The 53,179-nt window shown below is 40.8% G+C and overlaps 2 protein-coding genes across 5 annotated transcripts; both read right to left on the bottom strand.

Moving 5' to 3' along the window:
• On the bottom strand, nt 2,913-34,707 carry LOC109836566 (WAT1-related protein At5g64700-like). 4 transcript variants are annotated; one of them, XM_020404499.1, is made up of 9 exons: nt 34,514-34,707; nt 26,260-26,320; nt 16,486-16,603; nt 16,348-16,410; nt 8,560-8,676; nt 8,227-8,473; nt 7,722-7,880; nt 3,137-3,288; nt 2,913-3,050 (listed from the first exon to the last, which is right to left on the bottom strand). In XM_020404499.1, the coding sequence occupies exons 1-9, from the start codon at nt 34,523-34,525 to the stop codon at nt 2,990-2,992; spliced, it is 990 nt and encodes a 329-aa protein (XP_020260088.1). In that variant the 5' UTR covers nt 34,526-34,707; the 3' UTR covers nt 2,913-2,989. The 4 variants fall into 4 exon arrangements, with proteins under 4 accessions (XP_020260088.1, XP_020260090.1, XP_020260087.1 ...); XM_020404501.1 differs by lacking the exon at nt 26,260-26,320; XM_020404498.1 differs by lacking the exons at nt 26,260-26,320; nt 34,514-34,707 and having other exon boundaries at nt 16,486-16,687.
• On the bottom strand, nt 12,951-13,985 carry LOC109836567. Its single transcript, XM_020404503.1, has 2 exons — nt 13,483-13,985; nt 12,951-13,393 (listed from the first exon to the last, which is right to left on the bottom strand). Exons 1-2 carry the CDS (start codon nt 13,793-13,795, stop codon nt 13,380-13,382), a joined length of 327 nt encoding a protein of 108 aa, XP_020260092.1. The 5' UTR covers nt 13,796-13,985; the 3' UTR covers nt 12,951-13,379.

Genomic DNA, 53,179 nt, shown 5'->3' with positions numbered 1-53,179 from the left:
TAGGCCTTGACCCAAAAAACCAAGGACCATTACTAAGAATACTATTCATATCAGCCTTATTTTTGAATTTAAATAGGAATATTCCAGCTTTGAGAAGACAGGTATCAGGGACAGCTAAAGGAGCCCAGATTTTCTGAACAAAATTCTCCATTGCCTTAAATTTGACATTCAGCCCCATTACCTGACCTACCAGAGAGAATTCCCAAAAGGATGCTCCCTCATTCCATTCTTCTTCATTGAAAGATACACTATCCTTAGCTTCAGATGGCAAATAATTCAGGTTCATTCCACAACCAAGCTTCCTGTTGTCAGCAAAAAGACTTACCCAACTTTTCTTATCTTTATCAATGGCATTTACTTTTTCAGGAGACTCTATTGGGGAGTTCACAGAGTTTATTTCCTCTAATTGAGAATTAGCTTTCAATCTTGAAGAAGCATTAACAGTTTCAGATCTAACAGCATCATCCCTTTCCTCATGCTGATTCAATGGAACAGCAGCATCAGAGTTTATTTCCTCTAATTGAGAATTAGTTTTCAAACTTGAAGAAGTATTAACAGTTTCAGATCTAACAGCATCATCCATTTCCTCATGCTGATTCAATGGAACAGTAGCATCAGAGTTTAATTGAAACTGAGACTGAGATGCTTTTGAATCAGAGAGATCATCATCAAAATCAAAATCAGCTTCCTCAGCCCAAGAAATTCTACTCTGAGGAATAGAAGACTCACTTAGATGGCGAGATTGAAATCCAGTCGCACTGGTAGGAGTTGGCATTACTCGAGAAGAAGCATTGAGGATCTCCGCCATTGATTTCTTCCTCTTCTCCCCCTTTGGTCCCGTTGACCCCATCAAGATCGTACTAAACCCTTCCCCCTCAGAGATCGGGCTATCATCTTCAAAACTGGTATCATATTGATCTTCATAAGCAGACGAGATCAATTTTGAGGCTCTCAATCCAATTTCAATAATCTTCTTCCCGCTATTCTTCTTTTTCTTCCCCATCCAAATCTCGGCGGGGGTGTAAGTTAGCAAAACCAGATTCGCCTGCTAACTTGCACCATGCAGACCGCCAAAAATTTTCGTTTCAAACTGGTTAAGTTTCACCTCCTTCAACTTAGAACTACTACATCTATCATTTTCTTTATAAAGTTAAAACGTGGACTGACGCCATCATGGGATATCTGCAAAGCGCAGAAACTTATTGGAGTGTTCTTTATTTAGGGTTTACTGCAAAACGCTGAAAGTGACTGGGGATTTTGTGTAATAAACCATATTAAATATCTTACGCTATTTTGAAGTTGAGCATAGTTCTTGGGGTGGTACTCGCTCTTGCGCTTGGACTTGGAACGTCGTTTGGATCAAGAATATTCACAAATGATGTCAATATGCTGAAGATAGTACTTAGAGGATTACCGGTATATTTCCATATTATCATAAAATATAATAAAATGACAATTACAAATTGCAGTAAGATTTAATTCTAAAATATTGCTCTTCAGTTTGTAGCTGCAACTCAACCGATCAATTCTCTGGCATTTGTTCTCGATGGCGTCAACTTTGGAGCATCAGATTACACCTTTGCATCATATTCTATGGCAATCAGTTTATTTACCCCTCTCCAAATTGAAAATACATGACCTATTGTCATGAAACCTTATATATCTGCCCTAATATTCTCAGGTTGTCGATGCTTCCATTAGCATCCCATGCATGATTTTTCTCTCCTCAAGCCATGGATTTTTGGGAATTTGGACTGCATTGACGATCTACATGACTTAAGGCGTTCGGGCTTTTCTAATTTGTCACATGAGAATATTGCTAGGATATTTGCAGACTTAAGGCGTTCGGGCTTGTCCCAAGAGGATATTCTTTGAGGAATTTCTTCTGTTCCTTGACTGGATGGATCAGGCCGCTCCTATCTTATATTTTGATGTATGAGACATTTTGGATATTAGAGACAAATGTATAATATTGAATGCTTAATTTTCATTGTGAGATATTGAGTAATCATTGTGCACGTATCTCTAATATTACATTTTGAGTAATTATTGTGTATTTATATATAATATTGAATATTTACCACCGCTTGAGATATTTTTGTATATGTATATGTTTTTTATTTCATTGTGAGATATTGAGTAATCATTGTGTAAAATGTGTATATTAAATATAAGCAGGTAAATAAATAAAATAGCTGAAATGAAAAATATTAAAATTAATAGGCCAAACGGTTGTAACCGTTTGGCCAGATACTTGTCCAAACGGGTGAAACCGTTTGGGATAAATTAATAGGCCAAACGGTTGTAACCGTTTGGCCAGATACTTGTCCAAACGGGTGAAACCGTTTGGGACCACAATATATGCCAAACGGTGGAAACCGTTTGGCATATATTGTGGTCCCAAACACCGTTTGGCATATATTGTGGTCCCAAACGGTTTCACCCGTTTGGGATAACGTCCAAACAGGTTTAACCGTTTGGGCAACGGCCCAAATGGTTACAACCGTTTGGGCGACTATTGGGGAAAACTCATCCCTAACGGCTTTAGCCCAAACGGGTTTTTTTCCTCGCCCAAACGGTTGTAACCGTTTGGGAGGGGGTTTTCCCAAACGGTTTCAACCGTTTGGGCTGTCATGTTTTGTACTAGTGATTACCTTAACTTCCCCCTCATTAACTAGCTCAAATGAATTCCCAAAACAAGATGAACATGTCCCCTACATTCCTTTTACACACACTACCCCCAAATGCTTTACACACATTACCCCCAATCCAAACAAGTCATAAAACAAGTCATAAGGCTCAGAAAACATTAGAGAATGCATGACACATAAATTTACCTCATTTTAACGACACCACCTACAGAATGTTACCTTATTGGCTTGTTTCATAACAAATGCTGACAAAAAGTCACCCACTTCACTAGGCAATCTCTACTTTCGAGATGCTATCCTTTGCATCCTCAACACTTGAATTCATGTTCTTTCTTTCTCTACTTTTTCCCCATAGAACACAGTGAAGGCCTACAACCATAAAAGCTCCACCTAGAAACACTGCGTATATGTTCAATATCACAAACCAAAACACAATATTAATCAAACTTACAACTATAAAGAAAATAGAAAAAATTTGTGATTACCTTCCAAGGTTTATGACTTCTCCTAAGAGGAAGGAGGAGGCTGCAACGGCGATCAAAAGCGCCAAGGGGAAGAACATCGCCACGAAAACAGGGCCTCTTTTGTGAATGCACCAAGTTTGCAAGTATAACACAAGTGCCGACACCAACACACCCTGCAATATTGTCAAATTTGAGCTCATTGCAGTCATGATCGTTGATGCAAGTAATTAAATGACTATATATATATATATATATATATATATATATATATATATATATATGTGTGTGTGACCAACACACCCTGCAATATTGTCAAATTTGAGCTCATTGCAGTCATGATCGTTGATGCAAGTAATTAAATGACTATATATATATATATTGATTAAACTGACAAAACTTGAAGATTATGGTGAAGTCTAGATGATGGTTTGGGTGTTATGTGACATTTTTAAAAGTCTTTGTGTCTTTTCAAAATGGGCTAAAGTTTCGGGGATTATGTGAAATTTACCTGACAAAATTATATGTATTCGTAATATTCACAACTACACTTGCACTTCCGGAAAAAAAAAAACAAAAAAGAGAAGGGGAAGAAGAAGGAAACATGTCTCCTAGCGGCAAATAAACATTCACTAGGATAGTACTTTATAAAATTAAGGGAAAATTGCTTGGGGGAACCAAAATAAATTGGGTCATTCATCCCTACCCCAAGCCCAAAAAGCATAACCCAAAAGCCCTTATACTGATAAAGGTGTGCAAGTAACCCCCAAACCCATTACCCAATAAAATCATTCCTAAATTACCCTTCCCTCTTCCCTCTGCAGGTTATTTTCACATTTTCTCTTCCTCCACCGCCAGCCCCACTCCTCCTCCGGCCTCATCCCCTCTCCTCCACCGCCGACCGTCGGCCCCACTCCTCCACCGCCGACCGCCGGCCCCACTCCTCCTCCGGCCCCATCCCCTCCCTCTCCCCCTCCTCAATCAAACGTCGAGCATGGATGAAGATGAAGAGCTACACTGTGGGATCTCTACCTACAACATTCTACATCCCCAACTTCATCACCCAATCTGAGCAAGCCCATCTCCTCCATCAAGTAATTTCCCTTTTTTTTGCTTTGGTTTTTATTTTCTTCAAATTTATATGGGTCTGTAAACCCTAATTTTGGATGTAACTGAAATTGAGATGTAGATGTAACTGAAATTGAGGATTTGGGGCTTTTGATTGGATTTGGCGGCAAAGAGGGTGTCGATTTTGTAACTTGAATCATGGAATCAAATCAAAGCTTGATTGTGATTCTCTTTTGTGTTTGAGCCCTCTTTGTGTTTATTGTTGTGGATTTCTTTGGTTTTGCTCGTTTCAATGAATTGATGAATTACTCATGTTAAATATTTTTTTTTAAATTTTAGGTGTTAGAAGTTAGTCGGCAAGCATTGATGGGAGAGGAATTAACGAAAAACCATGGCTTTGTCTTGGGGAGAAAATCGAATGAGGAGGAGGAGGAGGAGGAGGTTGAGAAGGCAATGAGGCAGATGTAGATGTGTGAGCTTAGATTAGGGATGGGGAGGATGGTGCAGATTCACTCGAACCCGTCCGATCAGAATATGCACAGTTCTTGGGGCTCTGCTGTTGATGATGATGATGAGAAGGAGAACAAAAAATATTTTCGATCGAATCTTGTAGATTTCTCAGGGGATGATGACAAGGAGGAGAGCAAAAGACGAGTTCTTTTTCCCTTTTTAATTCAACTTCGGATCATTCTATGTGCAAATTCACGTCGTTTGCGAATCTACAAATGGAATCTCTTCCAATGTGGTTATTAGTATAGTTGGTTTTGTGCAAATTTGTCGTTTAGACGGTTAACAAAGTTCATCGGTTTGTAAAATTTGATAAGGAAATGGAAGTCAACTTGTTTAATTTTTCTATAAAATTCTGTTTGTCCTTCATGTGACAAGCCATCTTAGAATTGCTCCAGGTGTCCTTTTATGAGAAAATCTTGGGCTCTTAAACAATACATATCAGGACAAATGCCATGATTAACTACAAATATCACATATTAATATCCATGTGTCCTTTATGTGATATTTGTAGTTAATATATGATATTTGCTACGTTATTCAAGTTTTTAATATTTATATGATTTATTACACTTGTTTATGTAACATAAGATAGTTTCATGTGACATATAACAGATTCATGTCACATATGTTGTTTTATGTGACATTTGTTGTTTATACATGACGATTGGGTGTTGTATGTGATATTTGGGTATTGCTTGTGACATTTGTTATTTATACGTGACATTTGGGTGTTTTATGTGATATCTGGGTGTTGCTTGTGACATTTATTGTTTATACGTGATATTTGGGTGTTGTATGTGATATTTGGCTGTAATTTATTGATAGTGAATGTGCTTATTTGTCACATGACTGTAATTTGTTTATACGTGACACATGGCTGTAATTTGTTGTATGTGATATTTAGATCTAATAGAGTCATTCCACATGTGCTTATTTGTCACATGATATGCTCATTTGTCACATGCGGAATGACTCTATTAGATGTGACTTATATCGCATACAACCCGTATATCATTGAAATATCACATGATATGCTTATTTGTCACATGTGGAATGACTATATTAGATGTGACTTATATCTGTCGTATGTGATATTTGGGTGTTGCTTGTGACATTTGTTATTTGTACGTGACATTTGGGTGTTGTATGTGATATTTGGCTGTAATTTGTTGATAGTGAATGTGTCACGTATAAACAACAAATGTCACAAGCAACACCCAAATATCACATACAACACCCAAATATCACATACAACACCTAAATGTCACGTATAAACAACAAAAGAATTTTATAGAAAAATTAAACAAGTTGACTTCCATTTCCTTATCAAATTTTACAAACCGATGAACTTTGTTAACCGTCCAAACGACAAATTTGCACAAAACCAACTATACTAATAACCACATTGGAAGAGATTCCATTTGTAGATTCGCAAACGACGTGAACTTGCATATAGAATAATACGAAGTTGAATTAAAAAGAGAAAAAGAACTCGTCTTTTGCTCTCCTCCTCGTCATCATCCCTTGAGAAATCTACAAGATTCGATCGAAAATATTTTTTGTTCTCCTTCTCATCATCATCAACAGCAGAGCCCCAAGAACTGTGCATATTCTGATCGGACGGGCTCGAATGAATCTGCACCATCCTCCCCATCCCTAATCTAAGCCCACACATCTACATCTGCCTCATTGCCTTCTCAACCTCCTCCTCCTCCTCCTCATTCGAGTTGCTCCCCAAGACAAAGCCATGGTTTTTCATTAATTCCTCTCCCATCAAGGCTTGCCGACTAACTTCTAACACCTAAAATTAAAAAAAAAATAACATGAGTAATTCATCAATTCATTGAAACGAGCAAAACCAAAGAAATCCACAACAATAAACACAAAGGGGGCTCAAACACAAAAGAGAATCACAATCAAGCTTTGATTTGATTCCATGATTCAAGTTACAAAATCGACACCCTCTTTGCCGCCAAATCCAATCAAAAGCCCCAAATCCTCAATTTCAGTTACATCTACATCTCAATTTCAGTTACATCCAAAATTAGGGTTTACAGACCCATATAAATTTTAAGAAAATAAAAACCAAAGCAAAAAAAAAGGGAAATTACTTGATGGAGGAGATGGGCTTGCTCAGATTGGGTGATGAAGTTGGGGATGTAGAATGTTTTAGGTAGAGATCCCACAGTGTAGCTCTTCATCTTCATCCATGCTCGACGTTTGATTGAGGAGGGGGAGAGGGAGGGGATGGGGCCGGAGGAGGAGGGGGGCCGGCGGGCGGCGGTGGAGTAGTGGGGCCGACGGTCGGCGGTGGAGGAGAGGGGATGAGGCCGGAGGAGGAGTGGGGCTGGCGGTGGAGGAAGAGAAAATGTGAAAATAACCTGCATAGGAAGAGGGAAGGGTAATTTAGGAATGAATTTATTGGCTAATGGGTTTGGGGGTTACTTGCACACCTTTATCAGTATAAGGGCTTTTGGGTTATGCTTTTTGGGCTTGGGGTGGGGATGAATGACCCAATTTATTTTGGTTCCCCCAAGCAATTTTCCCTAAAATTAAAGCATATCGTACCCTATAATCACCCTACAGGAGGAAATGGGACAGTTTTACAAAACCCTCCGTGATTTTCATGGGGGTTTCCCACAAAGTTCTCCTGAGCTTTTTTCCCTCCAAACCCCTTGAAATTTGAGGGATCTTGCAAACCTCCTAAACTTTCAATGTTCCCTACAGACCCCCTAACTGTGGTAATGTCGTCATCGGCCATTATTTGATTGTGTAGGAATAATTGATTCTTGACCACGTGGGAAATTTTTAAAAGTTTAGGGGAGTTTTGTGAGATACCCCAAACTTCATGGGCCCAGGTGGGGAAAAAGAGTTCACGCAGGTTTCTCGGGAAGCCTAAAAAATTCAGGGGGTTCTGTGAAATTCACACTTGCATCAAATTCCGTAGTCGTACTTAAGAGATACATGCATATTTCACATCATAATCAATCTTGAAGGGAAAATAAATAGGTATGCGCTTGAAATCATTTACACTGTATACTACTCCAAGAAGTTCTTCATCCCAGTGTAGCTTCCACTTGTTCAAATTCCTCTCGGTTGTAATGGCAACAATAAAGCATTGAATTGTACTGAAGAGGTTCAAAAGAACAGTGGACCAAATCCATGATGGATATTCCTTCAATATTATTCCCTGTAAACAGAAATATAATCCATTCGGTATCTTAATAAGTCAAGGGAAAAATTGCGGATAGACACCCGATACTATCGCTAAATTACGAATAGTCTCCTTGTAGTTCCATTGTCGCAGTTAGACCAGTGTGCGAATTTTCTTCTACTCTTTTCCCTAAGATCTGGAGAAAACTAGTTTTCGATGACTAGACCTTCTGAGAGTAAAAGAGTCAAAAAAATTCACTCGGCGGATCTGTCTGTAACGATACAACCACATGAGGTATATCTCCAGTTAGGCAAAAGCAATGGGGTCTATTAGTAATTAATTAACCCTAAGTTAAGATCGGAGGTTGAACAATTTTATATACCAATAACACTAGCCATGAAGACCAACAAAATGCAGCCAACACCATGAGAAAAGTACCAATTATCCATTTTTTGTGAGTAATTTTAGAATCATTCTGACTACTTCCATGGAGAATTGGATGATGATGGATGAATGAGTTCAAATGAGGGCCCTTGTAAAATGCAATAACCATAGCTCCCGTTAAACAAATTACTACTCCAATTGCCTTTACAATTCCTGAGCAAGTCTTGATCGTGATAATTTCCACCCTGTAATATCCATCAAAGCGATAAATTATTTCTCTGTTTGAACATTAAATTTGAAATTTGATTTGTTTATGTAAAATCTAAATTACCGAGATAAAAGTGCCAGAACAAAAGTGAAAATAGGAATGAGATTTGAAGTTGCTGAAGTCACTGTTGCTGAAGTGAGTTTAATGGCGATATTGTGCATGTTTAAATTGATTGTGTACCTAAATTCAAATAAAATCATTACAAAAAAAACCCAAGAAAAAGAAAGGGTAAATTTGTAGGATCTTAGATGCTCTAAGCGGAATTACAGGAAACGTTTTCTTAACATCTAAACGAAAGATCTATTGCGCATAAATCAATTGGATTAAGAATTAGGAAAAACGATTACCTCTTGATGCGTGTTCAAAGCATTCTCTAATGGAGAGATTGAGAGTCTCACTTGAAAACTCCTCTAGTTGATCCAACCGAGCAAAGATCTGGATCCTTAGAAATCAACTGCTAGGTTGAAGATGATAGGGTTTTTTTTTTGGGAGAGAAAGTAGTAACACTTTCACGTATATAGAGAAAGTGGAATAGGATTAGAGTTTCTAAAAGAAAAACCACTCCTATTTATAATCCACTAATTAAAGTTATATTTAATTCTATAATTAAATATTATCTTTTATAACATTTACAAATAAATTTATCCTTTATTTAACAATAACTCCTTATTATTAATAAACTCTATTTCGAAGTTATATCTTATATAACTTTATATTATATACTTTATATAATAATTCTCCCAATATATCCAGTCCATAAACTCTTAGGGTGTGACCTCGTAGGACCCAATTATAATAGCAATGAACTTTATAACATAAAGTCCATAAATCATAGTTGGCTTCTAGCAAAGCACTATGACTACCTAAAATAACCGGATTGTAAATCTCCATTAAATGTCCCATACCATAATTAGTAATTGCACATTCGATTAAAGGACACAATTCCTTCAATCTCCCACTTGTCCTTGAAACAAGTGTGCAATGTTAAAATTCCTTTGTCACTTAATGTCTTATTTGACTATATGATGAAACTCATCTTTATCGCCAAATATGTTTCTTGAACTCTTGAGATCGAACTGTCAGTACAAATGATTACTAATAATCCATCTGAGCATGGCCATGCGTTTTTCACAGTTCTCACTCTTCAAGTGGCCGAGACACCGTTCCTTTCCAAATGTATCATGGTATACATGGAATAGGAGGACATATTCAATCTTGTAAGACTATATCTCCCACTCAACTTTTGGCAATCCCAATCACTACTTTTATAACTGCCTGTTATACGGTCAGCGTTTGGCAGCGTCAAAGACATACCAGCAGTCAAATGATGACTATATCATACTCATGTCTAAGGAACTCACTAATCATGAATAATCCTAGAACTATGCAGAAAGAACTTGAAGAGTTCTATGATAGGTCTGTCCGATATGTACCACCATACATACCTATGTAATCGATTAGACATCTCCATGTCCCTATAACACATGAAACCCGGTGTTATCAATCAATCTCACAATATGGTCTTGAATTAAGTCATTTGTATCCTAGTTAATGACTCAGACCATGAACAACTAATAATTTTATAATATCAGTTCACTTAATGGGGTTTCATTTACCAAAACAGTTTTGATGAGCCCATTTGATAATTATTAAATTATTCGGATACTTTATCTAATCCCAAGCAGTGATTAAATAATAATATGATACTCATATATATAAATCAAGCATAAATGTCTGTAATAACAATAAACAAGTTTTATCATAAAACGAAAATATTTCAAAATAATTCTCCAATGTGTCTGAGCCCTTTGGCCCGAGTGTGACTATCATGCTTGGGCCTAGGCAAGGGCTTGGTCAAAGGATCTGCAATGTTGTCGTCAGTGTGCACTTTGCACATCCTCACGTCTCCTCTATCAACATAGTGTCTGATCAAGTGGTACTTCCGTTGGACGTGTCTGGATCTGGAGCTAGAGCTAGGTTCCTTGGCTTGAGCAATGGCGCCATTGTTGTCACAATAGACGTCAATTGCTCTAGAAGTGCTAGGAACAACACCGAGCTCAGCTATGAACTGTCTAATCTAGACCGCCTCCTTAGCTGCTTCACTAGCAGCAATGTACTCTGCTTCTGTTGTAGAATCTACTATTGTCCCTTGCTTTGAGCTCTTCCAACTGACGGCTCCTCCATTCAGAATGAAGACATATCCAGACTGAGATTCAAAATCATCTTTATCTGTCTGGAAACTCGCATCAGTGTAGCCCTTGACGATCAGCTCGTCATCACCTCCATACACTAAGGCATTATCCTTAGTTCTTCTCAAGTACTTTAGAATGTTCTTGGTTGCACACCAATGTGCCTCTCCAGGGTTTGATTGGTATCTGCTGCACATACTCAAAGCGTGCGCAACATCTGGGCGAGTACAAGTCATAGCATACATGATGGATCCTATGGCTGAGGCATAGGGAATCCTACTCATTTTCTCAATTTCACCTGGTGTTTTAGGACACTGGCTTTTACTAAGACGTAAGCCATGTTGCATAGGAAGGAATCCTTTCTTAGAATTCACCATATTAAATCTAGCAAGGACCTTATCTATATAAGTTCCTTGACTTAGACCAATAAGCCTCTTAGACCTATCTCTATAGATCTTAATGCCTAATATGTACTCTGCCTCTCCTAGATCCTTCATTGAGAAATACTTCTTAAGCCATTCCTTGACTGTCTCCAGCATAGGAATATCATTTCCAATGAGTGATATGTCATCCACATATAGAACCAGGAAGGCCACTTTGCTCCCACTAAACTTCTTGTAAACACATGGCTCTTCTTCACATCTGATGAAATCAAACTTTTTGACCACTTCATCAAAACAAAGATTCCAACTCCCGGATGCTTGCTTAAGTCCATAGATAGACTTCTTAAGCTTGCATACTTTCCTAGGATTCTCTGGATCCTCAAAACCTTCTGGTTGCATCATGTATACATTTTCTTCTAAATATCCATTTAGAAAAGCGGTCTTGACATCCATTTGCCATATCTCATAATCATAATAAGCGGCAATTGCTAGGATTATCCTAATGGACCTGATCATAACAACCGGTGAGAACGTTTCATCATAGTCAATACCATGAACTTGTCTAAATCCTTTGGCAACTAATCTTGCCTTGTAGACAGAAACATTTCCATCCTTGTCTGTCTTGATCTTGAAGACCCATTTGCATCCAATGGGTTTTACCCCATCAGGCAAATCTATCAAGTCCCATACTTGATTCTCAGACATGGAGTCCATTTCGGATTTCATGGCTTCAAGCCATTTTTCGGAGTCGGGGTTCGCCATTGCTTGTTTATAGGTAGCAGGCTCATCATTCTCTAAAAGTAGAACGTCAATGCTAGCATTCAAGACGAAATCCTCATATCGTCTAGGTTGCCGCCTTGGCCTGTTTGATCTCCAAAGTGGTCCAACAGCTGGAGAGACTTTAGCAGGAGGATTGACCACATCAGTATGTGGGACCTCGGGTGCTTCATCTACCTGAGGAATTGCATCTTGAATATGAGTGGTTTCCCTTTGAGAGGGTACGCCTCCAAAATCAAGTTCCTCTATGACATCTTCTATGTCCTCATGCTGTAGGGTTTGTTGCTCAGGTTGAATCTCATCAAGCTGAATATTTCTCCCACTTGACTTCTTGGAAAAGAAATCCTTTTCCAAAAAGACACTATCCCGAGCAACAAACACTTTGTTCTCAACGGGATTGTAGAAATAATAACCCCTCGTTTCCTTGGGGTAACCTATAAAGAAGCATTTGTCTGATTTGGGTGCGAGCTTATCAGATAGTAAACGCTTTACATAAGCCTCGCATCCCCAAACCTTCAGAAATGACAAGCTGGGAGGCTTCCCAAACCATATCTCATGTGGTGTCTTGTCAACTGATCGGGACAGAGTCCTGTTTAGTGTGAACGCAGCGGTAGTGAGGGCATAACCCCAAAAGGATGTAGGAAGATCAGCAAAACTCATCATTGAGCGGACCATGTCTAACAATGTCCTGTTTCTCCTCTCAGACACACCATTCAGTTGTGGTGTACCTGGTGGAGTCAGTTGTGTTAGAATACCACAACTCCTCAAATGATGGTCGAATTCTTGGCTCAGATATTCACCCCCTCGATCTGATCGAAGTGCCTTTATCTTCTTGCCTGTTTGTGTCTCAACTTCATGCTGAAATTCTTTGAACTTTTCAAAAGACTCAGATTTATGTTTCATTAGGTAGATATACCCGTATCTACTAAAATCATCAGTAAATGTAATGAAGTATCGATAGCCTCTCCTAGCTTCTATGCTCATAGGTCCACACACATCGGTATGTATGAGAGCTAAGAGCTCAGTAGTCCTTTCACTTGTACCTTTGAAAGGTGACCTTGTCATCTTACCCATTAGACATTATTCACATGTTTCAAATGATTCTAAATCAAATGACTTTAGGCTACCAACTGTTTGGAGTTCCTTCATGCGTTTAATGCTAATGTGGCCTAGGCGACAATGCCATAGATTGGCTTCACTTATGTCATTCGACTTTTGCCGTTTTGTATCAACGTTATAAACTTCAGATTTGAGATCCAATATGTATAGTCCACTACTATTCATATGGGCTTGAGCATAAAAGATATCATTCTTAAAAATAGAAAAAGAATCCTTAATGACAAAATTATAACCCTCAAGGTTCAAAACTGAAATTGAAATCAAATTCTTAGTAATAGAAGGAACAAAATAACAATTATAAAGTTCTAAAACCAAGCCAGAAGGTAGCGGTAGACTATAATCTCCAATGGCAAGTGCAGCAACTCTTGCTCCATTTCCAACGCGAAGATCTATCTCACCCTTCTGCAACCGTCTCCTATTTCGTAGTCCCTGCACATTCGAAATAATGTGAGAACCACAACCGGTATCTAATACCCAAGAATTGGAGTTAGTTGATAAGATTTCAATGACGTAAATACCTGAAGCAGAGGCACCCCTCTTCTTATCTTCCAGATATTTGGGGCAGTTTCTCTTCCAGTGCCCCTTAGCCTTGCAGTAGAAGCAGTCATGCTCAGCAGCCACCTTTATTTTAGGTGTGTTTCCCTTAGGTGGAACAACTGTCTTGCCCTTCCCTTGGGACTGTTGCTTCTTCTGTGGCCCTTTCTTAAACCCTTTCCCTTTGTTGACCGTAAGAACATCCTTCCTAGGTTCAACCAAGACATTTTGCTCTGCAGTTTTGAGCATAGCATGCAGCTCATTGAGGGTCTTACCCATGGCTCCCATGTGATACATCTACCTAAAATTGGCAAATCCATCATGTAAGGAATACAGGATCATATCCGTAGCCATCTCAACATTGTAAGGGTTCCCAAGTCGAGCCATCCTGTCAAACAGGCCTATCATGTGGAAAACATGTGGCCCCACTGGTTTCCCCTTTTCGAGCTTGCTTTGCAATATGGACTTAAGGGTCTCATACCTCTCAATCCTGGCCTGCTCCTTAAAGAGATCTCTAAGATTTCTCATAATTATATAGGCATCCTGATCCTCAAACCTCTATTGAAGACCCGGTTCCATGGCATCCAGCATGAGGCAAGTAACATTCCTTGACCTCTCGCATATTGTTTTGTGACGTGCCTTATCCTCATCAGATGAGTTGACAATCAGCTCTGGGATGGGTGTTTCTAGGACATCCTCTTGGTTCTCAGACCTGAGAATAATTCTCAGATTTCGTTCCCAATCAAGAAAATTGGTGTCGTTCAACTTGTTTTTCTCAACAATTGAGCGGAGCGTGAATTTGAGGTGTTCAGTAGACATAGTAACTACAAAACAGAAATTGAAATATGCAGATAAATTATGCTTGAAATGCAAAAAAAAACTTTATTTTAGACATGTTCTAAATAACAAGTTATTGCATATTCTACTCAATATAATATTGTCCCTTGTGAGTAAAATAATTCCAAGATCCTATCTTAGATGAAACTTGAGCGTACTAAGGCACTTCCCCAAATCTCATGTAATCAAGGTAAGTAAATGCTTTACTAATTATAACACTTTATAATTCTTGGTTGATGGCCACATCATATGTTAACTCATCCTTATGCCTCAAGATCTAAAACTAAGTCTTTTGGCCTCTTGTTGAGTATAACCATATCAAGGCAGCATGCCCCTATTAGACATACCCGCACTATCCCAAGGTCAAGGAAGGACACCTCGCTAGGGCGAAAACTATCCAACGAATTCCAAGGGCCTCATGGTTATGACATGGAAAGGCATAATCTCAATATTCTTTTAAGGGACTTTTAGCATGTAATGGTTGTCTATATATAAGCGAACTAAATAAACAAGCATTCATGCAAGGCAAGAGATAATAAAACATTCACATAATGCAATAATAAAAATTTGGATCCTAGTATGGCCCCTAAAGAGATCTAATCTTCGATAGTCTTGACTTTCTGGATCACCATCCTTTAGTCATCATAGGATCTTCTTCTTCTTGTGTTACATAAATTTGAATAAACTCTCTTGCATAAATTTAAATTACAAAAATACATAACGATACGCAGATCGTGTACAATAAAAACATAACGATGCGCAGATCGTATTTATCTATCCTAATTTGGGCCATACTAGTCACCACATGCAATAATATTATAATATTAAACATACATGTAATAATCATATATGAAATGTTCTTCAAGTAAGACATGCAATTTATCCAAATAAAAAGCATAAATAATTAATCATATTAACTATTTAAAATTAGAAACGATTTCTCATTATTTTAATTCAATAAGACTGTGAATGGAATTAATATCTAATATTAATTAGTAATTTGCCAAGAAATAGAATCAAATATTTATGTTAATTCAAAATTAACCAAATAAGATATCTATAGATCTTATAGAACAATTAAGTCTTTATTTATCAAATAAAATATTAAATATTTTATAAAATAAATCATATTTATTATGCATTAATCCAAACATCAGATCTATTCTTATTGAATCTAAAAAATCGATCATGAACATGCATCAAATTGTAAGATTAAAATTTGATCCAATTAATTTATGCAAGAGGCTCTGATACCACTGTAGGATCTTAGATGCTCTAAGCGGAATTGCAGGAAACGTTTTCTTAACATCTAAACGAAAGATCTATTGCATAAATCAATTGGATTAAGAATTAGGAAAAACGATTACCTCTTGATGCGTGTTCAAAGCCTTCTCTAATGGAGAGATTGAGAGTCTCACTTGAAAACTCCTCTAGTTGATCCAACCGAGCAAAGATCTGGATCCTTAGAAATCAACTGCTAGGTTGAAGATGATAGGTTTTTTTTTTGGGGGGGAGAGAAAGTAGTAACACTTTCACGTATATAGAGAAAGTGGAATAGGATTAGAGTTTCTAAAAGAAAAACCACTCTTATTTATAATCCACAAATTAAAGTCATATTTAATTCTATAATTAAATATTATCTTTTATAACATTTATAAATAAATTTATCCTTTATTTAACAATAACTCCTTATTATTAATAAACTCTATTTTGAAGTTATATCTTATATAACTTTATATTATATACTTTATATAATAATTCTCCCAATATATCCAGTCCATAAACTCTTAGGTTGTGACCTCGTAGGACCCAATTATAATAACAATGAACTTTATAACATAAAGTCCATAAATCATAGTTGGCTTCTAGCAAAGCACTATGACTACCTAAAATAACCGGATTGTAAATCTCCATTAAATGTCCAATTTCATAATTAGTAATTGCACATTCGATTAAAGGACACAATTCCTTCAAAATTTACCGAAAAAAGTACGTTTAAACAAATTTTGTACCCGAAAAGTGCAACCATGAAAATCTTGAACATCAATTTGAACGGCAACGGAGGGGAACTTCTCCTAAGCATCACATAAGTTTCATCAAGACTAAAAAGATAATTAAAGAATTGATCAAATTAATAAAAAAAAAATTACCTTTCGAATATTATAGCCAGAGGCAATAAGACAAGGGTAGCGATTGCTTGTCTATAGAATGTGAAGACGAATGTGTTCATGCCTCCATTGAATGCAGCTTTGGAGACTACGGCCATGCCTGCAAATATGATTTGAACTATGATCATAGCAATATATGGCTTTTTCTCTTCCATGGTTTTGGCATAACATTGATCCATGGAGTTCTGAGACAGAAGATCGATGATAATGGTTATCATTTTGAGCTTTATATATATATATATATGAACACGGCACCAACAATTTCAAATTAATGATGCGGTTTCTTTTGGCCAATACACCCCCACCCAAAAATATCTTTCAAATTTATTAATTTACCCCTCGGATCATTGTTATTTATTGAAATGCCCCTCAAATCTTAACATTGAGTTAGTCTGTAACCCCCCATCCTCCATCCCCACCCCGCCAATAGTTAATATAGGGAATATTCTCAAAATGTTCTGTAAGTCATAGTCTTATTTTTAAATTGCCTAAAACACATTGAAGTGCTTAATTATAGTTATTATGTTAATTAAGAAAAATGTATTAGTTCGAAATTTTTGTCATTGTAATTAAGCACTTGGGGATATTCTAGGAATTTTAAAATTTTACGCAATGACTGACTCAAATTTGAAGATCCAGGGGTTGTTTTAATGAACATCAAGATTTATGCTATGGACTAGGTTAATCTACTTTGTCATAAATAAGTCAAAAGAATTAATCTTGTTTGAGTCACAAGTCCAAGTACACATTTAACGATATATTTATCTAGTTTATTCTTCAAAGCAGGATTAATTCCCACCTCACTTTTTTTTTTCCTAATCATGGCTATACTTCAACTGGATGGATGAGAGATACTTCTTAACAACTCTCCACCTTGGCTCAAATTCAATGGACTCTTAACTCTAGATAAGTCCCCGTACAAGCGTGATAGTATGTAACTTCACGTCTGTGTCACCTTAAGAAGTAACTGATGAGCAAACAAAGGATTCATAAAAGCCTCATTGAACCATGAGCTCTGATACCCTTTTGCGGGATTGAAAAGGCTCATATTAACGAAAATATGCTAGGCTAATCTACTTGGACTCAGTTGACTAAAAAAAATTAATCATGTTTAAGTTGTGAGTTCAAACATATTTAAGCATAAATCTAACTAATTGTGTCCAACTTGGACTAGTCTCACCTCATGGCTTTCTTGAACTAAAAGCTACACTTTAAACAGAATTGGTGTCAAAAACACTTAAATAATATTATTAAGATCATTGAAGTTATATCAGTATTGATAGAAGTAGGAATGGCACTTTTAGAAAGGGCTTAACTACTATATTGCATTAGCTAGATTTCCATTTTGATTGGCTCTTTCCTGCACATTCCTTTATCATAATAATCAGTGCACTAATGAGTGGGATCACTTTCTGAGTATAATGCGATAATGAAACAAAACAAATCCAAAAAAAAAGAAAGGATATACTTAGTGCGTAGTGAGATGGCACATTATAATTCACTAATTCTAATTATTTAACCCATGTGTATTTATATGAATGTGGTTCCGTGAGTGTATGGGGATAAACCACCTCTTTACCAAACATTAAGTTTATTACTTGGTACTAAGCATACTCATATATATCATATCATATCATATACTCCCTTTAAAAACACGAGTTCGGGAAAATCTTTCTGTAGACAAAAATACCCTTGGAATTTAAATATTATTTCATTAAATAAGAGTAAGTTGATAAATTGATGAATTCTTATTGGATATACATAGTATGAAGATAATGATACAATGTGATTTGAAATGTAAATCTAAATAAAATTATTAAATACCAAATTTATAAATGTCTACAAAATGAAGGGCGTATATGTAAAAAACAAATTAATTAATGAGATAAATAATGTCTATCCCAAAGGTTGAACCCGGGAACAACGTAGACCTACAAATGTACATAATTTGGATGAGATATTTACAAAATCCACCAAACAAATTAAAGAGACAAAGTCATTCTCGAAATTATAAAAAAGAAAATTTAGGAAAAAAATCATACTCCCTTTAAAAGCACAAGTTCGGGAAAATCTTTCGGTAGACAAAAATACTCTTGGAATTCAAATATTATTTCATTAAGTAAGAGTAAGTCGATAAATTGGTGAATTCTTATGGGATATACATAGTATGAAGATAATGATACAATATAATTTGAAATGTAAATCTAAATAAAATTATTAAATACCAAATTTATAAATGTCTACAAAATGAAGGGCGTATATGTAAAAAACAAATTAATTAATGAGATAAATAATGTCTATCCCAAAGGTTGAACCCGGGAACAACGTAGACCTACAAATGTACATAATGTGGATGAGATATTCACAAAATCCACCAAACAAAGTAAAGAGACAAAAGTCATTCTCAAAATTATAAAAAAGAAAAATTAAGAAAAATAAAAAATCATACTCTCTTTAAAAGTACGAGTTCAGGAAAAACTTTCCATAGTCAAAATTACACTGTACTATTTTAAATATTTAATTTAAATTATAATCTATACTAATCATACTTATATCATATCCTAAAACCCCATGAACTATCTATAGCTCAACAATTTAAATAAGATTAATAAAATATATGAAACATCTCCATACTATCAGTTTATTACATGAAGTATTACAAAAAAAAAGCAAAAAGTTTTGAAAATTAGACAAAATACTCTCAAAAGTTTAAAATTACACAAAATAAAAAGCTGAAAATTTAGAACTTGGCAAAGAAAAGAATAATTGTGTGATATTTTTCATTAATATATATAAATATAACTTATAATTTAAGGTTTACTATCCCTTTTAGAATCTGAAAATAGTCAAGTTGATACTGGTAGAAAATAGTAATAATAACAGATTAAAAATATCCAATTAAATAATAAAAATTTAAAAAATATATGATAGATTAAAAATTAATGTTATTGTATAAATTAAAGTAACTGCATATAATTTTACCAATATGTTAGAATACCAAAAATACATAATTATCATTAATTGATAGAAGACTAAATGACAAAAAACTGATAAAAGACTATAATATAATAGTTTAACATTAATTGATTATAATTTATAAATATCAATCTCTACTGGTAATAATATTTATTAGATAAAAAATTATAAAGATTTATGTATGGAGAACTATTAGAAAATTTAGAGATATCATTCAAAAGAATCAAGCAGTTTTCATTTCAAATGAAATTCGGAACGTCCATGAATCACTTCAATTAACACTAACATAAGTTATATTTATCAAAGAAACACTGACTGAATACCCCCTGAAGAATATATTGAACAACTTTGTGCTCATCAAAGAAACATTCTTCATAGAAGATAAAAGAAAAATTACTATACTTTGCGTAAGCAAAAAATATTAAATCGGCAATTTTCTTTTTCTTATATAGTATCACGACCCTGCGTGTGACTTTATTTAGGGGTATGACTACTAACGAATGATCAATTCTTAAAGACACTATCAAATATAATGATGTAATAGCACTATTAGAATTCAAGATCTCTAAGTATGAAGGTAGTATATTTCATTAGTAAAATTCTTATTAAAGGCCACTAAATATAAAATTCACCTTATATCTGTCTTAATTTTATAGAGGAGATATGCATGTCATCGTAAATTGCGTCAATAATATGTATCAATCCAAAGATACAACTTACTAAAGAAATAAGAGAATAGTAAGTAAACCAAGCAAACATCCATATAACACCGTAAAGAAAAATTATTACATTTTAAAGGTAATATGCAGCGCTCTTTTAGAGTAAGCTGCCAAGACAAAAGTATCTCCATTAAGGCTCTTTATAAATACAACAGAAATTCAAATTAATAATATATATATATATACAACCATTATAACCTTTGAAAGAGGTATGATTTTAGAAAACCTACTCCAAAATTCATACGATTAAACCTAAGAATAATTTACCAATATACAAACATACTATCGCACCTTTAAGGCAACAACAACTACCATTTATAATAGAGTTGAGCAGTGGTTCTATATTTGCAAAGACTGCAATAAGAAAGTGGATAAAGATATTAATAATAAGTGTCCAGATGATAAATGTTGTAGAATCGCCGATGATTTAGTACCAAGGTTAAGTGATATCCCTTCTTCATAAAATAAATATATCAAAATTAAATATTAATATTATAATCTAAAGCAAATTGACAATGAAAATTTTAATGTATTTAGTTCAGATCCTCATGGAAAATAACACAGACATAGCAAATGTAACATTATGGCACAACAGAAATTCTTATTGGATGCATAACAAAAGAATTTATTACAGAGAAAAAAGAAGTAGCTTCTAACCTTGTAGGAAAATTGCAATGAAAAGAACAAAAGAAAATTGACTTGTATTTCTTTGATTCCGATTACAACTTGATTACAAAAGAGAAGAGAACGAATTTGATTCTCTCCTTTGTTTAAAACTGGGTTCTTCTCGGTAGCGATGGAATGCCTCCTTCGATTGCTCGCGTCGAATTTGCTCTCCGTTGACGATCCGACCGTCTTTTATCTCATGGGAACGATGAACTTCTGTGGAAAACTTTATAAGTAACTCTTCAACGAGTTTAAGAACTCTGAACGAGTTAGAACTCTGTTAACCGAGTTGTTAGAACCGAAAATTCGGTTAATGACCAAGCTGATATTCTGTTGTTGGAGAATCCTCTCAGATTTGATCTTCTGAATTTGATTCAAAAATCCTATCTCCAATGATTTTACTGTTGCTGCTGTTGAATCACCAAACCTGAGTGGTTGAGATCCTGAGAATCCAACCTGCTGCCAACTCTTCCGTTCCAAAAAGCCAGCCCTTAACTCAGTTGAGTTTGTTGAGCTTTTATAGGTGGATAAAAGGCTGTAACTACCCTCTAAATCCGCTCATAAGTGGGCGTGATTTCCTCAGATCGTGGGGAAACAGTTCTGAAACCGTTCGACTCGTATTTGAACGAGTCAAACGCCCAATCTGGCGTTCAAAGCCCAACGTCGCCTCTTAGAATTGAGACGCGAGGTTGGGTATTGGCTGAACATCATTGAACGCGAGGGTCGCTCATGTTTTGGTTTGTTGTAGTTTAGGAACGCGGGGGTCGGTGTTGGTTGAACCCCTACGAACGCGCGGGTGGCTTGAGTGTCGTTGAATTGTAACTCTTCTCGATCTATGTGAAAAGTCCTCCATTTGCAGCTTTCGATTGTCGGCGCGAAAGCTATTTGATTGTAGCTTTCGTTGTAGGAACTTGACGGGAATCAATATTCATAGTGTTTTTAGATGAATATTTGCCCACAGCTCTCTACCAAGCAACTCACCAACTACGTCCAACCTTTTATTTCTGAAATCATTACACTGCTCATCAGCATCTCTCATAGTTGCTAATATAATATTAGTCATGTTGTTGTCGCAACCATCAAGATCAATCATCTCAAAAATGAGGCCGTGTTTGTAGCGATTGTAGAATTGCGAATACAGTGATTAGAAAGTCGTCTGATTGTGACTTCCATTGTCGGAGCTTGATAGGGATCAAGTATCCATTGTGATTTTTAGACAGCCTACAGAACCCCCTCCAAAGTTTTCGAAAGTTCACGGTTGACTGGGACGAATTTTCGGAATACTTTGGATCCCAAAATTTAATAGATCGATTGCTCATTCCGTCTGATCGAGCCAGATGATTTCAATGTTGTTAATTATAATCTATCTGTACTTTTCAAATAGACTCCCCAGTGGAGTCGTTTGTTTCTTCTCGGCTTTGGTCGCCTTGATGATTGCTGTTAGCTCTTGATTTCAATGTTGTTAATTATAATCTATCTGTACTTTTCAAATAGACTCCCCAGTGGAGTCGTTTGTTTCTTCTCGGCTTTGGTCGCCTTGATGATTGCTGTTAGCTCTTCTTTTATTCATCTAGGGACTGTGTCGTAGCCTTGGTAGTCAAGAAGCTGCTATCATAGCGGTCCAAATACAGAGATAATTTCTGCATTTAAGAGTTAGAACGCGTGGATGAGCTCAGCGTTGGGAAATTTGAACGCGATAGTGAGCTTCGCGTTTGGAAGCCCAAACAACTCGAACGCTAGGGTTGAGTTTGGGCAGGATTCTGACCTCGAATCCCGTCCATTACGATTTGACAGGTCACAGCTGTCTATAAATAGACCGCTGGAGGTCAAATCAATAGTCATTCAACTCTTCTTGAAATTCCAACGAAAAATTTTCGTTCTCATCTCCGGCGAAAACTGTTCTTCTCCTCCGATAAAACCCTATGGCACCCAAGAAATTGGTCTCTCGTCCTCCCAAGTCCGACGTCGCTGCGGCTCAAGGATCGACACGTGCTGCTGCTCAGGCGAACGTGCCGCCCTAACTTCCACTGATCGGCGGTGAGTACGACCTTCGTGGTCATTAAACTTGCTTCGGCAAGTTCTGGTCTTTAGATCAACGAGGAAACTCGTTTCAATAACGCGGAGCTGGACTCCGTCGTTTGGTATTTTTGACGAGGGTTTCGACCTCCGCGTCTCAGATTTTTGACTCGAGGGTCGACCTACGCGTCTGAACTTTCTGACGCGAGGTTCGACCTTCGCGTCTGAGATTTTTGACGCTAGGTTCGACCTTCGCGTTCAAGCTAATCTGACGCAGCAGTCAACCTTCGCGTCTGAGTTTTACTTTTGCCTTGTCTAAATTTTTTTTATTTTGCAGTGCGCCACACCAGTGAACCCCTTCTGTTTCGCCACCATTTTGGGCATGAAGGTGGTGCGGACATGAACATGACCTTCAGCTCGCGCCAAGAACTCCCAGTTTTCTGAATTAGGGAGAAGAGTCGCGTAGAATTAATCACCCACGCTTCTTCTGAGACTCTTAGGACATTGGTTACGGACGCTCGACTTGAAAACCCAAGCCGTAAGCTGATAGTCAAACCTGGATACCTCTTCGGGGACTTTGTTGACTTCGAAGCAAGCACTGCTTATGATGGGGACTATAAGTGGCTGCGGAAAGTTGGGGACCGCAACCTTTTCTTGCCCAATATGGAGAGGATGTTCCCCATATCTTATTTCCAGTGTGCTTCCGTCCCAAGACGTATGGATTGGCCCCTGGTTAAGGATCTGGATGGGGTCACTCTCGGAACTCTGACTTTCCACGGGGTCCGCACAGTTGGTTATAACCGACAGGTGACAGCTTTACGGCCAGGTTTATTTGCTAAGGAGTATCCCCTTGGCGAAGTGGCCAGTCCGGCAAATACCTTTGTCAAGAGGTTTGTGGCGAAGAAAGGAGAGTTTCCCGCGCAAGGATTTAGAACTCCTGGCTGGGTTCATTCTCCGGTGACGGGGTGGTGGACCCGGATGACCAAGTTCGTTTTGGATGAATTGGAAGCACCTCTTGCCCGAGCTGGATTGCTGGTTCCTGTGCGGGCTACTAAGTTCGGGATTGTCCAGAGCCACTTTCACTTCTTCTCCATACTGGAGAAGTATAATCCTGAGAGTTGCACTTTCTTCACTCCTATGGGGGAGTTAGGCTTCGCTCTTCACGAGATGCATGAAGTCTCGGGTTTTCTTCTTGGGGATTTACCGTACGAAGAGTTTGTTGCGGGATCCACGGAACTTAAAATTTTAAAGAAGACCAGCCCCGAAATTTATGCCACCCTCTGGGAAGTCATGTGTCACTTCCACATTTGCATGCAGCTGACGGGGGCTCGAGGAAGCGGCATTAAACAAGTGTCTTGGGCGGAATATTTATTCCAGAACTTGACCACTAAAGGAGCCTCTGTGACCCGATTGCCTACCAGTACTTTGGAGGAAGTTCAGGCTCGTATTGACAACGCTACCTCCCATTATACCAACGAGGCTAAAGAAGATGTTTTCCCGGCTCATACAGAGTTTGAAAACTTCCATTATCAAGCTCTAATTCCAATTTCTGACACAGCACTGCTGGTTGGGTTCTTGATGCTGTGGCTCAAATGTTGCGTCGTCCCTACTAGGCCGGTCGATGCCCTTGCCATTGAGGTGGTCTACCCTGTTGTCCTTTTGGCACATGGGAGACCTGTGAGCCTCCTCAATGCTATGGTGGGTTGTTTGCAGTATGGATTGCGGGAGTTGGCCTCGGACTTCGTTGACATTACAGAGGTGGAGTCTGAGGGTCACAAGGCTTTCAAAACTCCCAATCCCAGGGTGCCAATGCCATATACCTATTTGATGGCTTGGTACGTGCTTCACTGTCTTCCTTTGATGAGTGCAGCCTCTCCCCCGGGAGACTCATTCATCCCATTCGTGCAACGACTAGAGTCTGCGAAATGGGAAGGGGGGTACATGGTTAGAATTCGCCAAATCTTAGCGCGAGACACCAATTTCCATATCTACCGCTGTTTCCCTGATTTCGAGGGCAGCGTCTATGGCGCAGAATATCAGGACGTAGCAGGTCCTAATGGATTCACTCAGCTGAGCGAGGGTGTTTTCCATTGGCTTCTCTCTATCAGGCCAGGCTACCTGATCTTTCGGCAAGGCGTCAACTGTTTCATTGAACCTTACCAACCCTATAGGTTCGCTCGCCAATTTGGGTATGATCAGTTGTACGTCGGGAACCCTCGTCCTCAACTATCAGTTGTGGGCGATTTATATGAAGGAGCCAGGGCTTGGTATTATTTTGTGGCAGGTTGTACCAAGGCCGTCTTCAAGCTTCCCCACAAAACTTCCAACTCCTACACTTCCATAAGTGTGGCAGGTTGTACCAAGGCCGTCTTCAAGCTTCCCCACAAAACTTCCAACTCCTACACTTCCATAAGTTTCTGCAATTGGTATTACGCCGCTTCTCAGACTCCCAATTACAACTTGAATACATCTTGCCTGAAAGACATTAGACATATGTATGCTTTAAGGAAGGGGTCCAAAACATCTCGCTTGAGAGGGATTGACGAGTTCCTATCCATCGAGAATCAGCCGGGTGGACAGGAAGAGGAACAAAGATCCCAGCCTGCTCCGGTGGAAGAGCAACGAGCGGTTGATCCCCCCATGACCAGAGCAGCTGAGAAGAGAAAACTCTCAGCGGATGAAGCCGGCAAATACGATAAACAAATTCGTCGGAAACTTCTGGTTGATTCTCCCCCCAAAGGCCAATAAAAATCTAAGTTGATGGCTGATGCCATCAAAGCTGCTGTTGATGAAGAACAACAGGAATCGTCCGTGGCAAGCCTGCCACATAGAGCTGGACTTCGTTCTCATGGCCCAGCCCTATCGGGCGAAGTTTCTTCTTATCATCCTCCCGAGGGCGAAGAGGACGAATTAATGGCTGCAGATGCAGAATCTGCTCCAGTGATGGACCTCCCTGAGTCTCCTGCTTTAGAACTAGGGGGTCTTGAAGAGAATCCATTCCCTTCTCCTTCAGCCTTAATGTCACAAACTCATGATTCAATTCCTAGTCCTACAACGGGACTTATTGTCACGCCCCGGGTCCAAAATTTCAATAATTTGGAGCGTGACTCGGTCGGCAATGCAACCATACGGTTACATTCACGCCTTTGGATCATCCTGTATACCGATATATTGCTAAAAGAACTACTATATAGAGCATGTAACTAAAAACAAAGGAACTAGATAGATAAAGAAAACTCTGAAAAGACAAGTTCTCTTACATGTCCATAACTATTCAAAGTAGGAAAGAGGAAAATACATCTTAGTCTGGAACCACAAGTGATTACAAGAAAGACTCCATAGCTAAAGCTGAGAGAGTGAAGGGAGAGAAGGTGATTACTGTCGCTGGTCTTAATCCTTAAAGTACTCTTGGTCCTGCGAAGAAAGAACAATTCCCAAGTCTGGGGCATGCAAACCCCAGGGGAATCAGAAAACTCCCAGCAAGCATGTAAAATGAGAAAAATTGTGCACGTGTAAGTACAAGTGGTAGATGTAAAGAAAATATAAATTCTACATTTTCAGTGATAAAGAAAATGCCTATCTTATAAACCAAAAATACGATGAAAACTCAATTAAAGATTATAGAGGAAGTTTCTAAACATGGATATCAATTACATGCTAAAGGAAGGTAAGATTTAGAAACCCACAACGTGAGAGATGAGTACGTCGAGGGAATAATCCAAACAAGGAAACCCTCGCATATACCATATATCTCAAATTGTAAATCTCTAAATATTAACTCCCAAAATTCTATACACAGCAATACAAATATACATCATCAAAACCTCATCCAGGACATGTCGTGCATGCCAAATCTATCACAAAGCATATAAACACATTATTCTTATTTTTCATGTTATTTGAATTAGAGAAGAATAATTTCATGTATATAAATCGGTTCCCCGTAAACCGTCCCGGGAACACGGCTTCAAGTCAGGAATTGGCTCTTTGGCCCATGTATATATATAACTCAAGATATCAGGAATGCGCATATGCCCGTTTATATACATGTTACATTCTTCGTCTAATTCCCCTTTATAAACCCCATGTTTGTCGATTAAATTTTATATGACTGTGCATGAAATGTTGTGCACTAACCACAGAGTTACCGTGGAACGACTTCTGTAAAACTATGACAATAACCGTGACCCAGAACATGTCCAAATCAAGATAGGTGCATCGTCTAGTCGATGCTATAATAGTAAATAGCCAAGGAAAAATCTCATATCGGGATGTCGATATCGAGAACATAGCCATGCTATGAAAGCACGCTTATAAATCATATTTTTAACCGAAGTCGTCTTCATGCACAGTCTCTCCTATGAAAGCACGCTTATAAATCATATTTTTAACCGAAGTCGTCTTCATGCACAGTCTCTCCTATTGGAAAACAATTAGGTGATCAAGCAACAATTATCTATAAAGTCATGCATGTCAAACACAGTATCAAACAAGATAAGTACTATAAGTATAAACCGGGTTGTACCCTAATCATAATATTTTAGGTGATCTCCAAAAATTAATATCAGATAAGTTTTGTCTATTTAGACACTTGAGTACCAAGATCCCGTAAAACGTGAACTTTCCAAACTCATGAGTTCATAATAAGTACAAATAGATATTACCAGGACATGCTTCTGACCCATATCTTAATAGCTTATCTGTTTATGCACAACCCACCTAGTAAATGGGACTAGGTGATCAAATACGCGGTTGTATAATCGGCCACGATGTTAAACCCAAAAATCTAAATCTCATAGACTCATGTCATATCACTCGACTTAAGTCATCAAGATAACATATGTCAGAATCCACTCATGGATATCAACCGAAACCCAACAAATCTCACATCAAGAATTCTCACAAGCCCAAAAATTCTCTTGTCCAATGGTTTGTACTCTTTGTGATTGTTGACTAGCTTTGTCACTAATATTCATATAACCCAGTCCATTAATATATGCTTGCCTTTCTCCAAGTCAGTCAGTTCATCAAATATATATTCTATACATACAATCCTCAAATTAATTGCTAAACTTAACATGTAGACTTGTGATATTGTGGAGCTTTCCAGATGGTAGGAAACCATCCTTACCCTTGCAACATCTAACTTACATAAGAAATATAGTATAATCCCTAAACTTATTCAGGTGTCCTACGTCAACAAACATACGCTTATGTTTCCGCAAGAATTTTAGACAGTTTATAAATTCGTGGAATATTGTCTAATATAAGCACAATTCTCCAATTTTCTGTTAAACTTGACGAGTGGCCTTGTTATCATACAGATTTTCAAATAGCCTCCGTATCTACTTGCTGTTAGTCTAAGTGTGTAGACCCGAAGCTGCAATCGAAAAGACGAAGAAAACAGTCAGAAGACTGTGCGGTCGACCGCAGTGGCAGATCCGGTCGACCGCGTGCACTGCAGGAAACTGAGAAGAATCGGTCGCTCTGGCCGGTCGACCGGCGTGGCCGCTGCGGTCGACCGAGATCGTGCACAAGACCCTGTAAACAGATTTCGTTCTGACCGGTCGAAGGAGAGCTTTTTGACTGCAAAGAGAGAGAGAATCTCAGAGAGATTTACCCCTTGTTTGAGAGCTTGTATTTTCTTCTTCAATTAATAGAAAGATTGTGTGGTGTGGCTCCCGAGGACGTAGGCACGTTGCCGAACCTCGTTAAATCTGTGTGTTCGTCTCTTTTACTGTTTTTTACAAGGTTAGATCTTTATTTGTGGTTTATTCCTACTTTCCTACTTTCAACACAAGGTCCGGAAGGGCAAGGGTTCGATTGATTGTTTCGAATCCCCAACAACTGGTATCAGAGCTTCGTTCAGCAATTTGTGTGAAAGCCATGGCAGAGGAAAGCAAATCAAAGATTGAGAAGTTCGACGGATCGGATTTCGCCTACTGGAAGTCGCAGATGGAGGACTATCTGTACCAGAAGGACTTGTATCGCCCGTTGATGGGCAAGGAAAAGGGAAAGAAGAAAGAGGAGTCAGATGGTGATTGGGAGGTACTAGATAGGAAGGTTCTAGGGCAAATCCGGTTGTCGCTCGCCAAATCAGTAGCCCACAATATTCTGAAGGAGAAGACGACGGTGGGGCTTATGGAAGCGCTCGCGAAGATGTACGAGCAACCGTCGGCAGCAAACAAGGTGCATCTAGTCAAAACTCTTTTCAACCTCAAGATGGCAGAAGGACGGTCCTTCACGATGCACCTCAGCGAGTTCAACACGATTGTTGATCAACTTATCTCCGTGGACATCACGTTCGATGACGAAGTGCAGGCCCTTCTACTACTATCGCAGTTGCCGGGTAGTTGGGCAGGTTGTGTGACGGCAATTAGCAACTCGGCGGGGAAAGAGAAGTTGAAGCTAAATGAGGTTGTTAGCATGATTCTATCCGAGGAGGTTAGAAGAAAATCGTCCGAATCAGAAGGTTCAGGTTCAGCCCTAAGTTTTGAGCAGAGAGGCAGAAGCCAGAAGAAAGGGAACCAGAACAGGAATCGGTCGAAATCAGCGAAGAAGAGGCCGAACTCGAAGGTTAGGTCTATCAAAGGGAAGTGTTGGAACTGCGGCCAGGAGGGCCATATGTCTTCGGTCTGTAAAGCACCAAAGAAGGATGCGGGTGAGCAGGAGGCTCATATCGTGCAGGATGCCTTGATCCTTGCTATGGATAGCGATTCTGATTCTTGGGTCATCGACTCAGGAGCCTCTTTCCACGCCACTGCTAATAGGAGACTACTTCAGAACTATGTAGCAGGGGACTTTGGTAAAGTATACTTGGGGGATAATGAACCTTGCAATATTGTTGGAAAGGGCGACGTTCAGATACAGATAAAGGGCTCTAAGTGGAACTTGAAGAACGTGAGACACGTGCCGAAGCTGAAGAGGAATCTTGTTTCGGTGGGACAACTTGGAGCAGAAGGCTACGTTTCGACATTCACCGGGGATTCGTGGAGGATCTCCAACGGTACGATGGTTGTTGCCCGAGGCAACAAAACGGGAACTCTCTACCTCACTTCACATGCGAGTGACACCCTCGCAATTGCAGCTGGCAAGGAGAGTACAGATCTGTGGCACAATAGGCTGGGGCACATGAGCGAGAAAGGGATGAAAATTCTACATTCACAAGGAAAGCTAACCGGGATCGACACCGTGGAAGTCGGGGTTTGTGAAGACTGCATCTTTGGGAAGCAGAAGAGGGTTAGTTTCCAGAAGGGTGGAAGGCCACCTAAGGCTCAGAAGCTAGAGTTGATTCATACAGATGTATGGGGCCCAGCCAGTGTGTCTTCTTTTGGCGGTTCGAGATACTACGTCACCTTTATCGACGATCACTCGAGGAAGGTGTGGGTTTACTTCATGAAGCACAAGTCAGAGGTGTTCGAGATCTTCAAGAAGTGGAAGGCCATGGTCGAGAACGAGACAGATCTGAAGGTGAAGTGCTTGAGATCAGATAATGGTGGAGAATACGAGCTGGAGGAGTTCAAGAGGTTCTGTGCTACGAATGGGATTCGCTTAGAGAGGACTACTCCAGGGACGCCGCAGCAGAACGGCATTGCAGAGAGGATGAACAGGACCTTGACAGAGCGTGCGCGGAGCATGCGATTACATGCAGGTCTGCCTAAGACATTTTGGGCGGATGCGGTACATACGGCAGCATACCTTATTAATCACGGGCCATCAGTTCCATTAGATTTTGGGATTCCAGAGGAGGTTTGGAGTGGAAAGAAGATAAATCTCTCACACTTGCGGGTATTTGGTTGCGTGGCTTATGTTCATATCAGTGACCATGTCAGGGACAAGCTAGAAGCTAAGTCACAGAAGTGCACATTCATTGGATACGGCATTGATGAGTTCGGGTATCGCCTTTGGGATGAGAAGAACAGGAAGATCATCAGGAGCCGGGATGTGATATTCAATGAGGAGGTGATGTACAAGGACAGGGACAATGCCAAGGATAGCCAAAGCAGTGGGAGCAGCACTACGGATACAGGTGGATCCGAGTACATGGATATAGAGGAACTTCCAGATAGGGGTGATGATGTTTGTTCTGAAAGCCTTGCACAATAAATGGGTCTACCGGGTCAAGCAGGAGAGTGATGGAAGCAAGAGATTCAAGGCCAGATTAGTAGTGAAAGGGTTTCAACAGCGGGAAGGAGTGGACTACACGGAGATATTTTCCCCTGTTGTGAAACTCACAACCATCAGAGTGGTGTTGAGTTTGGTAGCTGCAGAAGACCTCTTCCTTGAGCAGTTAGATGTGAAGACTGCCTTTCTTCATGGTGACTTGGATGAAGAAATCTACATGAAGCAGCCTGTTGGCTTCATTGAAGAAGGAAAGGAAGAGATGGTGTGCAAGCTCAAGAAGAGCTTATATGGTTTGAAACAGGCTCCGAGACAGTGGTATAAGAAGTTTGATAACTTCATGCAGAACAATGGCTACAGAAGATGCAATTCGGATCATTGCTGTTATTTCAAAAGGTTCGAGTCCAGCTTCATTATTTTGTTATTATATGTTGATGACATGTTGGTAGCAGGACCGTGTTTAGAAGAGATAAACAGTTTGAAGAGGCAGCTAGCAAAGGAATTTGCAATGAAGGATCTGGGTGCAGCGAAGCAGATTCTAGGGATGCGAATCAGTAGGGATGAAGCTGAAGGGACATTGAGTTTGAGCCAAGCTGAATACATTGAGAAGGTACTTCAGAGGTTCAACATGCAGAATGCTAAAGTTGTTAGCACACCCCTTGGAAGTCAGTTCAAGTTATCTGAGGAGCAATCGCCTAAGACAGATGCAGATAGAGAGCATATGAGCAGGGTGCCATATTCTTCGGCCATTGGGAGTCTCATGTACGCGATGGTTTGCACGAGGCCGGACATCGCCCATGCAGTGGGAGTTGTGAGCAGATTTGCAAGCAATCCAGGAAAGCAGCATTGGGAGGCCGTGAAGTGGATAATGCGGTACTTGAGAGGGACAACTAACAAGCCACTATGTTTCAGGAGGAAGGAGTTGGTGCTGCAGGGATACGTGGATGCAGACTTCGCCGGTGATCATGATACGAGGCGAAGCACCACGGGGTATATTTATACCTTAACGAGGCGAAGCACCACGGGGTATGTTTATACCTTAGCGTCGACAGCAGTGAGCTGGGTCTCACGTCTGCAGAAGATTGTGACTTTGTCTACAACTGAGGCTGAGTATGTCGCGGTGACTGAAGCAAGCAAGGAGATGATCTGGTTGAACGGGTGCTTGGAAGAGTTGGATCTGAAGCAAGGGAGAGGAGTTCTTTATTGTGATAGCCAGAGCGCTATACATCTTGCCCAGAATCCAGTATATCATGCAAGAACGAAGCACATCGACGTTAAATACCATTTTATACGCTCGCTAGTTGAAGACGGAAAGTTGCATTTAATGAAGATTTTGGGGAGTCAAAATCCGACGGACATGTTGACAAAGACAGTCACCATTGAGAAACTGGAGTTGTGCGCAACTTCAGTTGGCCTTCACGAGTAGAAGACGAAGGCGGAGCCACACTACGAGGATCGGCGCAATCATCGGGATGTTGATTGAAGAAAGAATTTTTCCTCGTTGATGGCGCTTTGGTCTCCAAGTGGGAGATTGTTAGTCTAAGTGTGTAGACCCGAAGCTGCAATTGAAAACACGAAGAAAACAGTCAGAAGACTGTGCGGTCGACCGCAGTGGCAGATCCGGTCGACCGCGTGCACTGCAGGAAACTGAGAAGAATCGGTCGCTCTGGCCGGTCGACCGGCGTGGCCGCTGCGGTCGACCGAGATCGTGCACAAGACCCTGTAAACAGATTTCGTTCTGACCGGTCGACCGGCCTTGGCACGGCGGTCGACCGCGAATCGCCCAGACAGTTTCCTGATCTGTTTAGGAATCTGTTTCAACCAGGATTCTATATATACCCCATGGCGCTTTGGTCTCCAAGTGGGAGATTGTTAGTCTAAGTGTGTAGACCCAAAGCTGCAATCGAAAAGATGAAGAAAACAGTCAGAAGACTGTGCGGTCGACCGCAGTGGCAGAGCCGGTCGACCGCGTGCACTGCAGGAGACTGAGAAGAAGTTTTCGCTCTGGTCGGTCGACCGGCGTGGCCGCTGCGGTCGACCGCAAATGTGCACAGGACCCTGTAAACAGATTTTTCTCTGGCCGGTCGACCGGCCTTGGCACGGCGGTCGACCGCGAATCGCCCAGACAGTTTCCTAAACTGTTTGGGACTCTGTTTTGTTTCAGGATTCTATAAATACCCAAACGTTTTTAGGGTTTGTAGGACATCAAAAAAGAGCTTTTTGGCTGCAAAGAGAGAGAGAATCTCAGAGAGATTTACCCCTTGTTTGAGAGCTTGTATTTTCTTCTTTAATTAATAAAAAGATTGTGTGGTGTGGCTCCCGAGGACGTAGGCACGTTGCCGAACCTCGTTAAATCCGTGTGTTCATCTCCCTTACTGTTTTTTGCAAGTTAGATCTTTATTTGTGGTTTTATTCCTACTTTCCTACTTTCAACACAAGGTCCGGAAGGGCAAGGGTTCGATTGATTGTTTCGAATTCCCCAACAGATTTTCAAATAGCCTCCGTATCTACTTGCAACCTCTCTTCAACCTCATCAAAAAATTCACCTCTTTAAATGGAAGGGGCATTAATGTTAACAACCAGCAATATTGTCAATAATTGTACACTACCTCCTGAACTTTGATGTGAAATTTATAAGTACACACTAACCCCCTCTTGATTGTAAATTTTTATTTGTGACTGTCTATATGAGTACTAGCAAATATTTAACTACTCACATATACCCTTAGTTTACCACCTTGATCCTCGTAATGACTTAACATGATTTGTAACCAACATAGCACATATACAACATTAGTCTACTAATCCACTGTGATATGACTTTGTCTAACAAGATAGGCATGTAATGCCACAAAGAAACTACAATCCTACTGTCCCACCAACTCCAAGCTAGTATTAAGATGACAGAAAACTCCTTGTACCCTCTCTTTCTTTGACCAAGTAGACTTCCATCTAAAAACGAATATGACTCCGACTATATCAAAAAGATGTGACCGTGTAAATCAAACAGACATAATCAGTTTGCAATATGACAAATTCCAACATGAAATAAACATCTACCAAATGGATTTCTAACGAGACATGATCTTTCATGAGGGTAGAATGATTAATCCATAGTATCTAGCAAGAGGAAGCTGTCACAGTACGTTGAGAAGTCTAGTAGTTAAAGGATTGCAGTATTGCAAAAATCATGCGATTAAACATATGTAAATTAGTCAACTCTATTTTCTATAAGTCCAAATCATATCAACCACGAATTTATTCACCCATATATTATCATAACTCTAGGATGAGAATACTAGGAATTAAATAAGGAGATCATGAAAAAAAAAAAGAATTGAAGAAGAAAGAAAAATGCTTGCATGAGAACAAATTCTTAGAGAAGTCAAGAATGATAGAATACTACGAAATGAGATCATAAATGAAAATATTCAACAAGAAGCAAACAAAAATGCTTGCATGAAGAAAAAATCCAAGTAATACTAATAATAATCAAGGAACAAGATACTTGCCAGTATGATCATAGAGTGTGTCCCATGCTCCTAAGAACTTGCACCCCACAAGGGCTGCTGGATCGATTATTCAATAGGCAATCCAGGTGGTGGCTGGAGCAAAGAGGACTTGGACCTTGAACCTGAGCAAAAGAAGATGGGCAACTAGATGATAGCGAGGATTTAGAGGAGGAGGAGGATGTTGAGAGCAACTGTTTTTGTTTTTGAGATTGGCACGGAGGAAAGGAATTTGTGGGTTTATTAAATAAATGAGAAATAGATCAGGTAAGGGAGGGTTAGTTGGTGAGTTAGGCGGGTTTGTGGGGATTAGTGGGAAGTGATTTGAGGAGATATCTTAGATAGCGAGAGAGTGGGAGAAGTTTGTTGAGACTCCTTAGAATAAGGAGTATTTGGTTAAGAAGTTAAGATCTAAATCCTACGAATATCTTTAAGCATATCTTAATCAGTGGTCCTTTGACATTTGGGCCTAAACAATTGACTCAATGATTCATGATGATCGGTAAATTATCATGTGGCCTTAACCATGAGGCTATGAAGAAAAGATTAAGATAACCAGGTCTAGGTCCAGCAACCATACTACATTCATTCCCATATAGGCCCATCTCAAATGGAAGCAACGATTTTTTTTTTCTCTCAAAATTCACATTGGACATCAAAGAATCAAACATAACTTAAAAAAAACGCATGCAAGGTATGAACTGTAGTGGTTGTTACACTTATGAATAAACCAACTGTTGGAACAGATCTTTCGGAACCTTCCGCGGCTCAGGATGATGAGGAGCGAGTTGATTATGAAGGATCCTCGATTGGTGGTGCAGCTGACGAAGATAGAGACGATGAGGATGCTGACGTTGGCAACATGCTGGATGATGGTGAAGATGAAGAAGAGCATGATTCCATAGATGACATCACCACTTTTGACGATGCTCCCAAAGTCCCATCCGATAAAGTATCTGGTTATACTCCTTTTCACATCTCCGGTAAGCCTAGTTTCCTTCGACTTCTTCCGCATGTTCTTTCCGCATTCCGACCCTTTTTTCGTGCAGGTTCACCTTCTCCAGGGACTACTGCTGCTACTACTTCAGAGCAAGAACCTGCGCAGATGTCGGCTCCTTTAGAAGGGCAACATTTACCTGGTTCTCCTATGGCAATCGTTCCTCCTGCCGCATTGCTTGAAACTACTGCCGCAACTCCTCCTCCGGAACAGCAGCTCGTGCAGGCGTCAGCTCCTATGCAAGAGCAGCCCCTGCCTGCCTCATCCACTGTAGCTGCTTCACCTACAGCACTGATGAAGATCTCGCTTGTGCCCACGGAGGCCGGACCAAGCGCGTCTCCGGCGAGGACAATGATGGCTTTGACTTCAAGTCCTTCGCAGTTGAATGTTTCAATTGCCTCCGCGACTTCTACACCCAAATCACTTGTTAATCCATACTTTGGCACGTCCACTTCTGGGGTCGTCGAGTCGTCCTCCATTGCTTTTTCCAGTCCAACGGACGCTCCTGACTTCCTCCATATTTCCTTGAGCTACTTAAACAGTCTCGTGAGGAAGGTAATCGAGGTTGTCACAGCTGGTCGAGGCCGCTTTGATTCTTTTAAGTATCTCTTAGAAGCGGGCTTAAATGGGGTCAAAAGTGTGGGCAATGCCCATTTCTTTGAACGTTGTTCAGAAGCCATTTCTCACTTAGAAGCCCGGCTCAAACATTTGGAAGCCCTCAGCCATGCAGACATTCAGACACAGATCGTGTCTACTTTTGCTGACCTCCAAGTTGAGGAAGTGACTCGCCGTGAGGCAATTGAGCGAGGTCTGGCTGAAAAAGAGCTTCAAGTCACGCATTTGCGAGAACAAAGCGATCTGAGACGAAAAGAACTGGAGCTCTCTACTGCTTCTTTGGACCTTATCCGTACGAAACTTGTCGAGGCTGAGGCGGAGGTGCTGAGATTGAAGGCCCAGCTTTCTCGCGAAGAAGCCGTTGTTAACATACTTGGGGCCAAAAACGCAGACACTCTTTTGAATTACCATAATGAAGCTCAGGCTCTTGAAAGAACGAAGAAGGAGGCAGCCGCTGAAGTGGCACCCACTGAGGATGAGCTGCGGAGGAAGGCTGAAGCCGTCGTACAGGCCAATCATGAGGAGAAGCTCTCTGATGCCAAAGTTCAACTTGCTTCTTTTGACTTGACCTTGTACTATTCTTTTTCTTAAGAACAGCTTTGTATCACTTTCTTTTGGTTTCTGAATAAAAAGTGATATTGACTTCTCATTGTTTCTTGCATTTATCATGTTTTGATTTTAAGTACAAATCACGAGAAATGCCTGAGATGTATTCCTGACTTAGAATAGATCTCCACAATGGTTCTGGTGCAGAAAACTCTCTCCATTATTGTTTAAGATAACTCTAGAAAGTTTCCAACTGCTGAGGATGAAAATTTTATTATTTTCCAGTAATGGGGATGACCAGTAGAATTCTTCCTGTGTTATTATTTTTTTTTTTGCTTTAAACACTGAAAGAAGTCTATAAACGCCAGAGGTGTAGCTTTAACTTAGCAAGAGAGATATTGCGATCGGGGCAACTTTGAGGACTTATCGTTCCATTGATGAGAATCGATAAGTTGATTTTGTCAGAGGTGTAATTTTAATGTGACAGGAGATGTATTGCGATCAGGGCAATTTTGAGGACTTATCGTTCTATTGACGAGAATCGATAAGTTGATTTTGTCAGAGGTGTAATTTTAACGTGACGGTTGAAATATTGCGATCAGGGTAATTTTGAGGACTTATCGTTCTATTGACGAGAATCGATAAGATTATTTTGTCAGAGGTGTAATTTTAACGTGACGGTTAAAATATTACGATCAAGGCAATTTTGAGGACTTATCGTTCTATTGACGAGAATCGATAAGTTGATTTTGTCAGAGGTGTAATTTTAATGTGACAGGAGAAGCGAAAGAATATTATAGCGTCTCACTGGGGAGAACTGCTAAGTGTTTTATCATCGGAGCGATGAATTGTAATACTTGTGATTTGAACAAGATTTTGAGGAATTTTGTTACCCCACTGAAAACAAGTTATTTATTGCTCTGCTAAGGAGAGCTAATAAATTGACAATGATTTGGAGACTTATCATTCTATTAATGAGAATCGATAAGTGGATTCTGACAGAGAAGCTATAGCCGCGTTGGTATTGATGCCAGCTAACCTTAGACTATGTTATGGATGATGATCATCTGTGGTGTAGTATTAACCCAATTATAATTTAGATTCTGCTGAAGAGATACAGAGGCTCTGATTAACACTCCGTTAAGAGGGCTCATGACTTTGAGGGATAAGTGTTGTGTTTGATGACACAAGTGTAGATTCTTCATTTAGGAGAATTACAACGCTAAAGTGACCTTCGCGTTTGGGGTTCAGAATGTGAGGTTCAAGCCTTCATAACGCTGGCTTGAGCCTTGCGCTTGGGATTTGGAACGCGGTTGTGAACTTCGTGTTTCGAAGATGGTTGGGATTCACTCTTAGAATCCCGTGCCATCTAAATAGCTTGACGGCTGTTATAAATAGACCTGAGTGGTCACGTCAACAGTCATTTGACTCTCTACAATTTCGGCTATTTCCAAGAACGAGAACTCTCGTTTGATTTTGGTGAGATTTCCGACGAACTCCTCGTTCAAAATAGTTTCCTCCGATCGACTGCATCAATGGCGCCTCGGAGAACGGGCTCTAACTCCAAGAAAGTCGCCGGAGCGACCTCCGAGATGCCGTCGGCTGAGGACGCCGGCGGTGTCCGCGCCCTCCGAGATGCCGTCGGCTGAGGACGCCGGCGGTGTCCTTGTCCATGCGGGAACTTTGCCATCGACATCGCCGCCGTAGGGGCCTCCCTGTCGTGGTGAGTGCTGACCGAGATAACTTGCCTTGGCAAGTTCTTTGAGAACCCTAGATGGGTTCTTGATAATGAGGAAGATGACTCGTTTTGGCTCAATGAAAATGCGGGGTTGGGATCCCATATGGGTCTCGAGCCTCGCGTTCAAGTTTTTCAACACAAGGTTGACTCTCGCGTTTGAGACCTCTGACGCGAGGTTCGACCTTCGCGTTGAAGATTTTGACACGAGACTTTAACCTTTTGTGTTTCAGACTCTGTCTTTGTGTCAATAGCTTGCTTCTAGCTGCTAACTTCTGCTTTTGATTATGCAGTGCTTTTCCCAAACGTGCCGCTTTCACAAGAGCATCATTTTGGATATATCGGTGGACTTGACACGGATGAATCATTCAGTCTTCAGAGCAGGATTCCATTGTGTACTTTCCCTGATTCGGAAAGAGCGGAAATGATTAAATTCCCTCAATGCTCTACTCTCAGGGTTGTGATAACTGACTTAGACTTGGAGACCCCTGTCGGTCATGCCCAGTTTCCTAAACCAGCATTCATATTTAGAGATCGCATACCAGTCGATGATCATCTCACATATGTGGAAGATTCAAAGCTGCTGCGGAGAGTTGATAGTCGCCTTTTATTCCTCCCCAACATGAAGAGGATGTACCCGCTCTCCTACTTTTTGAATGTGAGCTGCCGTCGGGGTTTGACCTTCGACATAGTAAAGGAAAAGGAGAACGTGTCACTTGGATTTGGTCGGCGAGCTCGTACACAAATTGGGGGACAACTCAAGGGGTTAAGACCTGGTTTGTTTGAGAAGAAGGAGCTGGTTCCGGAGATGCCACGTCCAGCGAACATCTTTATCCGCCAATTCCTTACAGTTTAGGGTGAATTCTCTACCCAGACGTTCAGATCCCCTGGATGGGTCTGTTCTAGAGAAGGAGGTTGGTGGACCCGCATGGTTGACTTCGTTCTTGAGGAGCTTAAGGAATCGCTCGCTCAATTTCGACGGGGAGTTGTGCAACGTATCGACAATTTCTTTGCCATGTTGGAGAAATATAACCCGGACAGCTGCACATTTTTCACACCTGTAGGAGAGTTAGGTTTTGCTCTTCATGAGATGCAGGCAGTGTCGGGGCTGCCGCTTGGAAAAATGCCCTACGAGGAGTTTATCCCCACTACCGAGGAGCTTTCCTTACTGAAGGTGGCGCACCCGGAGATTTATGCTACTTTCTGGGAATTAATGTGCCACTTCCACATATGTACCTAAGTATTTGGGATGCGTGGAGGGGGCATTATGCATACCACATGGGCGGAATACCTCTTTCAAAATTTAAACCGGAAAGATGTAGCCGTATCTCGGGTTGCTGTGATCTCTCGTAAGGATGCCAAAGCTCGAATTATAGCTTCCAGTGCTACCTATAAGACAGAGCATGCCGAGGATGATTTTAAAGCTGGTGTCGAATTTGAAGGTTTCCACTACCAAGCCACAGTTCCTATCTCTGACACGGCTCTGCTTGCAGGCTTCTTCATGATTTGGTTGAAGCGGTGTGTGGTACCGTCAAGACTGATAGAGGCAATATTAGCTGAGGTTGTGTACCCAGCTGTTTTGCTGGCGCATGGGAGACCTGTGAGTCTCCTTACTGCTACGGTTGGCTGTATTCAGAACGGCCTGAGGGTGTTGACTTCAGAACTTCCCAGCGCCTCGAAGGTCAAAGCTACTAAGAAGAAAGCTGGGAAAGCTCCTCAACCACGTGTTCCAGTGCCGTATACATATCTAGTGGCCTGGTTCGTGTTGCATTGCCCTTCGTTGATGACGGGAGTATATGAGGGCGATGACGCTTATATTCCCTTTGTACAGAGGCTGGAGTCGGCCACGTGGACTAATTCTTATATAGTCAGGGCCCGACAACTTCTATCCCGGTAAGACAATTACCGGATTTTCGGTAGCGCTCCTAATTTTGACGGAGCTGACGTGGAGGATGCCCGCTTCATGGACTTGCTTTTTGAGGGCTCGTCTTCTTTGGAAGAGGGCACATTTAGCTGGCTTCTTATGATCAGGTTGGGCTACCTGGTCTACCGCTTGCGGGAGAAGTGCATAATCGAGCCTTACATGCCTTCTCAGTTTACCAGACAATTTGGGTATGACTAACTCTATGTTGGCAATCCTAACCCGACGTTAGCTCAGATTGGGAATTTGTATGAAGGAGCTCGTGCATGGTACTTCTTCTCCGCCGGGGGAACCCATGCACAATTCACCTTACCCAACTCACCGCCTGGCTGCTCTACTGTTATGGATTTCCGCCAGTGGTTTGCTGAAGTTTCTCAGATCCCGGAATATGATATTTATACTTCATGTATAAACGAGATTCGGGAATTGTATCGTTCGAGGAGCGGTTCTACGAGTACTCGTCTGCCAGGGATGGAAGAGTACCTATCTTGCGAACAGGAAGCGACCGGAGCCGTTGAAGCTCCTAGGGACTTGTCCACCATAGAACCTTCTAAGGAAGAGGTTCCTATGGGGATCGAAGAGGGAAGACCAATTGCTGATTCTCCCTAAGAAAAGACAACTGAGGAGATTCCTGCAGAAGAGCCTGTTCCTAAACCTCGTTCTTTAAGATCGGGTAAGAAGGCTCTTTCTGCTGCTGAGCAAGGTGAATACGACAGGAGAATTCGTAAGCGAATACCTGTCATGGCCAAAAATTCCAAAAAGACCAAGTTAATGGGGGATGCGATGAAGTCTGCACCCGCTGAGCGTTTAACTGATGGAGAAGACGAAATGCCCCAATCGATCCTTTCTATTCCTGAGGACGCTAGAGCTGGAGAGGTATCGCCCATTGAGGGTTCTGAATCCGCTCCTCTTTCTCTTTCGCGAGACGAAAATGCATATAAAGGCCCTTCGTCCGAAGTTGCTCGATCACCTGTTCAAGATGAACATACGGGTCCGATCTATCCAACCATTCCTCCTCCACGCTTGAGAGCTCTGAAGAAATCAATTGAGGAACTGGAACGTTGGATGCAGACAATTGTTAATATTGTCAGTGTTGAAGGAGCTTCTTTTGAAGATTGTGAACCCATCTTGACCCAATGCTTAGACGATATCAAGAATAAAGGGAATGCATCATGGACTGAGCACTGTCAGGGGGGAATCGCTCTCTTGAAGGCAGAATTAGCAACTTTCAGGGAGCTGCAGCGCACCAATTTAGATTCTGAAGTGGAGTCGGCTCTTTCTTTGGCGATAATCTCCAGAGCACATCACCCAGGGACCCTCCGCAAGGACTTGTCTGACAAAAAGGCCCGCATATCAACTTTAAGGAAGCAGCACTCTACAGCATATGATAAAATCAAAAAGTGTTGCTTCTGATATTCGTGGTATCGAAGAGACTATCGCTCGATTAGAGGCCGAGTTGGACCAGAAGAAAGCCCAATTGGCCCACTATGAGGATGTCAGAAAAGATCTTGAGCATCAAAGTGGCCAAATTTATACAGATTTTTGCCGTACGCTCCATGCGGCTGAGCGGATTCGCAAAGATATTGTTGCTGCCGCTCCTGTTGAAGCAAAACTCAGAAAAGAGATTGAAGAACAAGTCCGAGCGGCTCACCGGAAGAAACTTTCTGCCTTCAAGTCTAGGCTAAAATCTCTCAAGTTAATGAGGCCTGATGTTTAGATCTCGAACTTTCTGCCTTCAAGTCTAGGCTAAAATCTCTCAAGTTAATGAGGCCTGATGTTTAGATCTCGTCCTGTTCTTGACTAAGGAATTTTGTATCGTTTTTCTCTCAAGTTAATGAGGCCTGATGTTTAGATCTCGTCCTGTTCTTGACTAAGGAATTTTGTATCGTTTTTATTTTGTTTGTCATCATTTTGTATTTAGATTAACAAAATTGAATGAAAATGATATCATTTTGCCTTCTATCATCTCTTTTGCTGAAATCTGGTTCAAGACAATAAAAAGTAAAGCTAATGCTATCGAAATTCCCTTTATTATTTATTTAGAATAATTCCATCAAATTACAATCGTCAGAGGTGTAGTGTTAATATGACAAAATACAAGATAGAATTACACTATAAATAGGCAACCCCCAGCCTGATTCAGTTGGGGTTTAGGGGGCTACATAATTTACGGGAAGTATCTCTTAAGGAATTTCCCATTAATTGGCATCATGAGCCTATCTCCTTCTTGGTTGATGAGGCAATATGCTCCGTTCGAATAGACTGGTTCTATTACAAAGGGCCCTTCCCATTTAGGATTGAACTTCCCTTTGGTTTTGTGTGTCATCACCATGGGTCGTCTGTTGGCCAAAACTAAATCGCCTTTCTTAAAAATCTGTTCCTTAACCTTTTTGTTGTAGGCTTTGGAAATACGAGCTTGATATAACTCGATCTGTTGTTGAGCTTGAAGTCGTTTGTCGTCTAAGGCTTCAAGTTCTTGCAGGCGTCGTTGATGCTTTTCTTCTTCTGTTAGTCCTGTTGTAATAGCAACTCTCAGAGAAGGGATCTGAATTTCCAATGGCAATACAACCTCGCAGTCGTATACTAGAGAGAACGGTATGGCTCTTGTAGAGGTCCTTACTGTCGTGCGGTAAGCCCACAGACATTCACCAAGTCTTTCGTCCCAATCGCGCCGGCTTTTGGAAACAAACTTTTTGAGAAGCTTCACTATGGTTTTGTTAAAAGCTTCTGCAAGACCATTTGCTGGCGGATAATATGCCGTAGATGCAACACTTTGGATTCTGAATCTGTCACAAAATCTCTAAAACCCAAAGCTGACGAATTGTGTCCTGTTGTCGTGAACTATTCGCCTCGGGACTCCAAAACGGTAGATGACGTGATGTTTGATGAACTTGATCACATTCGAAGTCTTAACTTCTTTCAGCGGGATAGCCTCCGCCCATTTGGAGAAATAATCGGTTACGGCTAGAATGAACCGGTGTCCCTTGGACGTCGGAGGGGAAATCGGTCCGACGATATCCATAAATGAACCGGTGTCCCTTGGACGTCGGAGGGGAAATCGGTCCGACGATATCCATACCCCACATTTCGAAGGGCCAGGACGCCGTTGTAGGGTGTAAGTTCCCAGGTGCTTGATGGATGAAGTCCCCATGAATTTGACATGCGTGACAATGTTTAGCATAGTCAACTGCGTCTGAAAACATCTTCGGCCAATAATAACCGATTCGTCGGAGGCGATCTCCTAATTTAGCTCCAGGCTGATGAGATCCGCACATTCCGTCATGTGCCTCTTTGAGGGCTTCTTTCGCTTCCTTTCGAGAAAGGCATCGAAGTAAGATTCCATCATGTGATTTACGATACAGGACTTGAGAAACTGCATCGTAATAGAATCAGATAGCTTTTCGTTTAATTGTAGCCGCTTCCTTAGGATCATCCGGCAGAATTCCATATAGGGCATAGTCGATGTACGGGAATCGCCAATCCCTAGATTCGAACTCCATAAATGTCGTACAGACTTCTCCCGACGCCGTCTCGTCTGGGTTTTCCTCCATGGGAATCTTGGAAAAGCATAGTTTCCGTCCCACGACTGGAATCTTTGTTTCAGCTCCCGGTGGCAATGCTAATGAAGTTGCCAAGGAGGCTAGAGCATCTGCATACGCATTCTGAGCTCGTGGTACATATTCGATAAAGAAACCTTCGAACTTTTGAGCTTGCTTTAGCACTGCGAAGTAATACGGGATCAAATCCTCATGACGTACTTCGTATTCTCCTCGGACTTGATTAACGATGAGCTGAGAGTCACCGTAAGCCTCGAGGTGCTGGACATTAAGTTCTTCGGCAAATTGCATTCCTAATAGCAGAGCATTATACTCGGCTACGTTGTTGGTGCAAGGTTCGATTAGGGAGAATCCCCTTGGGATTACGTGACCGTTCGGAGAGATTAATACTACTCCTACCCCTGCGGTGATTGCTCCATGAGGGTTTGCTCTAGACGCGCCGTCAAAGAAAAACTTCCACACTTGCGTAGCTTCCTGGGTGACGCAAGCTTCAGCGACTTCGTCAGGTAATTCTTCATACAACTTAGACGTTCCCGATACTGGGTGGTCGACCAAGAAGTCTGCCAGTGCTTGACCTTTGACTGCCTTTTGAGGCATGAACTGCATGTCGTATTGTGACAGGAGGATGGCCCACTTTGCGAGTCGGCAATTCAGAGATGATGGTTTCGTCATCAGAACTCTTAAGGGATTCACCTTAGAGATGACCTGAATGGTTTGTCCAACTAGGTAATATCACATCTTTTGAATTGTGAATACCAAGGCGAGACATTCTTTTTTGACTGGATTATACCGGTGTTCGGCTCCCATCATGGTCCTACTCAGGTAATAGATGGCTTGCTCTTGACCTTGATCATTGTTCTGGGCTAACAAAGCCCCAAGAGAATGATCCATGGCCCTCACATATAACAGGAATGGTTTTCCTGATATTAGGGCCACGAGAACTGGCGGTTGAGTTAGATATCTCTTAATTTCCTCGAATGCTCTTTGACACTCTGCATCCCAAACAAAGGATATTCCTTTCTTCATGAGCTTAGAGAAAGGTTGGCAGCGCCCTGAAAGATTTGATATGAATCTTCGAATGTTGGCCAATCTGCCTTGCAAACCTCTGAGCTCTTTGAGATTCTTTGGAGGTGGCATATCTTGGATGGCACGCACTTTCTCCGGATCAAGAGAAATTCCCTTGGAGGTAACGATAAATCCCAGGAATCTTTCTCCGGATCAAGAGAAATTCCCTTGGAGGTAACGATAAATCCCAGGAATTTTTTGCTTGATACTCCGAGGAACGATTTTGTCGGGTTCATCTTCAGCTGATGTGCTCGCATGATCTCGAACATTGTCTTCAGATCTGTAAGATGATCGCCTTTACATTGGCTCTTTACTGCTATATCATCAACGTAGCACTCGATCTTTTTCCGTAAATGTTCATGGAAGATGGCGTTCATTGCACGTTGATAAGTTGCACCTGTGTTTTTCAGGCCGAAGGGCATTACTGTGTAGCAATACACCCCTAGTGGTGTTCTAAAAGCAGTATGCATTTCATCTTCTGGGTGCATCTTGATCTGATTATACCCGGAAAATCCGTCCATGAAAGACATCCTTTCATATCCGTAAGTGTTATCGATCATGACGTCAGTGATAGGAAGAGGAAACTCGTCTTTTGGACAAGCTGCGTTAAGATCGCGGAAATCAATGCATATCCGGACCTTACCGTTCTTCTTGGGCACTGGGACAATGTTGGCCACCCAGTCTGGGTGTTGCTCTTCCCTAACGAAACCTGAGTTAATAAGCTTTTTAACTTCTGACTCAATCGATTCCATGATCTCTGGACGAAACCTGCGTTGTTGTTGTTTAACGGGTTTTGCATCCGGATCGATGTTAAGACGGTGCAAGGCCACCTTCGGGTCAAGGCCAGGCATATCTTCATAATTCCAAGCGAAGACATCTATATATTCTCGGATGAGAGATATAAGGTCTTCTTTTTCGGATGATGACAGGTCTTCGGCTATAAAGATAGGCTTGGGGTCTGACTCATCTCCCATGTTGACCTGGATCACTTTATCTTCAGTAGGTGGTTCGCGTTGTTCGAAGCGCATATCCCACAAGATGTTGAGGCGTTTGATCCAAGGATCATTGGTTGACTCGAGTAATTCTTCATCACCCCCTGCGTCTTCATCCGGGTGACTAGTTGAAACCATGTTCACAGTCAGATTTTTAAAGAAGGGTCCGACACTGATATCGGATTCCCAAGAAGATGTCCCGGATGAATGGTCCTGTCGCAGATAATTACTGATTTCATTTTCCGAGGCATGGGGAGTTGTGACATAACCTAAGCCTCTTCCGGTTTTTTGATAATAATCCGGAGGTTTTCCTTCAGGAGTAAGAGACATTCGGATTGGTGTTCGTCTTCCTTTCCCGAAGTTCAAGCCCTGTTTCTCATTAAAGTTATACCCCATTCATTTCATTAAATATATAGAATTGGGTTCGTGGTAATGGAATTGGGGAACTCCCTCATCTTCCTCTGAACTTCCTCGTTTGAGTTGTTCGGGTTTGACTTTACCAAAACAGATCGGCTTCTGCCCTTTCCTTTTGGATGGGACTTTGAAGAAAGCCTTCTGTGCGTCCTCCACTTCTTCATCTGAAGCGAAGGATGACTGGATTGGCAAGGTGAGCGACACCTCTGTGCACAGTACGTGCCATGGGTTGGTACCTGTACTAGAATCATTCTCTATTTGTTTATTTTTAGGAGAGGCATCAGACAAGTACGCTAAAATAAAATCTTCATTAATGCACCACTCGCCCTCACTCGGTACATTATTATTACTCTCACCCTGACCCATTACATCAAAGTTTAATTCCCAAGGACAATCTTCATCAGGATCTGGATCGATGTCAGCTTCATTACCGCTGTCCACATCTTCTTTCTCCTGGGATTCCAGATAGAAGACGGAGTCGGTATGGAAGTTTTCCACTCCTCGGAAGGGGTATTTTTCTGCAATTAAGGTTCGAACTTCACCCTCGTTATTGGCGTACTTCATGACTTGATGCAGAGTAGATGGGACAATACGGTTTGCATGTATCCATGGTCGTCCTAGCAAAAGATTGTAGGACGTGTCCGCATCTATGATATAGCATGCTACTTCAGACTTAAGATCTCTGATCTGGCATCTGAGCTTGATCTTTCCCAGAGGTCGGGTGCTGTTTGCGTTGAACCCAAAGATAGTAGTTTGGGTGGTGTGTAGTCGGTGCATAGGAATCTCTAAGACCTACATGACCCTGTAAGGCATGATACTGAGTGCTGAGCCTGGGTCAACTTGAACACGACTGATTTCGGAGGATCCGATATACCCTGTGTAGTACAGTGGCCGGTCATGCTCGTGCTTGACTTGCATATCTTCCTGAGTGAATGATATGCATGGTATACTTCCCGCTTCTTGTAGGCATTGCAGACAAGGTTGATCTTCAGAAGCTTCAGAGATCGGAGTGACTTGAGTAATGAAGCTCTCCGTATTCTTTAAGGCTTCGATCAGAGCTTCTTTGGTAGTTTTGGACAACCTCAGGAGCTCATATAGAGTAATCCTGGCCGGTATATTGGCCAACTGAGCCATGACATTGAATTGGAAGGGAGCGCTCGACTCCCCGGATTCTTGGTGGAGATTTTTGTTGAACCGAAGCTCCTTTTGTTTCCCCTTATCAACCGGCTTTTTCGGGACAGAACCCCCAGCGTCTTGGTGCTGTTCCTCAATTTCTTGTGCATTCTGGCCGTAGTCTTTCAGGTAAGCTTTTCCTGACCGAGTGCCAGGGTTGTCTCCTGGGTATGCTGTCAGGGCAATCCTCTCCTCTTCTGAATCAGTGAGAGGTTTGAGGTGGTCATCATTTTCAGTAATGGAGGGGCTAATCATGTTGGAAGACTTAGCCTTGCCTCCCTTCTTTTTGGACGAGGTGTTTGTCCATTGTTGATCTCCTAGCAGATCAAGATGGACCCACATGATTTCCCTTTTTGGGGTAGTGAGGGGTACCAACCCCCTGTCTTTTTGACTATGCAAGTCAACATTCTTCAGGTGCATTTCTCCCTTGCAAATGGGGACAACGCCGTTGGCAGTTACCACCGGGGGAAAGTGATACGAGTTGTCGTGCGAGCACCCTTTGGTCGCGGAATTACCAAAAAGGTGCGTTGAGAAGAGGATGACCAAAACACAAGAACAATTCAGTATGGCGAAGGAAAATACCTTCTCTAGATTATGAGTATGAAAAGATTACAATCCCCCTCTCACAATCTCACTAGAATTGAGAACAAACTCTCAATTCTCACATTACAATTTAAACCCTAATCCTTTTGATCAGGATTTCACTTAGACCTAAAACCCTTTAGGACTACATCTTGGCCTCTAACCTCTTTGTTTAGAACCCTAAACAATCCCTATTTATAGGGTTTACAACGTGGTGGTAATCTTGTAAATAAACAAGTCCAAAAGGATCAGGAATCCCTGTCAAAACAGAATCCAAAACGAACCAGGAAAAGCCAAATATCGCGATCCGGTCGACCGCCAATCCTGGTCCGGTCGACCGGCCAGAGCGCTTCTGCAAACCCTGTCTTGTGCAGGTTTTCCGGTCGACCGGCATGGGTGCCGCGGTCGACCGGACAGAACCCGACCCTGTTTTCCTGATCTTCTGCGTTTCACTCCTTCTGACTTCTTTCGCCGTCCTCTATGGCTCCAACCACGCCTCTATTCTCAAGATATCATGAGAACCACCTATCCTCAAGCTCCCATGAGGATCGTTTTTCCGAAGAGAAGATACACCCGTATCATGGGTCCCCCCTTTAGAAACTTGAAGTCCCTTTCAAGTTATAACTTCAGCTGAGGAAACTCTCGAGCCCCTCCATCTTTGTTAACTTCAGTCATCTTCTTCTTCCTTAATCTCTGAACTCCTTCCAAAGAAAAGGATCTCGCTAAGCTTCTTGTACTGTGATCGAGTAAGGACCATACACAGGATGCCCCTTCACCGGATCTAGTGCTCTGATACCAACTTGATACGAGTCGCCGTGCGAGCACCCTTTGGTCGCGGAATTACCAAAAGGTGGGTTGAGAAGAGAATGACCAAACACAAGAACAATTCAGTATAAGGCGAAGGAAAATACCTTCTCTAGATTATGAAGAACAAAGATTACAATCTCTCCCTCACAATCTCGCTAGAATTAAGAACAACCTCTCAACTCTCTCTCTAAAACCCTAATACAATTATTAGAATTTTCTCTTGATCAGTGTGTGTGATCAAGGCTTGTACAAAGATTCTAAAAGAAAAGACAAAATTACATCACTCTTGTAAAGTATATTTTCTTCTTGAAGCGCGAAGTGACTTGATTAATTTTATCTTTTTGATCTTTGAAATCTTGTCTTTGATATAAAGTATTCTTGGTCCTGCGAAGAAAGAACAATTCCCAAGTCTGGGACATGCAAACCCCAGGGGAGTCAGAAAACTCCCAGCAAGCATGTAAAATGAGGAAATTGTGAGCGTGTAAGTATAAATGATAGATATAATGAAAAGATAAATTCTAAATTTTCAGTGATAAAAGAAAATGCCTATCTTATAAACCAAAATATGATGAAAGCTCAATTAAAGATGACTGGGGAAAATTGCTAATTGTATATATCAATCGTGGTCTACCTCAAGCACATATCTTATACCCTATACTAAAAGGAGTTAAGATTTAGAAACCCACAACATGAGATGAGTACGTCGAGGGAATAATCCAAACAAGGAAACCCTCGTATATACCATATATCTCAAATTGTAAATCTCTAAATTTCAACTCCCAAAATTCTATAAACAAACAATACAAATATACATCACCAAAACCTCATCCAGGACATGTCGTGCATGCCAAATCTGTCACAAAGCATATAAGCACATTATTCTTATTTTACATGTTATTTGAATTAGAGAAGAATATTTTCATGTATATAAATCGGTTCCCCGTAAACCGTCCCGGGAACACGGCTTCAAGTCAGGAATTGGCTCTTTGGCCCATGTATATATATAACTCAGGATATCAGGAATGCGCATATGCCCGTTTATATACATGCTATATTCTCCGTCTAATTCCCCTTATACACCCCATATTTGTCGATTAAATTTTTAAGTGACTGTGCATGAAATGTTGTGCACTAACCACAGAGTTACCGTGGAACGACTTCTGTAAAACTATAAAAAATAACCGTGACCCAGAACATGTCCAATCAAGAGAGGTGCACCGTCTAGTCGATGCTATAATAGTAATAGCCCAGGAACTCTCATATCGGGATGTCGATATCGAGAGCATAGCCATGCTATGAAAGCACGCTTATAAATCATATTTTTAACAGGAGTCGTATTCATGCACAGTCTCTCCTATTGGATAACAACTAGGTGATCAAGTAACAAAATCATAGCACATAAAACGTCATCAACTCATCATCAAGTCATAATGGTTTGCCACTTAATCTTGCCTTCTTTAATAGTTAGTGAGTATTGACAGCGTTGATTATACAGAGTGTACAAAAGTACAAGAACTTTGTGTATAGAGCATACAGGAAGAGTTTACAAAGAAAGGAGTGTATCAAAATCATAGCTTTACAAGTACACATAGGAAAAAGTTACAAATAGAGGCAATATTGTATTCAGTATAGTATCTCATAAGGATAAGGTAGTTGTCGTTTGAATTTTATTAAACATCACTTAGTGTCTTATTGTGAAATTAGGTAGGTGGGTCACATAAAGCAAATGAGATTTCGATGAGGTTTCGGCTAAAAGCTTATAATCTCTAGACATAAATGTCATTGCTACTTATACTATCATTAGAGAACATGCTTCACTTTTGGAAACAAACTGTAACCTAGCACAAGTGGACTTCTCTCAGCCGGGTCGTACTCAAGGATCAAAAGGCCTGCTAAATTGTTAATGTGCTGGGTTATACGGTTTCAGTCAAGAAATAACATGAGTCGTTCTATGAAAGGAGAAAAGTTTAGCACACATCAAGGGATATGGGATTGGGTGCATGCTACAATCAGAGATATTCTCTTGGTTCATTATCAAATCCTAGGTTAGTCATCAGCATGATGTTTCTCCTAATGATATATAAAAAATACAAAAATGAAAATAAATAAAAATAATAATTGAGGACAACAAGGAGAACAGGTCAAACATTATAGTCATTGTCAAGGTGAAGATTCGTCATAGAGATTATTAATTGGAGACCTACTCAAAGACTGATAAGTGAACTAATATTGGTTGCCGTTAATGTTATATAGCTGTCATAGGTATACATTTTCTCTCCTAATGAGTTATAAACATCTAGTCCTCGTGTATAAAAAGTCAGACACTAGGACCGGTACATTAGACTTCGAAAATCAGAAACATAACATACATCCAACATGTATAACTTGGAACCGGTTACAGACCTCAAAATCTAATGTTATATATCTCAACTACTGCAGAAATAAGTAAATCAATCTTTGAGGATAATGATCAAGACCAAATAAAAAGGATGAAATATATTTAAAACTGAAATTTTCTGAAATTTGTAAAACAGACAAGGAGATGAACATGTGTCAATTATGAAAAATAATAAGGAGATCAATTAAAGAGTTAAAAGAACAAATATGCTTGCATAATAATAATGAGAACGAATTCAACAAAGAGCAAGACAAAAATGCTTGCCGTCGAGAGGGTGATGGTGATGTTTGGGGACGGCGACGCCGATGGCGGTTGTCATCACTGAGGGGCTCAACGGGGGCTATTGGCATACCGTCGAACATATGGCGTGCGATGGAGGCGATGGTCGTCAGAGGGCAGCGGGTCTGGACAGCGACGCGTCAGGGGGATGGAGAGGCCGGCGTGGTGGCTGGACGGAGGCGGGGAAGGTGACAAAGGTGGTGAGGTTCGTGGTCGGGTGCAGCGGCGTTCGAGCTCGTGCAGCACGAGAGAGAGAAGGGGCGGCCGACGAGGCGAGTGGGGGAGGAGAGGTGACGGCGGCGAGAGCTCGTCGGAGCTGGCAGAGGAGGGCGGTCGGAGCTCGGACGAGGCGGCGGACATGGGGTCGCGAGGGAGAGAGAAACAAGGGTACAGGGGCGGCGGACGAGGTGTGGGGGAGCGGCGATCAGGTGGCGGCTGGGTAACATGAAAAAGAGAGAGGAAGAGGATTTTATTTATATACTTAGGGTTAAGGTTAGGGTTTAATAGGTATTAATTAACAAATAAAAGAAATAAATAGGGGGAAAATAGAAATAAGTAGAGAAAATTTTCTTGTAAAAATTAACAATGATAATATAACAATAATAATAAATAAAACAATTATTTATTTGAAAGTTTTCACCTAACTATTTAATTTATAATTTTCAAAATCATTAATAAATATAAAAATCAGATTTTTAAATCATAGAAAATTCTAGAAGGCCGGAAAAATACAAATACTCTTTTTCCTGTCTTTGTTGGCAAAAATCAAATAATTGAATATTTTTAGAAAATAGAGCAGCAAGATAGTTAATTTTAACTAGTATCGTAAATTTGCATAGATCCTTGACACATGGTCAAATAGAAAGACTCAGTCACGTCTGATGACGCAGTCCTCAATCCTCGCTCGCCGCGATGCCGTGTTTGCTTGGCTGCTTGAAAGACACACAGAAATTCGTCGGATCCAAAATAACACGGGGACGTGCAAATTTATAATTAGAATCAATGAAGAGAGGTAACTGATGAGTAGTTAGAAGCTAGCAATTTAATTGATCAATGAGAGAGCTAACTGAGAGTAAGTTAACTGGAAACGAAGGAACATGCAATACTGATGACAAGGTAACAGATGAAGTGCAATGGACCGAGCCAGTACCCTTGATGGGTTGGGATGTCCCATCAGCAGTCTGAACTGTCTCAGGATGCATATGCTTACTCGGATAATATAATGCAAACTCACTAGATGTTCCTGTGACATGCCTAGATGCACCTGAGTCTATGATCCAATCAACATGAGTTTTAGGGGATGCAAGTGCCTGAACCTGTGTACCTTTGTTCGCATGAGCATAACCAATAAAGTTACCAAAGCATGTAGTGGTAGCCAGATCCTGGGTGACTTGTCCCTTGCCCTTCGAACTCTCAGCCTGAAGCTTGAACAGACGTAGTTCCTCCATCTCTGTTATTTCAGCTCCAGTCATCCCAGCAGTAGTCTGAGACTCATCTGCCACAGCTAGGTGAGCAACTCCTTGGCCTACACGCCCCCTACCTCCTCGACCTGCACAGCCACCAGTCTGACTACGTTCACTCCAGTTCC

Source organism: Asparagus officinalis, chromosome 4, assembly GCF_001876935.1.
Source record: "Asparagus officinalis chromosome 4, Aspof.V1, whole genome shotgun sequence".
Lineage (NCBI taxonomy): Eukaryota > Viridiplantae > Streptophyta > Magnoliopsida > Asparagales > Asparagaceae > Asparagus > Asparagus officinalis.
Note: the sequence above shows the minus strand (reverse complement) of the source record. Positions and strands in the feature narration are given on the sequence as shown.

Bases quoted from the DNA above. Each gene is read 5' to 3' on its own strand.
- LOC109836567 (XM_020404503.1), bottom strand. From the start codon at position 13,795: ATGTATCACATGGGAGCCATGGGTAAGACCCTCAATGAGCTGCATGCT.
- LOC109836566 (XM_020404498.1), bottom strand. From the start codon at position 16,682: ATGGATCAATGTTATGCCAAAACCATGGAAGAGAAAAAGCCATATATT. The intron at 8,677-16,347 runs GTACAAAATTTG...ATTTGAATTTAG, and splicing joins TTCATGGTTGCACTTTTCGG to GTACACAATCAATTTAAACA. The intron at 3,289-7,721 runs GTAAATGATTTC...ACAATATTGCAG, and splicing joins TTCTTGGAGTAGTATACAGT to GGTGTGTTGGTGTCGGCACT.